At 40.6% G+C, this 72,089-nt stretch overlaps 1 protein-coding gene and 1 long non-coding RNA gene across 5 annotated transcripts; one reads left to right on the top strand and one right to left on the bottom strand.

The window, feature by feature from the left end:
- Window positions 1–36,762: 36,762 nt before the first annotated feature.
- LOC113981976 lies at window positions 36,763–39,993 on the bottom strand. Its single transcript, XR_005564759.1, has 2 exons — window positions 39,754–39,993; window positions 36,763–39,130 (listed from the first exon to the last, which is right to left on the bottom strand). It is a non-coding gene; the product is annotated as an uncharacterized LOC113981976 (long non-coding RNA).
- Window positions 39,994–40,218: 225 nt separating this feature from the next.
- Window positions 40,219–55,252, top strand: VLDLR (very low density lipoprotein receptor). Of its 4 annotated transcripts, XM_027709723.2 has the most exons (19): window positions 40,219–40,532; window positions 44,656–44,775; window positions 45,735–45,857; window positions 46,724–46,846; window positions 48,193–48,564; window positions 48,671–48,793; window positions 48,879–49,001; window positions 49,419–49,562; window positions 49,643–49,768; window positions 50,144–50,315; window positions 50,626–50,850; window positions 51,008–51,126; window positions 51,500–51,639; window positions 51,757–51,898; window positions 52,207–52,353; window positions 53,257–53,346; window positions 53,729–53,803; window positions 53,913–54,082; window positions 54,604–55,252. In XM_027709723.2, exons 1-19 carry the CDS (start codon window positions 40,307–40,309, stop codon window positions 54,637–54,639), a joined length of 2,796 nt encoding a protein of 931 aa, XP_027565524.1. In that variant the 5' UTR covers window positions 40,219–40,306; the 3' UTR covers window positions 54,640–55,252. The 4 variants fall into 4 exon arrangements, with proteins under 4 accessions (XP_027565524.1, XP_039240455.1, XP_039240456.1 ...); XM_039384521.1 differs by lacking the exon at window positions 46,724–46,846; XM_027709725.2 differs by lacking the exon at window positions 53,257–53,346 and having other exon boundaries at window positions 40,220–40,532.
- Window positions 55,253–72,089: the final 16,837 nt, after the last annotated feature.

The following is a 72,089-nucleotide window of genomic DNA, read 5'->3' as shown; positions in this document are numbered from 1 at the left end:
CACCCACAAACACAAATGGCATCATTTCTAGGGGGAATGTACTAGAAAGTATAGAACAAGGTATGGGGAACATTCAGACTGTTTCTGAAACTTTCCTATGAGAACCCATGAGGGATCTCTAGTTAAACCTGTAGAGAAACGCAACAGCAGGTTTCAGTCAATGGATATAGGAGAAACTGTTTGCAATAGTTGTAGGTGTGCTAGACACCATAAAAACAGGAAAGTAATAATCCCACTAAACCTGTAGTATCAAATTTGTTTTGGTTGGTGTTCCATTACTTAAAAAAACAATAAATAACACTCAAGACCAGTGTACTAGTCGAACACCAGCCCATATATACACAAAGTGTAATGAATTGAACACTAAGATTTATTTGAACTTCAAAGGAGTTTGCTGACTCTCAGTCACTGGTTAGAATTTTCTCTTCTGTGTGAAGCATGTACCTCTGTAAGTCTCTCCAGAATGCAGATGTAGACATTTCTGAGTTTCTGATGTCTGATTTATAAAGTCAGCAAATGGTCCATTCAATCCCCTGATGTGGATTCCAATGCCTTATCAGTTTCCACAGGGTGAACCTGCAAGGTCAGGTGTGAAAGTGTCAGTCTACTGAAGCACCTAGTGCCCTTAAAGCCAACTAACTGCTACCCTGCACAGAGCCTTCTAGAACAGACTTGCATTGGCCATAACACATCTCATTTAGATTTTGATTCTTCTTGTGTCAGAAATTACAAAATGTTCTACACAAACACAGATTCGGAAGTGAGTACTGTGCAGTGGATTGCAAATTGAAAAAAGAAATGCAAACCCAAGATAATTACCTATGTAGGTGCATTTGTCCCATGAGAACCTACAGATAAAGATGTAGCAGAGGCACGTGAGACCCAGAACCTGGTCTAACATTTGCCTCATAGGCTGAACAAGAAACATGCACAGCTGGTGCTAGGTCAAAAGTTGGACTTGATGATCTCAGAGGTCTTTTCCAATCTAGTTGAATCTGTGGTTCTGTTATACAAGTATTCATCACAACTATCAATTCAGTGACAGGGAATGAATAGAAAATTATTAAAGAAAAGACAGAAACTAAACCAGAAAACACAGTAAGATCTTGTTTGAAAAAAAATGCATATTGAGAAACACATGTTGAAACGGAAGTAACTCAAAATCTTTCAGAGTAACTCCTTGAGAGTGACCATGGTGGCTTAAGAATGGGTGTGCTGCCAGAGAGAATGGAAAAAAGATATTATGCAATTTGGGGAAGTATTGCCTCTTACCACATTTCCACGGGGCAAAGAGCACAATTCTTCTTGACACCAGTTGACAGCTACATCTTCCAGCTGCCAGGAGAGAGCATCAGCAGGTTTGGTCTAGTATGATTGAGGGTGAAGGTATCCTGAGCATCTCCTGTTTAAACTAACTGTGCCACTCATGTGTTACCAAAAAAAAATTATGACACTTCGAAAAGATTCTAGGACAAATGCATTGGCCCTTCATTTGCTGTGCAAGCTGTTAGGTCATTGAGTGTAGGAAAAATCCTTGCTTTAAATTTAAACAAACAGCAAAAAATACCTGCAGGACCAGGAAAAATGCAGCAAGAAGTTTTTTATTGCAGGGTTGGGTGCAATCCCAAGTCACATGGACCTAGAGGCACACCAACTGTTTGAAAAACACGCCTTTCATGTTCTCCTGGTTACATAAGCTGTTACATATTCAGTGATTGCCAGGTTTTTTACCTTAAAAGGTAATTTCTCGGACTCAGGAGGGGGTGTTACCCTCCCTCGATTGATTTGTGACATACCCCCCCCTCCGTACGTTGTACAGGGGGGTCTCTCTGCACACAATGAGTAACCATGTGGCAGAGGGTATATTTTTATTTTTATACTTTTCCGTATTCCTGGCCACGAAGGTTCCCTGGCGTCAGGCCGGGACAGGACCCTCCACCTTACAGCTTTCACGATATGCCTAAAAAAACCCTTGGACTTAAATGAAAAAAGAAAACCCCATCCCCTTCTGTTTTCCACTAAATTCATTTGCTCATAATAAAACCAGATGATTTATTTCTCATTTCAAGTAAAGCTGGGTCCAACAGAGATGGATAGGATTTTAAATTCCCATGCGTGCTATGTCCTACTTGCTGTCTTTGTGCAGCTCCAAGCTGAGTGAGCACCACTACTCATCAACATCCCTTGCAGTAACAGGGAGCACAGACACCCCACTCCTGGTCCCAGACTGCAGGACCTCAGTGCCAAAGAGTCTGGGACCACAATAGATGAGCTTAGATTTGGTTGCCTCAATGATAGAGGTGTTCAAAGGGGGAATGAAATTTAGAGAGCAGCCAAGTATGTTCAGAGCCTCGCTGACCTCCACTCTGAGGAGGAGATGAAAAACCTCCATATTTTGACTGCTTTAAGCATGAGCCAGGGAAAAAAGAACAATAAAAGACATAAGAGGAAACAATCCTGCATAATGATGGGTAATTTAACTGAAAGTGGTATCCAGTTTTAATTCACTAGGTAGGATGTAATTCCAGACCTTTCATTCCTCCGCAGCAGGAGACACTCCTTTAGAACAAAATGAAAAGGTAGGATGTTTTTTTCTTTCAGAAAAGCCCACTTACATTCCTGTAAGCCTTCCTTGAGTACCTCAAAAGCCCTCAAGATTACTCTGACCGGAGGAACGAAAGGAACATTCAAAGGTTTACAATAATTCTTTTCCTCAAGAGTAGAAGAAAACATCAGATGTGGCTGCAGCTTTCAATGCATTATTAATACCAATCACTTGGCAGCATTTGTTTCTGTGAGATAAATTTGATCTGTGAACACAAAAGAAAGAGAAGGAAGACAGCTGGTCAGACTAGTCACAGGAATACCTGCTGAGTCCAATAAAAAAAAATATTTTTGCACAGGGACCCATGAAATGTGGACATAAAACAAAGCATGAAGAGTAGTAATACTTGAAGAAAATGTATTCAGTTACCAATCTCAAAGAACAATTGTAATGCAAATTAAAGTAGCAGTTAAGCAACAATGTAGATTAATTACAGATATTAAACCATGTAAACAAACCTTTTATCAAATAAAGCAGGTACTAAAGGGGATCCTGAGGCACTTACTGTGCCACTGGGTTTTCTGCAGGGGTTTTGAATCTGTGAATGCCTAAATGCTTCCCAGGAAAGCTGGATACCTTGCACAGCAACACTGATCCTTCTGCCAGCAGACTGTCTTTACTTAGCTACCTTATGTGGATTATGTTGGTTTAATTTCTAGTCCTACAGGTCTGGGACACAGGAAGAAAAAGAAAGCTCCCCCCCAAAAAAAGAAAACGAAAACAAACAAAAAACCCAAACCAAACCAAAACCAACACCAACAAACAAACAAACAAACAAACAAACAAAAAAGCATAAAACCCCAAACCAAACCAGACAAGCACAAAAAACCAAACAAAACCCACAAAAAACCAAAAAGCAACCAACCAACCAAAAAAACAAACACACACCAAAAAAAAAAAAAAAAAAAAAAAAAAAAAACAAACAAAAAAGATGAGAAACCTCTTGTTTGGTGGCTCAAGTCACCAAAATAGGGAATAATTAGTCACACAAAAAGGGTGCACTGCATGCCTGTGATCTGCACACCGCCATAGCTCCATTAGTCTGCTGGGGACTGGACTCAAGTGAAGAGGCAACCTATGACATGATAGGTAACAGCAGCTCGGCAAAACAGTAAAATGACTCAGATGAGAAGGTCACAAAAAGCTCTTGCATTTGAAATGTGTGCTTTCATGTCAAAAAAGTCTCTGTGCCAGCTCAGAACTGACTTACTCCCAGACTCCTGTCAAATGATTTGAAGTGGGAAAAGGGACTAAAGGTGAAAACTGAGATGCAGCTCAGTTTTGAGTGCCCGACAAAGGCATACAAACTGAACAGGTGACACGGGGATTCTTGTTTATCTTTTAAAAATGCCTCACTACCAAAAACAATAATCAAAAAACTCAACCTGACTTCTTGGTGGCATTTAGTGAGGATTTGCCACACCAGGACTGCAGGAATACATCAGTGCAGAGTATAAATTAAAATCATTAACCGTTCACCCTGTATAAGGACTCCCATTCACACCTGCGTTATTGTTCTTCAATCACAGTAAATTATCCTTCTGTAGAGTAGGAGAAAGCTGCTGCAATCTAGTTCTGTCACACCTGGATGGGAGCTTCCATGGTGGTACAACATGGTTTAATTCAACACTTCTTCACAGACTCTGCTGATTTGCCTTAGTTTTCTTGAAAAGAAATTACTTTAGGGAGGAAATTGGTCAGTGCAGTAGTCTGCTTTACCAGATAAAATAGGCGATGCCTGCCTCTGTGGAGGGAAGAAAGATGGTGGCTAGGAAAAGAAGTGGATCACAGAGTGTCGAAGCAGGTGTACAGCTTTCCTCCAGCCTCATGGAGAGGCCTCATGAAAAGATATGAATGCCTCAGTCTCTGCTATCTCATGGCAGAACACACTGTCTGTCCCCAGGCAGGCTGAGGGAGCAGCACTGCTGGTGCAGTGATAGGGGGTTCTGTTTGGCTCATTAGGTCAGGGTGAACTGCATGAGGGAAACAGGAGTATTTGCAAAGACTGAGCAGAACCACGGCATTTTGCAGGCGCTTTTCAAAGACCAGTTCCTTGACTTTACAGGAAAGTAGGGAGGGAGGAAATTACCCTAAAAACTCAGTTAACTAGGACTTCATCTATATTTTCCTTTCCCCTGCAGAGGGAAGTCGACCTTATACTGAGCATCTGTTTAAGTAGCTACAATTAAACTTATATCGTTCAGCTAATATACTTGGTTCAAGTATACAACAGTTTTTCAGGAGAAGTTATTCATTTTATGCAGCTGACATCTTTCTTTGCTTTCCCTCTACCCCCACCCCAGATTTCTGGGAGAAGGTATCACTCTGATATACCATCCTACTCACACAGAACTTCTGTAAAGCAACATTTACATAATCACCAAAATGACCTATTCATCCCTGATAGACCTAAGTCTTTCTTTAATCAAGTCTATAGTCCCTCCATCATGTCATCCTTGTTAAGCAGGCCAGACTTATCTTGAAATGTCAAGAGCCACTGTGACTAATTAATTATTCTACCTTATCAGTCTTTTGAGAAGTACTTCAAAAATCACTGAAGAGTCCACTTCTAAACTATATTGTCAACCAAAAAAGAAAAAAGTTAGTACACAAAAGAATTGAAATAAGAAAAATTCTTATTCCGTGCAGAAAGTTTACTCAGACCAAGAAATGGCATTCAGTACAATACCGTCAGCTTCATAAAGTTTGAAGGGTTTTGTTCCCAAAGAACCTTGCTTTGTTTTTCGGTGGTTTGCCATGTCCTACCTGGCCAAGCATAAATGCACACTTACATAAAATCTCTGAGCAGAGAACAACCTCGTCAAGAACAACTGGTAGAGTTTCTTTCTTTCTAGAAGGAGTCATCCTTTTCTACATTTTACAAATCTTTCTCAGTCCCACATTGGTTTTTTTCCACTTTCCTTTTTCTGGTTTAGAAAACAACCACAATGCCAAAGTACTTTGATCATCACTCCAAAGACGTCTCTACAATCTCAGTGTTATTAAGAACAATCAGACTCTGAGTGGGATAAAAATAACCAATGCACTTGTACACTTCTTTCTTTTTAAGCTAATATAATCCACTAACACATGCAAAAGATGCATTCATTCAACAATACTAGAGAAAGACAACCCATTTCTTGAGCTATAATGGTGAAAATGCCCACTTATGCCTCTGTCTCAAGAACTGAGCAAATACAAAAGACTGTCACAACTTAGGGTTTATGCTTAACTAATATTTATCAAAGATTTCTAACCAGAGAGTATTTTACAAAAGAATCAGTTGAAAAAAACAAACTGTCCTTTAAATGAATTCCACAGGAGTCCAGTCAGACCATTTCGTAGGTTGACACATATGTCCTACTGAACACACTTGGAGCCGTTCAAGATGCTGAAAATATATGCTTTTAATAGACATTAGAGTATCTCCGTTAACTTTTCTATTTCTTAATCATCCTTACAACAGGTTCTTTTGTATCCATTAGCTTCTGTTGACCAGGAGGAGCAATGCTGTTAACTATTATGGAGAGTTAAAACCAACTCGTCTTCTCTACAAAATAAAGTAAGTGGAACTACAGGAAGAATGTAAAAAACATAACAGTTTTTTTGTCATATGTACACATCTGCCATTCCAATTGTTTTCCACAATGATTCTTACGGAACATGCATTAGCTTCCATACAGAGAGATTCCATATAGTTTTAGTGGAACTTAACTGGAAAAATACTACTTAACGTATATATTTGCACCTGACTATAGCATCAAATGGAAAACATTCTGTATGATTTCCTCCTCTTCTCCTCCCATCAGTTTTAAGGTGAAAATTGGCCCTTTTTATTTTTTCCACATCTGCAAAATGCAAAAGCCTGTTTTTAGAACCCCAGGAGATTTTCCTGTTGGAAAATCACACTACACACTTAGGACGTTTCTGCTGCCTGCTGTAGGAAGCATGTACATGCAGAATAAAACAATGCTCCTTTTCCAAGCATACTGGAACTGCACAAATCAATACACTGTGTTAAAATGATCAGATTTGTTTTTTATCTTCAGTTCATTGTTAGTACCAGAGGAAGATGAATGAATCCTGTGCTCTCAAAAAGAACAGACAGCATTTCTTCAAAATACACTGATTGATTTGTTAAATGTATTTATATTTGATTTATTTAATCAAAAGGCATTCCCCTTATTATGTTGGTTTGCAGCATGAGGTTATGAATTCTTTTTTGTGCAAACTTTTAGCAACCCAATTTTGTTACAAAAATAGCTCAACTTCTATGATTAAGCCTGTGTCTACACTCTCTTCTTTGTCCAGCTGCTAAGGCTGGCTAATAAAGATGTTACTGCTTAGAAATGAGGTAAGCCACCTCTGGCTCTGCACTCCCAATTCCTCTATGGGGAAAGGAGAAGCGGTACATGACAGAGCTGGCTGTTTTCATTCCTAGGGCTTTGATTAAGGACAGAAAATGGTTCCTCTCTGAGCAGAGGAAATGGCTGTCCAGCAAACACATGCTGAAAAACAACATGCTGTGATAGAGACTGATAGCAATGAACACAATACACATTGCAACAGTAGCAGTATAACAACAGTTTGGATAGACACTGGACTCCCTCTGGCTCTCCACAAGCTGACCAAGGAGAACAGCTATCAGGGGACTGACAGATGAATGGGGAGTGACTAGCACTTATGGAAGAATATGCTTTACAGGAGTTGTGAGAAAGTCCACTCACCCCTGACAGCATGCAAATTTATCTTACAGCCTGCATTACTGGATTTACTAGTGGTTTGTCACAGTCTGTGTCAGTAGGAAGAGAGACACTCATCCCCTGGAGAAGCCGCAACAGTAGTGAGTCAGGCCTTAATAGCCTTAGTTCCCCTCCTTTCCTCAGGGGAACACCAATTTGCGGCTGGCTGTGACTATCTTCTCAGCTCCTGCAGATGACCAACAGCTTGCCTGGGAACATAACCCAGATTTTGAAAGTGTAACTGTCATGTAGGCAGATACTGTCATTGTGCACAAAGACCAAAAGACCGTTCCCAGGGGGAGCGCAACCAGGATTGCTTCAGGCTTTTCAATAATGGAATTCAACAGGACCTATGGCTACTGCCAGCAAACACTAAAATTCTGCTCATGACCAGTGATGTCCCTCAGGGCATCAGCGTGCCTCCAAGGTAGATCACAAGAGGAGCCAGTATGACTGAGTTAGTGCTGATTAAGGAGTAGAAATCCTTTGAAGAACTAGCTGAACAATAGGCCTTATCCTCCATACAGCATCTAGCAAAGTACATCAAGTTAAGCCCTAAGGATATTTGTAGTAAGCCTGGAAGAAGGTCTTTTATCACCTCCAGCTGAGCAAGAGTCACCCCCTCTCCCTAGATAAGCGATGGTCACAATGACCTGGGCATGATCACTTTTGAGGTGAATTACTCTAATTCACTCTATCAAAGGCTGGATCCAGGCTACACCAAACTTCTGTTTCTCAGACTGTGACTAGTAAGTGAAGGCCCTGCTCCGTTTCATCCACTGAGCCCCAGTAATTTTCAAAAGATAGATTAAAGCTTTGCTCCTTGTATTCCACACAACTAATACGTGGACCAAACAATTTGTAAACAGCCAGTATGCCTAAGAAGCCAGTTTTCAGCCCACCATTTCCCTAGAGACTTTCCTGAGCAATGCAGCTCTATGCAGGCACATGACAGCCATAATTGAGAGATGCTCAAATAAGAGGACCCAGGTGTAGAACAAGGCACTACAAAAAATACAGTTAAATGCAGAGTCTCACAGTTTTTAAGAAATTTTTTAGAAATTCAGAAAAAAACCTTCTCTGCTGTGATGGTGCTGGGAATATTTTACATAAATGGACAGCAACTCATACTCAGAGATTTCTTAGCCTTTTCCAAAGTTTGCATGGATTTGCCCACACAGTGGCAGACACCTCTGAACTTGAAAAGGGAATTATTTTGCACTAGTGACACAAGGGAATTCTAGTGGAGATTTTCACAGGTAGGAAAGTAGCAGCCTGAAGTGGGGCCACAGCTCTTCTCCCACATAACCCAGCACCAGTTGATGGGTGCTGTGATCTGCAAGGCAAGGGCACTCAGCATCTGACAGGACCTGCCCATGACTAGTCCTCACCTGTAGGCTCTATGCAACAGATGTGCTGGGTTTTTTGGAACAAACTCCAGGATCTCTAGTAGCTGCACAGTTTATAATGGAGTCCGAAATTTATGCATAAAAATAATCTTCCTTGGCTACTGTGCCTGGAGGACATCTCCATGTTTGCAAGGAGGAAATGCTGCATTATGAGGGCATGAGGCAGAGTAATACTTGTTGAAATAAAGTATCATAAGAGAGTTAAAAATTTACGAAAGTACAGTATGGGATAAATAAAAGAGGTTATTCCCTCATTCTATGAAAAAAGAGAACCAAACTCTTGATAAAACTAGAGAATAACTTTGATTGAACTTTGTGCTAGTGATAGTCATTAACATAGTAAAATACCATCCACAGACTCACCCCTTACTCACATAAGCCTCTTCCTTGTGGAGCATGTGCCGTAAAATAAGTGTATCAAACAGAGATGAAATGAGAGAGTGCAAAGCCAAGGACTACAGCCTTAGGTTGTTACATATATGGGAAACGTCAATTTTTTGTTGTTAAAAGTGTATAAAAATGAGCACCTGTCATACTGAATGTGTGCTACTTTTGTGGACCTAGCACCCATCTCTGTGCAGAGATGAAACAAACAAATATCCCAACTCTGCGTATGAATTGGCTTCTTGCACACTGGGTGAAAGAACCCATATTTGGGACCAGAAGCTGAAAATGTCATCTTTATAGGTGTTGTGGATGGTTTCCAAGCAGATAACCAATATCTCTCCAAGTCCAGAAAGCAAATTTGGTTTCAAAACACATCTTTTGCTTCAGATAAAATTAAGAAGTTGTAAAACCATCTCTTACAATCTTGTTCTTGCAGAAGGTATCACTTACATAGCAAAAACTTGGAGTAACACTTCGAACAGCATAATGTTTGCTATTCAAATATGTTACCTTACATAATTTTTCTTTTTTTTTTTTAATTTAACTCAGTAGTTTCTCCTGTTGCCTTTAAAATTCCCATTTATGTACATAACCTATGGCCTTTTCCAGTTTTCCTCTTCTTTCTCTCTCCCCATTTCAATTGTTTTAGACATCTATCCTGTGAATGTTCTTCGCACATTTCTGAAGCAAGATAAAGACTCTGTAGCAAGTCAAAAGCAGATATTACTAAATGGTGATTCTTGTTTCACACCATAATGACATGCTGCAAGCAAGCAGCAAAGCCTTTTCCTGTACCTAGGCTTCCACTTGGTCCATGTGGAGGATTTCAGTGGAGGGTCTTGAAGTAAGAGACATTATGCCCTATGATTTTGAGGACTGTAGTTGTGCTGATCTGGGGGAAAGAGATAGATCAGAGTAAATAATTTTAATCCTTCAGTTTAATTAAAGAGGAAGTGTACTTTCAAGTACATCTCCTCCTGCACAGTCACAAATACCCAAGAAACAATAGCTAATTTTGACAAATTGTCTGCCTAACAAATTAATTTAACTAAACAAGAAGCAAAACAGAGCCTGCTAGATGTAGCTGAGTTGCAGTCCCTCCACAAGGACATTCAAATCTCAGATATGTTGTTATCCCATTCCCAAAGGAAATTAAGAACATTTGCAGCTAACTAGTGCTATTACTTTTACACAGTTAGCAAGCAACTTAACGGGCTATAGCTTAAAGAGAATGCGCAACCCAGTTCCCTGAACAGCTTAAGTTCAAGTTGCTGGCACACAGGAGAATGTGTGCCACTGGGTATGCAATGCTTTGTTTTTAATTTAAACTATCTGGCACAGATAAACCAGCACAATACTGTAACAGCACCTTCATTCAGCTGTGAGGAGATACCCTTAACTGATTGGTAAGTACCATCTCTCTTCCTTTCCAGAGGTAAAAAGCAAAGTAATAGCAGAAGCCATTCCTATATTTCTGCTTATTTTTACACTCTCTCTGTCTATATTCATTTTACTGAAATCAGAAAGGATCTTTCCTAAGTAGAATCAAACCCCTTTACACAGGCTACAATTTTTCTTAACAAAACAGTTGTGACTACCATTGTCACTACTCCTACGGAAAGAAGCCTCACAAGTCAGCCTCACTTAAAATCCCAAAGAGGTCTTCAGTGGCTAGAGAAGTCTCAGCAGTAGTATAAACTAGTGGACTGAGAATCCTGGCTGCTTAAAGTGCTGGAAATACCACTTGCCTTTGTAGCATTGCAGGAAGGAAAATTAAATCCAAAGACTGAAATTGACTGAGTAGCATCTCCTATCAATATGGGCATTGAAGCCTGTGTGACTCAAATCTAGAGAAACCGTTGTCTCCAAATGTCCTTAATGCCTAAGGTCTGCAGCTAGAGAATTGAACACAAAGTCCCTAAAAATGCAAGAAGCCAGTAATGTTCATCAGTCATTCTTGACAGCTCTCAGCTGCTTTTTGGGTATCTATTGAAGACACCTATCAGGAAAAGTTGTACAGAGTGGGCACTGAGCCTCACTGTGGTTGATGCCAGTACATGAGGAAAATGCAGACACTATGACTTGATCAGCACTGATTTGAACCATATGTTTTGGGAATACCTATGGGTTCATTTGTTCCGGAGAGGTACTTAATTAATTACCGAATTAATTTTTCCTGTCAGTTAGAATTACATTACAAGCTACCTATGCAATGTAAACCTTTCAAAATGGAAACTGAGTAACTACATTTTGGCTCACACTAGCACTAATCATTGTCTGTGACTGCTTTAACAGACTGTCCATCATGAACACACCTTATATCACAGCAAAAAAAAGCCCTAGATGAAGACTTGAAGATACAAGGTGTCTTTTCAAAGTACTTGAATAAACTTAATTGCTGTTTTATTCTCCTCTCAAGTGCACTAATCTGTTAATCTGTAGCTCAGCTGTTGGTACACTCAGAAAAGACCCAGATGCAGCTGTGGTTTCCTTGGCATACCCAGGAAGACAGTGTTTACTCCTTCTCCATCCAGTATGCTGGTAAAGTTATCCTTAGCTCTTAGCAAAGGTTAGAGAAGCCCTAATGCTTTTTAACTTTTAGTAGCATCATCTGCCAGCTTTTTATCATCTAGATCCATTCTTTTTCAACTGAAAATGCTATTTCTTTCAAAATAGCTAGTTAAATAGAAAAAAAAAAAACAACAAAAAAACCCATAAAAAAACCCAAGAACAAAAACACACACAGAAAAAGAAATAAGGTCTGAGAAAGCCTCTTCAATAAATAGTGACATAAAAGACACCCAAGAAACAAAGTTTTGCACAGCTCTCAAGGCCTTTGGCAAGAGGTCTGTTCAAGCTCTATGTTGGCATTGTCCTTTCCCACCACACATTTTAATAATTTTCCCAGAAGTTAATAATTTCTAGTTCCTAACACTGAAAGCTTGCAGGGTGTCATATTAAAAGATGAAAATTTTATAGCCAAAAGAGGATGATAAAGGTATTTTTATAATCAGTCCTTGGCCCACTCCCTACAATCACGACTAGAACTGAGGAATGTGTGATGGCTTTAGTTAATGTAGTATAGTGCAACAGACAGACTCCATAATCTATATTTCAAAGATTTGGTGAAGGTTATAAAAAAGCCTAAACTATTTGTTTTACACTTGGTTTAGACTGTTGTTATGTTTCTGCTGTTCCTTGAGAGCTGTTTGTATAGAGGGCCCTCACAACTCATCATCAGCTGTTAAATATGAGAGCAATGGTTGCTCTCCTGATTGTGGAGTTTCCTCTCATCTTAGGTCGAGTAAGTTCAGGATTTGCTTTGAGAACCTAGCAGTGTACAGGCTGGAGTTGCTTGAGGACACTATTATTTTATAGCTTACACCATTCAGAAACATACAGGCTATCATCATGGCTGGGCTTCGCGAATGAAGATTTGGGAAGGGCTCTACCCACGTTTGTTATAAGCACGTTGGTGGCTATCTTAAATAAGTAATGTGTATGTCACACTTTACTACACTTCTGAAAGTGATGTGTGTCATTAGCACAGTTGCCCTGCAAGGCTTACATTTAACCACTGCTTTTCAGAGTCTCCAGTGCCTGCTCAGTAACCCCTCCCATAAAACACAGAGGTAGTCTTTGATTTTTGTTCCACTACCATTGGCATCCTTTATGTGGTCCTCAAAGAAAGAACATTTGAAATAGCAACTTGAGATAAACAGTTATGTGCACAGTGCACATAACATTTCTCTCAAAATCCTCATGAACATAGCCATAAATAGCACATCTACATAATGAGTTTTGTTTGCTAGTAACGATGATGATGGTGGTGGCAGCAATAATAATAACAACAATAGTTGATGTGAGATAGGCAAGATTTGAGCCAAGAGAAAGAGACTTGTAAGTTCTGCCTTTGAAAAAGAGGTGGTAAAGTCAATTCATCTCCTTTTCTAGCTGAGGCTGGCAATATTAGACACAATGTTAGACACTTATTGTAATTATGAATGTCTTGAGACTATGGGTTAAATAACATGTTTTAAACTTTGGTTTATGCTTCCCATAGAGACATTAGAGGCTATTAAAGTACATTACCATCACTTGGCAAATTTTATAATCTGTTGCACACAGGTTTCTGGAATTGCATGAAAGAATACCCACAGCAATGGATGAATGAAGAGTGTGTTCACTGGTGTCCTTTTGTTTTGAACAAGACATCTTCCACAAGAAACTTGTGGTAAATGCCTTCAAGAAGAACACATATAGTTATATAATTAGCCTAATCTGTTATGTTCTCTAAGGGTTGTCTATAATGGGTCTTTAATATCTCAGTTCATGGATGTTTGGTGCAGAACATAGCCTTCTTGGCATGCCCTGGTCAGTTCATTCTGTAAAAAAAAAACCCTGCAGGCACTTCACAAATCATTCAAAACAGGTCAATGGGCATGTCCCCGAGCTTATGTAAAAACAAACAATGAAGCTTATTTTGAGAGACATCTTGTTTTCTAGCTCTTAATCCTCTTCCATATAGGAAAGAAAGGATTTTATTATATAAAATAATAAATAATAAAAGTAAAATGATCCCAACAAAAATAAATATACCAACGTACCTAGAATCTCTGAAGCTTACTGCTACAATTAATTAAATGAAAGTGTATCACCATGCAGTCTAGTCAGCCATCTGCAAAACCCATTATGCCAAAGATTTTGAGGTTCGGTGTTACACGGTACCCAAAACCCTTTACCAAGGCATGCTGACTCATGAAAGCAAATGGTGGAGTTCCTTCAGCCTTAAAGGGCTGATTTATGCAGTAGAATCAGCCAGAAATAGAAGCTACAGACAGAGTAGGATTCAAGGAGCTCAATATTAAGAAAAAGAAGAAAGAGCCAGTATACAGAGAATGAACAGGGAGAAGGAGGATACTTGAGAAGTGGAAACACACATGTCACTGGCAACTCAGTCAAGTGAGAAGGTGTAGGAAATGGAGAAGAGACAGAGAGCAACAGCATGCCCTAATAACCTAGGGCAATTTATGTACCTTTCTGACAGATTTACTTTTGGATGGTCCTCTTTTCCCATGCAGAACAGAGGATGTAACAGATTGTAAATATGGGCTTACAGTACTGACAAACACTTCTTTTTTCCTCACATCCCAGCTAGTGGTGGGTTTCACAATCAGTGTAAGCCAAAGCAGTGTGGAATGCTCACTAATCTTGTGTAACATTTATCCAACAAAAAAAAAAGAAAAGCTTCATTTTCACAACACAGCCACGTAGCTGCTAATGCCAGCACAAAAGAGGCAGCAGGAAGGTATGGTCTGGGCATTAAGACAATTGTGAACTTGCACATTGCTTATGGACAGGGCCATTGTACTATCACTCCAGGAATACTGTGTAAACAGAGAAATGCATGACTGGCTTTTGAGAAGCCATGATTTATCATATGCCAAACACTGCTTTGTTCTGATGCAATGTTCCTCCTTGCTCTTCCAAGAATTCATCAAAGCGTCATAAATCATAAGAAATGCAGATGAGGTACATTTCTGCATAAATCACTGTGGGTTACATAAATCTCTTCACCAGTATGACAGGACTTGGAGGAAATTACAGCTTCTGAGCATTTTATGGGGAGGGTGCTCTGCTCAGTTCCTATCACCTGAATGAATAAGAAGGTAAAAGTTTTTGATCAACACATGTCAGAAGTACAAAAGCTACCTATAAAAGTATTTTATTTAACAGATAATCTAGGAAAAGCTGATTTTGAAGCTCCTGCTGTGTCAATGTTAGAGGTTAGTTATTAAATGAATCATATTGTCAGCAGACACGTGCAAAAACCCAACTTTATGACCATTTAAATGCTGTGGCAAAGATCGCTAATTTGGTAGATGCAAAAATGGACAATTTCACATGCTGTTTTCACCTGTTTTCACTAAGAGGTTCCAAAAATATCAGAAAACTTTGACAAACAAGGTTTAGGATGGAGAAGTTATGAGCCTCACTTCATTCAATGTTCTGGTTAACTGCAGATTTTTGACATGGAAATCATAAGCAAAGGCTGTAAAAGAAGTTGGTCTACAACTTAAGTATATAGTTGTGTATATATATATTTATGTGTGCATCAATACATATACACACATATATGCCTACATATAGAGACAGAGAAATTAATTCAGTGCTCTAATCTATGATAAAGTTATTCCCTTGGACAAAGACAAGAAATGAGGCAGGAAGACTAAGAACCTGAGTTAAGTCCTGTTGCTAAAATACCTTCAATGAACATGAAAGGAGTTGATGAAGGTGTCACATGCCATCTGTTCATATCACATAATAAAACTGACAGATAAGATGGCACATTTCCCTAATTTTTGTCATCTCTGTGTGACAAAATTCCTTAGATCATCATAGCTGAAGCAACAGCACAACTGAATAACTTTGGTGATCTGTCTCAGCGTTCCTAATGGAACATAAGCAGACAAAAAACACAGCTTCTTGAGCAGCTCTGCTTTCTGAGAGTCATGTAGGAAGGTGCAACCATTCACAAGCTATACTTATGCACAGACTAACCCTAGACATGTTCACTAATAGTTCCATTTGTGGATAAGCTCTTAAACTGAAGGCCTTTGCTAGTGTGCAGGCTTTAGTGGTCTGGATTAAGGCATGGGCTATGTGCCACACTTAGAACTGTATTTGAAAAACTTGAATCTCAGTATATCAAGGCAGTATGATACACCTGGACTTGGAGATTGTTACAGGCTGTGGCAGAAAGCATCTGTTAGGCCTTGCTTTTAGGCAGAGCTTTCTGTCCTTATGCATTTACAGCCTGAGGGGAAGCAACTGCTAGCAACTGTGTGAACTTCCAGTGTAAACAAAAACTGGGGAAAAGAAAAGAAACTTCTGAAACTGCACCTTAGACTTCAATTTTCTACTTAAAAATATATATATAAACTCAGAAATATTTTAACCAGATCTAGAACCCATCCATTTTTAATGAATATTTATCAGGAAATGTCTCATTGACTAAAAAACTTAAAGTGTACCTCTTGATCTGACTTCATAAAAAGTAGCTTTGGTAGTTCGAATGTGCATGATTATTTTGGCTTTTTGTTCTAAAACAGTGATTTAGAGTTGTTATGTTGTTCGCACCCTAGCTACTGAATCAATGTGAAAGGGAGCTCACAAGAACAAGTCTTTGCTAGACAGAAAGAAACCAGCTGTTTCCTTCTTTTCTTTTCTATTAAGGGGTTTTTAAAAAATTATTTTTGGCAACAGAAATAATGCTATTGCTGAGAGGAAAATTAGTCTTGTAATAAAAACAACTTCTCACTCATTCCACCTTTAACATTTTTCATTCCTACAATAAATTCTTCTCAGGGAGCTAATTAGAAAGTTCTTTAATTGATGAGCATCTGACCATTAGGGCATTTTCAATTTCTCACAGCATCCCAGATGACACCTTTACAAAAAAGCATAACTGAAAAGAGACTAATTGGAACAATTAATTGAAACAACATACAGTTAACGTCAATTATAGAATCCTGACTGTTCCCTCATCCCTTGTTATGTGGCCTGCTGTACTAGGGTGGTGTTCCTGTAGACTCCTCAGCAAAAGCTGTGTGAAGATCCCATCTGCTGCTGATTATTCCTGTATTTACTATTTGTATTATCATAACACACATCAGTTCTACTTCTGCACATGGTTCCCAGTGTAAGGTGTTCTATAAAAGCAGAACAGGAAGATTCGTGACTGTAGACATGAATATGGCTTTGCATGCTTGAATTACCCTTTCAGCCAGGAAAAAAGTTAAGCCACTCACTTGAATACTTTGGTTTTTAAATGTCCTCATCACAAATATCCTCAGGAAATGTCAAAGAACACTTCTAAGCAAGAAGTCTTTTTCTAACTAAATATCCAGCTCTGATACTTAACAAGCTCTGGGAAAATGTTCCCAAATGTGTTTTTACCCGCAAAGGTTTCATACTCCAATTTGGAGGCTCACAAACAGTGAGCTACAAAATCTTACCACCTGCTTATCGTAAAGCAGGAGGTTTCTTGCTGTCATTTTTAAAAGAAGCAGCTGTATATCACTGTCCGTGGCACCCTGCAAAATTTGGCTGGGTCTGTACTCATACCTCGTAGGCTGATCTCAAAGTGATCACACTCCCCTGTTCCACCAGTTTCTGCCAGACATAATGATTAATAAAGTTATGATCCTGTCAAATGCATGGCAACGCTTCCACTAATTCATGGGAGGTTAGGATTTTCTGCTGCATCATTTGGTGGATGCAGTAGTTTTTGTACAGGGTGCACCGATGCCATATTCACCTGCAGAAATTATCTGAGTTGTAGCTTGAAACAGCATTATGACACTTTCATCTATACAGAGCCGTGTTTGACCTCAGGACTGTAGCTGTGCTACAGATTCTTATGGGAAAAACTGTTTGATTTTTCATACTAGCATTCATTTCCTATGCCATGACTCCTAAGTCCGCTACTGGGATCTTATATAAACAGCCTATTCAGCAAGCTGAGCTGATTTCGGGACATGACTAATTATAATTTTATATGGTTGAGTGAATCAGGACTGTACTGTTCAAGAACAGGCTGTCTGGAGAGCTGCATTTATTCATAACATCCACCAATATTTTACCTGACTTTCTCATGCATTGTCCTTCCTGCAACAAATGACAGAAACCATTCTTATTCACCTCAAACTAATTTTTTCTTCTGTATGATTCCCCATACCCTTCTTGTAGACTTTCACAGTTCCCTACAGGAAATACCATCATTTCACAGTTCCCTTAGCAAGAAATACCATCTGAAGCTGCATTTCATACTGACATAACCTCTTCTGCTGGTAGCAGAGTGAGAAACCTCCTGATTATCAACTATGTTAACAGCTCCTGGGCTTTAGAATCACTGTGAAGACATGACCTATGGAAAGCCTGAATAATGATACTGTCTTAAATGTATGTCAAATCCTTCATCTCTTATTTTGCAAACCACAGATCACCTTCTATAGAAAAAGTAGCATTTATTTGTGAATGCAGGCTACACAGATGGCTTTCCCATTGAAATAAACCAAGTCCTGTACTCACTTTCTGTCAAGTGAACAGAAGCAATCCTAATGCCTGAGTACCTACATCAGGAAGATGATCTGAACTTTGTGTAACTATGTGTGCCAAAGATGCTTACTGAGATAGGTCAGGTTGGTCCCATTTTAATACAGTTTTAGGTAAGACGATGGTGCACTGACAACAGTTGGCTGCCAGTCACCCACCCAATTGCTCTCTTACTCCCTTCCCCTCCTCAGCAGGAGAGGACAAAAGTGAGATGAAAAAGCAGTTTAGGAAGAAAATATAAAGGCAGTTTAGTAAGAAAAGCAAAAGCTGCACCTGGAGCAAAGCAAGAAGAGGAATGTACTCACTATTTCCCTTCAGCAAGCAGATGTCCAGCCACTTCCTGGAAAGCAAGGCCTCAGAACTTGTAATGATTGCTTGGGAAGACAAATGCTATAATGGGGAATGTCTCTGCATCCTCCTCTTTCCCCTCAGCTTTTATTGCTAAGCATGATGTCATATGGAATGTCCCTATGGTCAGTATATGTCTGCTGTCCCATTTGGGTTCCCTCACAACCTCTTGCCTATTCCCAGCCTGCTGTCCTCAGGGGTGGAGGGGTAGTTTACAGAGAAAGCTTTGACACTGTGCGAGTGCTGCTCAGCAATAGCCAAAACACTGGAGTGGTATCACTGGAGAGTTATCAACCCTGCTGTACCACAGACGCAAAGCACAGCACTATATGGGCTGCCAGGAGGAAAGCAGACTCTATGGCAGCCAAAGCCACTACAACGGTACAGCAAGATATCCAGCTACTGCAGTGACAATATGCACAGATAATGTTCCCAAATCAACAGAAATTATGTAACTGCCATGAGAACATTTCCTTGATCCTACAGCACACCATAGAAATCCATCATGTGATGACAAATGGGATACTGGGAAGCTTCTTAGTGATTTGATGGAAATCTGAACCAGAAAGGTAAACACTTTTCTCTGAAATACATGGGCTTCCTGGAGATTGCCATTATTTTGGGTCTACTGGAGGAGTCATACCAGCCCCAGACTTGGCAAGAGCCAGTAGAAGGTTCTTCACTGGCACAGTGCACAGCAAGACCACAGCAAACTCTGCTGCAAAGGCTGCTCTGGGCAAAGGGAAAACCTACATTGCAGTGAACTCTGTAAAGTTTTGCCTTTCAGAACTTATCAAAACTAAACATCACAGGGAATTGAAAAATGAGATACAAGAGATTTCAGAGTTGAATTAAGCTAAGCCATGAAATAACAGGCTCCACAGTGCCAAGCAGGTAGCACACTGCATCTTCATACATAAAGGACTTCCATTGCCTTGTTTCCATCACTACTTTTCCACATTTTTCCCCTAGCCTACTACATTCTCGTGGTTAGAGGAATCAACTGGAATGTCTAGTGCAACTGGCCTACAAATGAACTTTTCTAAAATATCCTCAGCTTGTGAGCTACTAAAAGTCGCTAGGAAACTGCAGCAAAGGAAGCACATCGTGAACTGAAAAATCTGAATGAGAGAATACTTCATATTCTCATACCATGAGGCCTTACAAGAGTTGGGGAGAGGGTCAGCATTCTGTTAAACTCGTGGCTCCTCTGTTGAATACAGCCTAATGCTCAGGATCTGGATGTCAGATTTCACGTATTGCTAAAAAATCTGCCAGTGGCATCAGATATGACTGAAAGAGGCCCCACATATTTGTCATGTGTTTATGTCCATACCTAGACATTAAACAACTGCACTCAAGATAGGCTGCTTTACATTTATTTTTCTCCTACCAATGTGTTTTAGTCAGCATGTCTCTGCTATTCAGCAGAGATAAAAGAAAATTGAAAATTTCAAATTGTTCACACAAGAAGCAAGGACAATAAAATCTAATTCATTGGCATAAATGGAATGATCACTCACAGAAGGAATTTGCTCTGTGATGTACTCCTATGGCACAATTGATTAGATGCAGACAATAGGAGCTGTCTTTTAAAACTATAATAAGTACTATAACTGCTAATAATGTGTGGAAACAGCAATCTGATCCGGAACGCCAAGCTATATGATCTTACATTTCCAAGGCAGTATTTCATGCTGCTCTTGTCTTTATGTTTAGAGTATTATATCCTAGGTAATATTTCAGAAATACTGATTTTTCTTTGAGGCCTTTTGACAACCTGAACTTTAGGCATATATTACTTTAATTATATATACTCTTGTTTCTATGAAGCCACCAGAGCAGTCACAGCTGTATGTGATCACCAGAACTATGTACATTTTAAGAATTCTATAGAAACTAGAATATTTCCAGATTTTATAATAGGCTTTCATGACTTCCAACAGTCTTAACCAAAACTGAACATTTTTAGTTAGTGAAGAACACGTCATTGTTTCAGCCCATAATCCATTTTAGTTTATTTGTAGGCTGTATGTACAAGAAACAGAACCTGTGCTTCTGGTTGCAACACAAAATATTTATTGATCCACACATAATGATAAAAAGTCATCTAAGTGAACAGCAAAACTGGACTCACTGCAAAACTGGGCATCAAATTTTGCTTGGTAAAAGATGCCTCTGCCAGAGTGTACTACATGGAAAACGATGGAAGCCTAGTTCACTGTCAGATAGACATTGCCTGGCTTTAATATGTGTTAGCTTAACATCTGGCTCTCCATTTATTCAATATCTTGTACTATGGTCAGCTGCTAATCTCGCTCCTCCTCCACTGATTCAGGTGTAGGCATCTGTCCACCATCTCTCCATGGCATTCCTAACACCGCACCGGCAACATAAAGGACCTTGATAATGTAAAAGTTGTAAATGTAATTTGACAGGACGTAAATGCATCTTTTGCCACCTTCACTATGCCACAGTGATATAAGGTAACCTTCTTGTCAGTGAGGCTGTTTACTGTGCAACTTCTATGCTTGCGTTCTTATCAATAATAAGAGCTGAAAAAAGTTGCCCCCAGAGACAAGTCAATATCCAGAATACAAGGAGAATCATATCTTTTTGTTGAAACACATTACAAATATGGACACAAGTAGATCAAGGGTGACTGTAGGAATCCAAACCTATGTGGAAAAAGAACAGTACAAAACCTGATGGAGAATCTGGGGCATGGTGCAGGCACTTCCATGCATAAAATTTCATTATTTTTTTGAGTTTCTATGCAGACCTATGACCCACTTCTGTTCCCACTGAAATCCATGGCAGATTTAATAGGTGCTCTATTTTTTCATTTTAATAGGCACTCTATTTATAGAAAAATGTGTAACTTAAAACTATGTGAATTCTAGACTTGCTTCACCTCTACTCCTCAAGGGATACTTCTTACTGAAGAACTAAATACTATTCCACAGCGTAACTGTGAAAGTAACCATACAGTCTGCCTAAAATGCCTATCATAGCATGTTTAGCAGATTACCCTCCATTGGAGAATGGAATTTTTTTCCTAGCTACTAAATACCACAATCATAGTTCGTCATTAAGACTTTGCCTACTTTTGACAGACTGTTTTCAAAACAAAATCAAATTATTTTATAGTTCCTCATCTTCAGCCTCTAACAACTGGTATTTGTCAAAGCACAATGCTATCAGAAAAGGCACTGAAGAGGCATGAAAGCTGGAAAATGGGGAGCTGCTTCCGATTAGTCAGTCTTCTACCCTCTTCTGCAACATCATATCTTAGAAGTCAATTCTCTGATACACTCCATTTTTAAATTTTTTTTTAAGATGAGCTGAAAAAACCCAACTTTCCACATGCATTTGGGAAATACCCATACAAAAGATTTTTCTCTCTGGTAACCGCATTACTCAAGGTTCAGTTTCTCTCATGGGTCTAATACAGTTTTCAGGACTTCAGCACAGGAAAAGTAACATCCCGCAAAAAACCACCAACCCATCTGTTTCATAAAATTAAGTATATATACACTTAATACACTTAAAAAAAGTACCGCACAGATATCAGCAAGATAAATTGTGGTGGTACTTAAGCTTAGATTTCAGTTATTCCCATTTGTTGTAAATCAACGCCTGGATCCACTGCTAGCCAGACCGGAAGTCAGAAGTAGTGCCCACAACACCTGAGCTATGAGGTGCCTCAGGAGAGGCTGAGTAATTTGATGTTGAGCCATACAGGCATACTCACAGGGAGGTAGGCAGTATGCAGGGACGGTTGTAGGGGCAGCACAGTGAAAATTGGTGCTGCACTGGAAGGAATGGTTTCACCACCTTCTCCCTGCCCACAGCCACTTTGCCCTCTCATGCCAGTGCCATCACTCACGTGGCCATGCAGACAGGCTGGAACCAGGAAGCTGCTCAGCTGGAATCCAGCAACAGTGAAACGTTTGGGGTTTAGCCAGCTGGTCTGCCAGTTCTCCATGTGGCTGCACTTGCAATGGGAAGCTATGGGGATGAGTGGTCAAGCACAGTGACGGGCACAGTGCCATCTCTTTTGGAGCAGCCTGGACTGCAGCCAATTAAGCAGCTAGAGAGCTGCAAGTGGGTAAAACTGTCCTGCAGGTCAGGTGTGCCTGCAAGCCCTACACTGGACAAGACTGGCATAGCAGTATCTTAAGAATGTGTTAACCTGTCTGGAAGTAAAAGCCTCTTTTCATGGCTTTCAAAAGCATATGAATGACTCAGTCCACAAGTAACAGACAAGCTTGTGTAATCAAAGAAGTTTTGTTCAAAAGTGGTCCAGAGCATTCTATTAATTTTTCTTAACCTCTGTGTAATTGCTTATCTAGTTCTGGGATCCTCATAAACTGTTACGGGATGTGGATAAACGAGCCACAACAAGCACATAGGAGCTCCTTTGCCTGCACACCAGTCTAGTGGGCCTCCAGCCAGCACTGAACCTGAAAACCCTTGTGACCTTGTTAGGGTGACACTGTGCTGGAGCTAATAAGCTGCACGCAGAGGCAGAGCGATTTGGGCTGGGCTTCACAAACACGCTTTTGAACTGGAGCTGGCTGGTGTCCAGGCCACTGAACACTTATGCAGAGGGCATTTGTGCATGAGTGCAACCAACCATGGAGACATATTCGGTGTCATCAGACTGCAGGCTACAACTTCTCTCCAGAAGATCTGAGTATCTGCAAAGCCTCTACTCTGGTTTTCAACATATATGCACTGCATTTCACCTAATCTTCCTGAGACAGTGAAAACTTCCTGCATTATACAAGCTATCCAGTCATCCTCTGGCATTGTTTATACCTAATAAATTGTAGGATCAACTTGGCTGTCCCTTTTTGCAGGAACTGTCTCACAAAGCTAAAGTCTGGCCATGTTTTTCATTCAAGAAACCTATGCATTAGGAAAGCCCTGTTCAGTTAAGCTTGGTTTTTAAGACATCAATAAACCAACACAAATTATGATTGTGTAACACAGTTAACAAGTGTTTTGTTTCACATTACTTCAATCTCAGTTCAACACAAATAAAGGCTTACATATTTTCTAACTTGGCCATTCTAACTTGCTGCAATTATTTACCACACCACCATTGACACAAAGAAAGTATTTTTTATTACTTGAAATATTTTATTAATACAACTGGAACTTAACTCCATTCTTTTACTCCCCCTCCCCCCACATTCTTTTTCTCTCCTCTCTAAGACTATTGACAAAGCTGGGTGCCCTAAAGCTCTATATATCTGAAAACACATAAGGTTATGCAAACAGAATGCAAAATAAGTGTAGAAAAAGAAACTGAAAAGCAATACCATGCTCTGCCTATGCATAATAGACTATATAAAGCATAGAGCAGAAAATGGCAGCTGTAAGTAGATGTCAGAGAGTACTTCCATCAGGAACAAGAAATCTAAAAATCAACACAGGAAAGGGAGGGTGAATTAGGCCTACTATTGTGTAAGTCTAGTAGAAATCAAAACGCAGTATTTCATGTGGGCAAAAGGCATACTATGTATGTCAGGCAGCTATTCTGACAACTTAGGTGTGTCTGGAAAATATCTGCACACTAGATTAATGTTGAAATTTCCACTGAGAAGTAAGCCTATTCTATTAACACATGGAATATCTCAAAAAGAAATTCTAATATTTTTCTGACTAAATTACTAAATAATTTTGCGCCTTTACTGTGTAACATCTACCTAATGTAAAGAGAGGCCAGCTGGGACCTATTTAATTTCATACATACTTGGTCACAAGCAGTCGATTCATTTTTTAAAAAATTGTCTGTATTATTTGCCATTATGTATCTTGCAGCTTTCTTGGTATTCATCATACCTTATTTAAAATGGAATTAGGAGGTGTGAAGCACAAGCTGGACACTGTGAAAGCCAAACTATACTAAAAATGTACCATTATTGATGTGCTATTAAATAGCTGGAAAAACTCTATTGGCAAAAAAATGTATTTAAGCATATCAATTGGCACAATGAAATCAGAAACTTTCAAATTATTTAATTAAGCTACTGAAGTTAATGGCTGACTACAGTTTGCCTGCAGTGAAGGAAACAGCTCAGTTACCCGAAATCCAATAGCAAAAAATAAACAATCAATATTTTCCCCCTCTGGGAATGGAAGCAAGTACCAGCTGCCACACTGTATACATAACTGAGATCTGTCTCAAGGAATAGTATTCAGATTTACATTAGAATGAGCAGGGAGTGTTTTTAAACTGCCTACACTGACCCAGGAACATAAGTGCTTGTAGTGAGAGTTAGAACAAGCAACCCAAACTTGATCCTTTAAATTCCCCTTAGGTACCTTTACCCTAACTCACCTAAATATGCCTGCAGGGGATGTCTTTGACAGGAATAGAGTGAAATCTGAGCACAATGAATAGCCTACTATATAAACAGAGGGATTCCCACCACCTCCAAGGAGGGCAAGAACTGGGCCAACATATGCCAACATATGCCAACGCATAAGCATTCTTGCAAGATTTGCATAATTTTGCTGCATTTGATGGTAAGACATTCATGCTAATGTAAGTTTGTTACATGTTATACCAGTACAGCATACTGCATTAGAAAAAAACAGCTTGTGGCCACGTTCTTAATATGCAGTATGGCTAATCTAGTCCATATGGGAACGTGCACCAGCTCTTCACAGGGCTCTAGCCGTATCACTCATAGGGAAAGGATCTTAACTGCTGCTACCCAAACTCTCTGCTCTGTCACAGAGGTCCTACCATGACGCTGGGAAGGTTGTTTTATGCCTTGTGTCTTGAGCATCCCAACTCCCATCGCTGCCCTTATGGGAAATACATCAGAGACTGCAAGTTGCTCAGCTTCTAGTATAGGCCATGACTAAACACTGCAGTTACAATATTGTCCATAATCTAGGGCACTAGGTGTAAATTAAGGTTCCTCTGTGTCTTCAGTGTTTCAAGACACAATTCCAGTTCCAAAGAAGGACCTATTCCTTAATTAACAAGGTGTTTTCAACATTGTATGTTTTTCAAGCCTTTTAACATTTAAATAACAAAACAAAAACCCAGACAAACCAACCAAACAAAAAGTAAATAAAATAAAGCTTGTGCAAGGTGACAAATATTAATTTAATTGAAACATTGTACTAGTTAGAAAGGGCAATGTAAATAACACTGAAGCACTACCTGAAACACAAATGCTGACCTTCTGTCAGAGATCACTGTTTCTGTGGCATAAAAATGCATTCAGCTATCCTACTGTGCTGGATATGTAGGTCTTTCTTTAAACTCAGATTACAATGTTAGTAGGTCATAATGGAGGTATTGTTCCCATACCGTGTGCCTTCCTGTGCAATTCTGCTGCTGATAACTATTCAAATCAAGGAATTTAGGTGGAAGGAGAATGTTATACCCTTTATGTCAAGCCATCTAACAAATGTGAGTCCAAAGAAACAATGCATTTTAAATCAGCAAGTGCTCAAATAAATATTTACTTCTGACATTAACACTGAAGACAAAACCCCAGGCATCTTTCTGGTGAGGCAAACTGTATAAAAGCTTAACCAATCTGACCTTTCAAATCAGAAGTGTGACGCTCACCACAAGAAGAGAACAGGGAAGACGTTTACGCAGAAGTGAATTTGGCCGTGAATGCAGTTTTGCCGCATTGCCTCTGCACAAACAGTTTGAGATGCTTGCATTTCAGTAACAGAAAAGTTGCCTTTCTGCATGAGCGTGTTGGAGCTACTGAATGGAAAAGTGGGACTGAGAAGGAAGTGAGATGTTTGCACACCGTGCCAGCTTTCTGCCCTGCGGGCCAGTGAAGTGAGGAACTGCAGTACAGGACAGTATCTGCTACCACATGGATCAATCATTTGAAAATAATAGTCTATAGCTTGCAGAGGCTTCTCATACAGGAGTACTGTCACTTGACTTTGTTACTGCTCTGCAATCCACAAGTGCAAAAGTTCCATGTCATGGAAAACCTTACTTTGGAAACAGTAGAGTCCTGGTGCAGGAGCCCAGGAGGAATCTGGCTCATTTCCCTGCAGCAGAGTCAAAGGCTGGAGTGGGACAACCGTGGAGACAAGCCTTGCCGCCAGTGCACACAGGAAAGGGAGCAAGATGCTGGCTGCCACCTTGCCCTCTGCTTTCTGCCCTCTGGCTAGCAGAGGGTAGATTTCATCACCCACCTGCGTCATGACTATTACAAGCAAGGAGCCCAGCTGGCAGTGTGTACACTAAGGGTTTTATTCACAGCATTCAGACCCTTTTGACTTCTGCTGTGAGCTTTTGCCAAGTCACATTAGGATCAATTCATAAGGTGAATTTGTGCATAATCCTAGGAGTGCTTCTGTTTCACACAACAGCTGTAACTGAAGTTTTCGCCTCCGCTAAAGTGTCCTTGAAAATTTCTTCACACATTAGACAGGCACGCTTAAGCATCTGGCTTGTATAACCAAGAATAAAACTATGTAATTTAAATTTGCAAAGACACCCCACAGCCTCTCAGTCTTGTCCAAAACATAAGACAAATGTGGCATCCTTAGCACACTGTTAACTTCCTCCTTATAAGGTTTAACACATCTTAAATATCAGGAAGAAAACTGTAAGTAACAAACTGAAGAGCCAACAATGTCCTGCTGTTGCAGAAAAAGGCCTGGAGTCTCCATTGTTGGAGAGGTTTAAAAAATGTTAGACATGTTTTTTCCAATGTCAAGAGCAACATAGGAATATCTCATTCCCTAGAGGCAGGAGCTGGGTCAGATGATTCTAGAGGGCCCTTCTAACCCAGTTTTTCTGTAGGTCTGCCTTGCACTACTCACCCCCAGCTGCACTTAGCCAGATGCCAAATTACAAAGGCAAATGCTAACATCAGTCTTTGCTCACCCCCAAGTCTGATAAGAGTCTCATTAGAAGCCATAAAAAATTCAGTAAGACTTTATGATTTTATTTACTACTTTCATAAGAATTAATTATTAATGATAATTAATAAGGATGGAAACAGCTATAAAATAATAACAAATAAGAGTTAACTCTGTCATAGTGGTAAGACAATTCTCTGATGATTTACATCACTTTAGGTTTCTACGGAGCAGCTACACTCTACCTTTAAAAATATTTCTTTTTCAAAGCTTTCTTTTTGCTTAGGATGATCTATCTCCAGGTGATATACAGTGTTATACATTTCCTCTATGCAGATATACAGTTGCTTACCAGCCTATGCTTGCAACAGTGACAGACGGTTACAATTCATGGATGTTATAAATGCTTTCTGTTAAACTACTGGACTGAACTATTAGTAAAGTCTTCAAATATAAGAGCGAAACTAATTAGCTAAGTGGTCATATAAGCACTTCCCCAGCAAAGCTAAAAAACAGAATGCCCTTAGCCAAAATTGAAGCCTGAGAAGAAAGTCTGTTGCCTCATTTATAGCTGTACTAAAATCACAACACAGCAGCTAGTTACACCCAGGCAGCTGCCAGGTGTGCCTTTGGCAAGATGCTGCTCCGAGAAATGTTACTGCTCACAATTACATAGGGGTGGAAAGCAGAAAATCAGACACATTGAACGAACCAGAGGCCTGCAGTTTGATACATAAAAACTCCTTAACATTCAGAGTGATTAGCAAGATGCTTCTACTTAAGGTCCAAATACAGAATCTATACCCCAATATGAAGCACATAGGTACTGACTTTATTGAAGAATTTGGATTCAAATTGGACTAATGGGGAAAAACACACTAAAAACTGTACAGAAAATACTCCTATCAACATTTTCTTGAAAAGGTTGAAACTCACATCCAGGCAAAGCTTAGATAGGAGTTAGAAAGTGGCATCTGTCCATCTAGCACAGGAGAAATTCACCACTTCACTACCCAGAGGGGAGAGGGGGTTGGTCCCTGAAACACTGAGATATTCCAGCTTCATAAGCCTAAGGGTGTCTGAGAAGATTTGGGTGCTTACACTTTTTCAGCCCCAAGGCTTTCTCCCTCAGATGAACTGGTCCTGGGGATCACTAGTCCAGAACCACCATCTGAGACAGTAACTGCACTGAGAAGTGAAAACAAATAAAACAGGGCCAGGGACTCCATGGCACAGTGAGGCAGCAAGAAGTAGGTAAACAACCAGGGCAGCTTAACACGGCAATTGCCTTCCTGCTGAACCAGTCCTGTGGCTGTCCCTCAGGCTCATCTGCATGAGTTCTTTCACAGAACTGTCACAAAGCTTGAATTATTGATATCCATGGAGCACAGCACATTGGTAGGTACCAAAGAACACTCTCCCTGCAAAATAAATTTAAAAAAGAGCAGATCCCACATCCATTTGGAGCCTGCTGATAAAGGGCTGAATCTTGCTCTGATCTTAACCCTGCAGATGGGCCTTCCTGCTCCAGCTGAAGAACAGCATGCAGCACCAAGTCACATTCCCATTCTGCAGTTAAACAGTTACGTTCCCAGGCTGTAGCTTTTCACCGGGGCTGCTTATTTGGAGCCTAACAGTATGTCTGAGCTAACTTTCAGGTTAAAAGCAAGAAGTCTCACTGCTCATTACTCGCTCAGAGCAGTGTGACAACTGTGAAGAACAAGGGCGAACTATCAAGCACGAGTGTCTTGGTAACACCGGTGAACAGCTTGGAGACCAACGCATGACATGCAAGACCTTGGGAACTCACACACTTTGAAATGTACATTTCCTGCTTTTTCCCATCACAGGGATGACTACCTACCAAAAGCATCAAAGATAAAACAGTAATGGTTGTTCTTGACTATCTGCAGTAATGAGGACCTAGAATTTCTAATTCCTAACATAAGAGGGCAAAGGATACGGGAATTTTCCTTTTTTTTTTTTTTTTTTTTTTTTTTTTTTTTTTTTTTTTTTTTTTTTTTTTTTTTTTTTTTTGGTTTTGGTTTGTTTGTTTGTTTGTTTGTGTTTTTTGGGGTTTTTGTTTGTTTTTTGTTTGTTTGTTTGTTGTTTGGTTGGTTTTTTGTTTTGTTTTTTTGTTTTTGTTTTTTTTTGTTTTTCCCTGGAATGTGTTAACACCACAAGGGCTTCTGCCATACCCACTCCAAATGCAAGTAGACCTTCACACTCTTTTTTTTCCCTTTCAAATAACTCAAGTAAAACCTAGATAACACATCTTAAATATCAGGAAGAAAACTGTAGGTAACAAACTGAAGAGCCAACAATGTCCTCCTGTTGCAGAAAAAGGCCTGGAGTCTCCATTTTTTGAGACTGTGTTCGCCTAGCTGTATTCACAGCTGTACACCTGCTGGAATTAGAAAGAGACAGTGTCACTAGCATAGCAACACATTGAGTGACACAGGCAGAAAGAAGAAACAGGTTAGGGTCATACTGCACCTTTTTTGCACGCTTTTGCCGATGCTTACACATAAAATAAGAAGTGCAGCGCACTTGAACATGACAATAAAGATGATAATGAGAACCTACTCACTGAGTAAACAACAGTCAGAGAGAGACAGGGTATTCTGTGAAAACCTGAGCCAATTGTACACCTAATTTCAATGGAAAATGAGGTGAGATAGATCCTCATCTCACTAAAGCCACTGGGACTCATGACTGCAAAGATGCATTTCAGTGTGACGGCCCCCTGGCACAACGTGACTGGCAGCTGTAGAAGGATTTATGAAGATGATGTAGAGAAACAGATTGACTTTTGTAAGCTCTTGAAATAACTAGCAGCCAGAGAAGCTCATCTACGCCACCTGATCTGTCCAGTTCCATTCTGCAGGAATGCTGACGGCCTCGGTAGCCCACCTGCAGTGCCACTGCACTGCCCTCTAGTTCACCACACAATTACTCTCGTTGTAAGAAACACTCTCTTACCGATTCGAGATTTTCCTGTTTCAGCTTCAGGCCATTGTACCTTGTCCTTCTTTCTTCTGAGAATGTGGGTAATTCCCTTCTTTCATTTATACTATTATCTCTGCAATTATTTATAGTCTGTAACTGTAAATCTCCTGAGTCCTCCATTTAATACAGTTCTCTCAGTGTCTTTTTCTGCAGTATGTCTTACTTTTCTATCATCATCCATTACTGGCATTGTATCGCCTCTATTTTTAAATAATTTTTATGATATGGGGACTTGATTGCATTGACCATTCTAACTGTAGCAAAATCACAGCTACATGAACCAGGGTCTCATTATTTTAATAGTATCACTTGGGAAAAGGTAGGTGTGTTTTATGTGATGGTGAAAGACTCAAAAGACACAGGCAACCTCATTTTCAAATGGCAAATCACACATCCTAAACTTGGAAGTGTAGAATCAAAGCTCTGAAAATTCTCAGAATGAATATCCAAAATATTGTAGTTTTCTTCAACAATACGCTAAGAAACACAAGAGCAAGCAATCACTGTTAAATGAGTAAACAGCAATGAGAACATCAGTCTGAAAGCAGGATCCCGTAACAGAAACTATTAACAAGACCTTTTCTCTAGGTGACAGTGATTTCCTTTTACATATATTAATCTAAATTTAAAATTTAAATAATGGCACCTGTTTCCTGAAAATAAGCCAAAAGCTCCAATAATAATAACAACTACTTGGAAAAGCACGGACAGAGTTGATTGAACGAAATGGTGGGTACACTCTAAGATTTTCCTGAACTTCCATTTTTTAAAAAAAATATGAAAATATATTAACAGCTGTTCTGAACAGTCAACCATCCAGTCACTTCGGGATGCATTCCAGGCAATAGACTCTATTTCCACAATATTTACCACTAAATTACTTGAGCCCTTGCCAAACATTGGTAAGTATACCCCCTGGAAATGCCTTCTGACACAAGGAAATATTACTACCTCTATTTTACTGGGCACAGAGGCATAGAAAAACTGAACTACACATGAGTATTTGAAAAAATTTCTACAAAGTCAAGCCATAAATTGATCTTAGATCTCCTGAGCTGCTGTTCAGTATCTTCATATCAATATTCTTAGAAAAAAACAGACAAGATAACTGCAGTTGAAAAGCCTAAGGAATCACTTGTTATATGCAAATAAGATTTATCTTCTTGTATCTATGGTATGTTGTGTTGGCACTGAAACTAACCGCAGAGATCATGATAAAATGGATCTCCAAGGAATAAAAGACAAAAAATAGTGATCATGACAAAAACATAACTTTGAAAGGGTACTTGCCTACATTTTAAAGCATTCAGGTAAACTGAAAAAATGGTATGACAGTGCAGTATTTATGCATATTAATGATGTGATAGACTTCAGACAAAAAAGGTATCAAAATCAGTCTGGAAAAGAAGGGCCCTAATGGGATAGAGTTGGAGTCTGATATGGGCTACCAGACAGGATGACAGGCATAGCTCAACAGTGTTATATGGGAGAAAGATGTGTCAGGACAGTGTATCATTACTTGAACCTCCCATACCCATAAAAAAATACTAGTGATCACTGTCAGTTCTGGCTACTTCATCACATGAGTGATGGGTGTATCTTCACCAAGAAGCCAATGAAACAACACTACTGTGGTTGAGTTTGGTTTTCTATTAAGTTTTCAACATCAGATCTGGTAAGATCTGATTTGAATGATCATGACCCAACTCACTTTAATGCAAATGAAATGTTACAGACTTAAGTTCTCTATCGTAAAAGATCAAATTGTTAAAAATTCAGAGAATGAGTGAGTTTAGGAGTTTGCAATTCCTTCAAATGCTCATCAAATGCATAATAAGAAAAAGAAAGACCATTATACATATATTGAATATGATACTAAGACTAAAGATCCTATAAGTATTGGTCTATAACTAAATTAATACTTAATTCACTTTTGAACAGAACAATGACTATACATAGGACGTTAAAGGAAAAAAGGAAACAGAATAAGAGTTTGCAGTCTCTATCCTAAGATGTGCTATAGAAGAACAAAATGAACATTGTTTATATTTAAGGGACACAATGGGAGAAGTTCCTCATAATGATCAGCCAGTCATCTCCAGTCTTGATTTCAATAATATACAAAGTTTTAGTGCAAATAACAGAAGACTTCATAAACTTTGTGTGTGCTTGAAAAATGGGAGAAAGCACAATCCGTATTTACCAGAATTAGACTGTGCCCAGCTAACTTCAGTCTTTGAATAAGCTATCTCAATTTTTCAACTAACTAACTAGATCAAGTCCACATGACATTCAGTAAAGCATCTGACTGAGACCAACATGGGAAACGATTAGTTAAGCAGCAAATGCGAGCAATCTGTACAACAGCTGCCAGGTGGGTAACATACACATTAAAGGGAACATGAGGAGTAATGGTGAAAAGAGAACTGTAGGATAAAGGAGGTTTCGAAGAGGTGATCAGCCATGGCACCTACCAAATAATCTAATCAAATCTTATATATCACCACCAACAATCTAGCCACAAAAATTAGAAAGGGGTTAACAAAATTAAGGACAAGAAGTTGGACAGCACACTTGATAGACAATATTAAACTAAATAATAGAAATTGCCTAAATGTCTGTGAACAGCCATGCCTAAATGCCTGCGAAAGCCATCTCTCCCTTTTCATTACACAGTTAAATTGCATGTCAAGTTAAATACTTAGGGTAGGTGGATACATACACCACCTGATGCAGCCAGAGAGAGGGCACACAGGATGTCAACCAAGGTACTTCCAGCAAGGAAAAGTATCAACGTCAGCTTAATGTCAGCACAGAAGGCTCAAATGAGACCTCCTGTGGAGCTCTTCACACCCTGGAATACCACCTACCTTTCTGTTCAGTCAAGCCCAGGAAAAGTGGATTCAAGCCGGGAGAGGGCCTGATGTTCCCAAGCACAATGGTTAGAGGAATGGTCTATCACCAGTGAAGTGCCCAAAAGAGTTTGGCTGGTTTAGCTTGGAAAAAAGGGGGCTAAGGGAGGACAGGGACTAAACTGGCACAGTCACTAAACACGAAAGTCAGTCAGTCTCAGAAAAAACGGGAACAAAATTAACAGAATAAATAAATTCTGTGTGGAAATTAGAAGGTAACTAGGTATTGCAAAAACAAGACATCAGGATACTCTTGATAATATTTACAGTAGATGTTACTGCGGAAAAAAAACCACCAAGAAACCCTCCTTTTCCTTTTGAAAGCAATTGTAACAAGGAAATATTTACTTCACAAGAATAGAACATATTTCTGTCTATCCTATCCAGGTATGTCCTCAGACAGCCCAAGGCCTAAGGAAGCTGATTTTCAATCTGCAGAACTAAAGTTAGAGTCCATGTATTGCTAGAAACAGATACCTTAAACACATTATATTATAATATTCAAATAAATACAGAAACTGTATTTCATGATGTCATTTGATTTCACAGAAGCAATTTCCTTTTAAGCAACATCTAACAATATTTCAGCATGCAGAACAGTATTACTTTGCATATAAATGCAGAGACATCAGTACTGATCAATTTCAATGTAATTTAAAACTTAAGTGCTGTTATACTGCATTTCCTCAGTTTGTAAATCTGTCTACCACTTCTTACCAAACACCACCTGCACCAGAGAAGAGCTTGACCATTTGCCTGTCGAATACTCCACCTCCTCCCTAACGACAGAATCCAAAAAAAGACCATGAAACTTAAACATATGGGGAAGAGGAAGGGCTAATGAATGAAAATGGCAAGAGTTTACAACACCCTTGGAGCTGAAAAATGATATTTACATTTAAAACATGAGTGGGTAATGCAGTGTGACAAGAGATCATTTTTGCAATAACTATGGGACATGGAAAACACAACTCAGTGTTCAAATAACTGATGAGCCTAGGACAGCTCTTTTACCATGTCTTTAGTTTATCCTTCTTTTGACCATCAAGCGCCATAGCGTCTCTGCACTGAACAGGGAGAACTTCCCTCACAAGGCTCTCTGCAATTTACTCTTCTACAGATGCACGCTGGTTTTCTGTGACATTTGTTACCTTTCATGTGAATCAGGAACATATTCAGTTCCTATATTCAGGCTAATATACTGTATTCTGTTTCCACATTATCCTCCAAATCTGGACGTTCCCAAAATATTCCAGATCATCTGCTCACATGTCCATGCGAAGGGAAACTAGTATTTCTTGTCATACCTCTCTAGTGACACCCTCACCAGCGCCTGGTTAAAAACTTCTCTGCTACCATTCAAGAGCATCATAACCCACTCCAAGCTTGCCAGTAACATGTCTTTTTTGCTTCCCATTAGTTCCTATGCTGTACAGGCACAACATCAAAATCTGAAATTTTAACCCATTTATATAATTACTTTTTAAAATTAACTATTTTTAACACACACCCCACCATTTTTCATGCTTTGTAAAGAAGAACACAAATATTAATATCCTTCTCTATTTCTATACAGAGTTTTCTGGAACACAAATGTCATATTTCCCATGTGTATGCATGTGTACTTCCACACAGGTGAACATATACAATGTACACTGTTAATCAGTGTACATTAAAGAAAAGCAAACAAACTTTGAATTCCTCTTTTTCCACTGTAAAACTTTACAAACATGCACTTCTGATGGAATTTTAATAGATGTTCATATTAACAGATTTTCTCACAAGAAAATCTGATCAGAATATACTCCAGCTTCTATATACTTATAATAAATCTTGCAGTATCAACAATTTTGTTTTATTACTAAGCATATAGATTTTATGTTACAGGTTAAAGAGTATCTCATTTCTAAAGATAAACATAAAAAGGCAAAGTAACCACACAGCTGCAAAATTCGTAAGGCTGTATTTTCAGGCCACATTCTGTGCCACATCTGACAGAAATGGAGGCTCTTTTTTCACAACTGAAGTTTTATCATATATTACTGGGGAAAAAAAAAAAGGGTGGTGGAAGTTTTGGTTCCAAAGCATGACATACAACTCTCATTTGCAAGTTTACGCACTGCACAGTACCACCAGTGAAACACAAACTTGGGTTTTGAAAACAAATCAAATACTTCCAGGTTCTGTTCCTAACACAATGTAGCTATTGTGATGTCTTCCAATATCATAACACTAAATAAAGTGCACTTATCACACATACTCACAAACAGGGGAATCCCATTAGTAAGTGACCATACAAAGAAAACAAACTAATTGGTAGCACAGAAGAGGAAATCCTGTCCTCACAGAAACCAGCAGCAAATTCCAATTGATGGTGGCAGATCAAGAATTGTATCCATTGTTTTAGCCATCATGAAGAATACACCCAAAAGAAATAAGTATTTTCTAGCCTTCTTTAGAGATGAACTATACAGGTTTCTTGTACCACTAATGATTAAAAAAATTGTAAAAAAGTGAATTAAAATCACCAGTGAGACTTAAATTCCGCCTCATTTTTATAGCTCAGACGACGGCAGGAAGGGGAAGTAAGACTTTTCTATAAGAGTCTTAATTCACTGTTTGTTAGATATCCTGAGAACACTACAGGAAAGGTGGTTTTTTACTGCAAAGTTGTGTATGTGTTTGTTCCCTTTTTTTTGCCCACAGCTGCAGACAAAACAAAGAACATGGACATGAACAGCACTCTGAACAACAGTATAAACCCTCACATAGTTTGCAGAGAGGCTTTGCAAAAAAAAAAAAAAAAAAAAAAAAAAAAAAAAAAAAGGAAAAAAAAAGAAAAAATAGGCCAAATTATCCCTTAGATACAGCCACACAATCACATGCATCAGGATTCATGCACATACCTATTTTAAATTATTCCCAAAGGATGCATTCTCTCTCTCATCCTCTGTACAACTCCTCTGGAGCCAGTAATATAGATCCTAGCTCTGCATTTCCAAAATATAGCTATGAACACACCTCCCTTGGTTTACTGTCAGTTCAGGCATTCAATGATCTTACAAGCAGTTAATGTCTTTGATGGCAACACACAGTGAAGAAAATATTTTTGTAAGGCAAGGTGCTATCCCATGATATGTAGTTGCTGCTTTTTCTACTCATGAGGTTTTCCTTTATTAGACTATCTGGAATACTGTAGACGCATCCTCACTTCATGTCCTTCACCAGAGGTGCCGGAGGCAAAAGTTCCATTGATTTAAGACCTGAGGCTGAATCAAGAATCCCAGTGCTTTAGGAATTTATTTAGAAATGGAGGCTATATGGTCTTTAAGGCAAAAAGAGAAAGGAACACAAAACACACTGAATTTGTATTACGTGTGCTCCAGAAGGTCCTTTTTGTTCTTTATTTTCTCTTTTAAGTTGCCTTTACACTCTACAACCAACAGAGCAAATTAATTTTCCCAAAGGATGGAACCATTTATCCATTTTTGGTAAGTCCAAATGCATTAACAGGTGAATTGATGTTGGAAAGTCTCGGGAGCCCAATATCCATGAAAATTCCCAAAAGGAAAGGTAACACGATGCCATTTTTTGTTATTGGTGTCATATTTTAAGGCAAAGGCAATGCCTGACTGGTTCACTTAGCTTCTTGGCAATTCTTTCCAGATTTTTTCAAGGGAACATCACATATTCAAGAATATTCACCAGTTGCAGGTCCAAAAACAAGATGGAACCTGAAGACTTCTCTAAAAACAATTAGCAGTAATCAAACAATTATCCATAACACCTAATACCATATACCACTTGACACTTTAGTTTTTGCGCAGACTCTTCCACAGAATATCCACACATGAAGATGGCAAGTCTTATTATCACAAATGAGAAATCTGCAACAAGCCTTCACATCCAGTGAAATGTCACTGAATCCAAATACATACAGACACTTTATAGTACTGCACACTATGCACATGTGTTGCTCAGTACAATAGAAGAAGCCAACCTGGTTAGTCCCGCACGATTGCCTATGTAGTTTTGGAAACATTAGCCCTGTACTCTGCATACCATATGTATTTATAGCACATACTGAATATATATATACTATTGCAAATAATAACAGAAGATGGATCTAGTTCTGAGACAGACCGGTTCTGAGAGCAGTACAGGAGTGGAGCACCCTTGGAAACCATTCTTGACTATTGGAACTTGCCTAACGAAGATGACAGTGTCAGCTTTTCCTCACATTCCCTCTCTGCACTCCTTGAGGTCATCCACTTTCTTAACTACTTACTGCCTGCAGCTTCCTGACTTCCCCAAAGCTGAAAAAGTTCAACTCAAACATACTGAAAAACCAAAGACTGCAGGTCACACACCGAAACAAAGGAAATGTTAATGCATTTGATGACAAAAGGAGTTATGGTTACAAGAGTCAGCTCACATTCCCTACAAAATTCAACACCCTTCCTAAGCCTTAGACCACCCTGGGTGCTTTGCTCCTACATTACCATTAGCACAGTAGGGTTGCTATTCTCCCAAGTGTGCATATCTCCAACAGAGACCCACAATTTTATTCTATTCTCCTGTACAGATATATTCTGGTTTGTATCCTTGTGTGTATGAAAAAAAGTTACTCTAAAATTCATTATACAAACTACAGATCCTCCCAGACACCTTCCCATTCCCACATGAAGCAAGCCTTTGCAAGACTATGGCTGCTGCAAAGGCACAAAACCTCAGTGCAGATGGTTCCCAAGGATCTTGCAGATGGTCTTGTAGTATCCAACAGGCTACCTGCCCTTTTCTTCCTGTAGGGATGGTGCTAAGGAAGGACTTCTGAGATTCTTTTGTGGAGTTTCCATCAAAACCTGTGGATTATCAGTCTCATGCACTTACTTACTCATGCATTTCAACTTAATTGAAACACCAAAAATTACTTTACAGCAAGTTCTGCTTTGGAGTCTAAATCGTTAGGCATACAAAGAGCTAAGTACATCCAAGACAGAAAGCTGGATTCCCATTAAAAACCTAGTTGCAGGTGTTCATGGAGCAGTGATAATGCAGTGGACAAAGCCTTCTTTTCCTCCTTCCAGTAAATCTGTATCTTCCACAGACAAACAAGGAATGCCATCAACTACCAGCATACACTAAGTTATGTCCAGCTCTGTATTTCTGCATGACTGGAGTCTTCTTGTGTATTGATGCACTCAAGTGTGTGGCTTACAAAATATTCCTGTAATGATAGCAGGACATTTGTGAAAATGCTGTTCAGCTCAAAGCACAGTAGACCACGCAACAGTGAGCACCTGACTGAAGGCAGTATGTCATGCTGAAGATCTGCAAGGAGAACAAAGCTTTCAGCGTGCCACTTACACTAAGCCATCTCCCTGAGGACCCCAGTCAACCCCCTTGTACACAATAGATTTTTCTTGCTTGAAGCAGCATACGAGACCACGAGGTAGGGGGGCTTTAGGGAGGCAAACACTAGGAACTGCTCTCTTCGCATTTAAACGTATATCAGAAATATAATTCCCAGACGTATTTCAGTTACATGAAATCCAATCTTGACTTTTTAAGCAAGTCTAATACATCGACTATTTGCCCACTTGGATGATGTGGACGCTCATTCATTACATGAACTCCAAGGGATAATACACTCCAAAGTTATTCATGAGGTAATACGATTTGTCTTTACTGCAGTCATGATACAACTGGATGCGAATCAAAAAGGGCTTCACTCTGCAAATAATACATAAAGAAATGTGTTATAACATTCAGGAAGCAGAACCTCAAATATACTTGCTATACTGGAGGAATCATTCACGTTACTGGAAAAGACTTAAAATATTAGGCTAATAAATTATGATTTCATTTCCAAGGAAAGAAACAGCAACCATTTTTTTCATAATTTTTGGGTAGAGCTGCTTGCTGACGTTTACGTCTCCACTACAACACCAAAAGCACAGCAAACAGTATTACCATAAAATAGCAAGTCCATGAAAATAAACGAAAAAACCCCATAGGATTTTAGAATGCACAATTTCGAATTCAAAGAGCGCTGTGTACAAACCCAACTTTGCATTTTACCAGCCCTCCTTTTCTTTTTACATTTCGCCACGACATAACCGGATATACAAAACGCTACAAACGTGGAATAAAACTACAAATTCTCTTCCTTAAAATAAAAGGTTACGCTTGTAATTACAGGACTTTGACATATCATTTTGTGCAATTACTAATTAACTAGGACCCCGCGATAGAATAACGCAGAAGTAGTGATTTTCTTCCTCGAGAGCTGCTCTTGCTTCGTTTTAAATGAAGTTCCGCTACAGTGGGAGGGAAAACCCCACCGACATACGAACATATGCTCATGGGGCGGCGGGCACCGCGGGGAACAACCGCTTGTCGTGGGTCAGCGCCAGCGCAGCGCGGGTCTCGGCACGCTCGGCCCGGCCCGGGGCAGCCGCATCGCCCACTCCCCACGCCGGGCGCGGCCGGCGGCGGCGGCGCTGGGGGCAAGCAGGACAAACAAAGCCGCGGCACCCCGCGCCCCCCTCCCGCCAGGGCTGCCCCGCTCCGCCGCTCCGATGCGGGGCTGGCGGCGGGGCAGGGTCGCACCGCCCCCAGACCGCGGAAGAAGGACCGGGCGGGGCCAGCGCGGGGGGCTCTGCCCGCGGCACCGCACCGCGCCGCCGCAGCGCCACTCACCGCGCCGGCCGTGCCTCGCCGAGCCGCGTCGAGCGGGCTGTGCGGGCGCGCCGCGGCCGCCGCAGGTGCCGCGGAGGAGGAAGCGGGGGCGGGCGGCGCTGCCGAGCCAACCGGCGCCCGGCGCGGCGCCGTGAGTCACCAGCGGCCGCGCAGGGCGGCCGGGCGGCGGTATAAGAGCGCCGCGGGGACACCCCACCCCCTCTGTGCATGTCTCCGGCTGCCGCCTCTCTTCGTCGCCTCTCCGACCGCGGTGCCTGCCTGCCCGCTCGCCCTCTCCCCGTCCTCGGCGCGGCGATGCGGCTGGACTGGCAGCGCGGAGACCCGAGCGCCGCGGCCGACGGCGCCGGGCGCGGCACGGAGCGGCGGGCGGTCCCGCGCTGCTGGGCGCTGCTCCTGCTGCTCGCCGTCGGCTGCCTGTCCGCCGCCGCCGACGGTGAGTGCGGGGCCGAGGCAGCGGGATGGGGCGCGCACCGCCGGGGCAGCTACAGCCGCCCCCCCCCCGGGATGATTTCTTCTCCCGCCACCCTTTCTTTTTCTTTCTCTCCATTATTTTTCCCCCTGGTTTCTCGGGCTGCGTGCCCGCTGCACCGCGGGGAGTGGGGCTCTGTGGAGGGGCGCGGGGCGGGCCCGGGCCCGCGGGTGTGCAGGGGAGCCGCGGCTGCCCCCTCGCCCCTCGTGTCAGGGGAGACGCCGCCTTCCGCGCCGGGCCCCGGGCGGCGCCGAGCCCCCGCGCCCCGGGCTGCTCATCTCCCGGGAGCGACCCGGGGGCCATGGGGGGGCCTAATTTCCTGCTCCGTGCTGAAGGGAGGGTGTGCGTGGTTGGGGGCTACGGCGGAGGTCTGGGCAGGATGGGAGCTCTGCTGTGGAGAGAGGAAGAGGAGCGCTTGGGAAGCCTGCGGCGTTAAAGGTGCTGTCAAACTACGGTGCAACTTCGGCTTTGTGTTATCCAGCGGTGTTGGCATGGCTCTAGATCAGGGCCCGGGGTAAAACCACCATGAGGGATCTCCACCTGGTGGCAAGGCTGAGCCCTGCCAGCGCCGGGTCCCTTCTCCCGATGCTGGGCGCTCGCCAGCAGCGCTTCTCGTGGCCAGCTCCAGGGCTGCCTCCCGGCGTAGTAGCTGTTTCTCCTGTGGTAGTGGTCATGCACGGGGCTACTGATGGTCATTTGAAAATATTTTCCCCTTAAGTGGAAGTAATAATCATTTGGCTGACTCCTTTCTTCCTTTGGGCACTGAGGTCCAGGCTACTCTCAGGTGGGAGGTGGGCAGTTGATGTCTTCATTGTAATATGGCTCATAAGTCTCCTCACTATAGCCCTAAAGTAGGCCTAAGTGACAAATCTTGGCTCTGTTGGCGAAGTATGCTTAGAGGTAGCCGGACCTCATAGTCTTAACTTGCGCAGTAGGTCACACACCAGGTCTGTTGGGCAGAGCCCAGCCAGGGCATTGTTGTATCCAGTCCTCATATAAAGAGGAAGAGAAGAAATGTCTGCCCTAGTCGACCCTCAATTCCCAGTTATGGGCTCCCGTGCCCAGTCTACAACAGACATGATTAAACAGCTGCAGTATGAAGGGCCAAGCTGTCTGGCACTGAAATCGCTAGTGCAGTGCGCTTGGAAATGATCATAAGAGATGATCATAAGAGATACCTTCCACTGTCCAACTCTGCTAAGTTAGTCAGACTTTTCTTTCAATTTGAGTCAGTGACCCCATCAGCTCTCTTCTACTAGTAGTTACAGTTGCCAGGGTCTGGGAAAAGTCTCAGCTAGTTCATGCTCTCACAAGGTTTCCCAATCACTGTTCAAAGCTTTTCTGGGACTTGGTGTCATATGACAGTACACAAGTGTCACATGTTTGAGGCTGCCCAGACAAGTAAGCTGACAACTTGCTTAAGGGGCTGAGACTAACAGTGATAGCAGAGATATGGAGAAAGGTAGTTTAACTTGGGTAGTCAGTGTTACTGTGCTCCTTCACCCTGCACTCATTTCTGCTTATGAGCCAACTTCTAGTAAGTAGTTACCTGGGGAACAGTAAAATAATACATGTTAGCAATCACAGGCTCTCTCACAGTGATGTTACTGGTTCTCTACAACACTTCTTTTTACTAAGCTATATTCTAAGGAGGAGAAAATGTGTGAAGATGCTTCTGGTGTATGAGTAGCACATAAAGAGAAGCTTTGAATTAATGGCTAATTGATGCTGATCTAAAAAACATTTTATCTAGTGACTGAAGCTGCAACTGAGGTATGATTCTGTTGCTTCAAATAGCAGTGGATTAGACTGACAGTGTCATGACTAAATGGTTACCTGACATTGCAGAACTATGCTTGATGAAAGACAGGGACCTGTTACTGTCTGGAACCAACTTCATCTTAACTGGAGCTCATTCCAAGTGGCCTTTAGAGTTTGACAGACATCCTCAGGAGCAGCAGCAGATGCTGACCTTTACCTTTGTGCACCTGTGTGGGTGTTAGGTGTTGTCAATTTTTTTACATGTTTGTGGGCTAACAAAAGTAGTTGCTCTGACATTCTGCTTGGTATCAGCTGCAATGATATCTTATTGGATCAGAAGCAATGATATCTTATTGGAATGGCTTGTTGTAAGAGTTTAAGTGTAAACTTATAGCTGTTACTCCAAGCTCAGCTGTGGTTTCATTTAGCCTCGGTTGTAGCTTCCCTATAGCATTTGGTCAAAGTGATGTGATGTTTGTAAGTCACAATGTACTAGGCAGTCTTAGCAAGCCTTTTCTGGTGATTCTAGCTTGAAATAGAGTAACTAAGGACTGTGGAGTTATTTTGGGATCCCCTTAGTGGCAGGCTTAGTCTAATATCACTGTATGCTATTTTGGGAAAGGTTGACTATTCTCACTCTGAAAGCCTGGATGAGAAAGTCTCAAAAGTAGCAGCAGTCATTTGTTGCATATTTTACATAGTAATACAGTAAAAACTGAAATAATGTGATCAGAGCCTGCAAGCAGAAGGCTACTTTTATTAGAGGTTACTGGACAACAAGGTGATGTCAGGCTTAGAGTGAGCTGCTGGCTGCGGCTTCTACACCTGCTCTAAGCTGGCTGGAGTGTGCCTCCTAGCACAAGACAAGCTACTTGTTTGACAGCTCATGACCAAATAGTAATAGCTTTACAAAACCACGCTATTAGCGCATTCTGGAGTATTCCCAAACGGAAAAAGAAATGAGAGATGGAAATAGAGAACGTAAGAGCTGATGTTCTGATTTTTTTACACTCTTTGAATACAGTTCCCATGCAAAAAGTTGTTATGGCTTTACTCTGTCTAACAAGTGGGTTACTGCTTTATTGCACCAGTAAGGCTACTAGAACAAACATTAACAGAACTCAATAAACTGCTGTTTCAAATTTTTGCTTTGACCATGAATTTACGTGGGATATTCAGCAGGTAGAATTGCTCATGTTGTTCTTGCTTGTACTCTGTTCAGGATTTGTGATTGCCTAGTGCCTGATGGGTAGCCAATATAATGTGAAATGTCTCAATAGCTTCCTTCTATTTGTGCTATTTGCACATTATACAGAAAAGATGTATAATAGCAGATAATAATCTTCTGAAGTTTAATGCCCTTTGGAATACCAAGACAAAGTACCTTCACTAAATAATGCAGTAAACCAAGAAGGAGCACAGGTCTTGCATTGTGCTGTAGGCATGTGGAGCCAATACTAATGCATGATCTTACACACTTGCCTGCATGCGTTATGTGAAACAGCTCTGGCTTAGCTGCTGAAGAAGCAGGCTACTGCTTTTAGTGACAGTTATGACATGGCTTCAAGGCAAAGTAGGTTCCCTTAAGGGATGGGGTCATACAGTTGTAGAGCTGAAGATACTCTGGAAAATGCACTCTAAGGACCATGCAGAGAGCAGTACCTTTCTCAACTTGCTTATCAGTTGTGAAACAGACTTGATTGCAGAAGGAACTGATAAATTATCCTGCTCTCTTAACATCACACTTTTTTTAGTGTGTACTAAGGAATGTCTCTGGGAGCCATTGTTTGAGGAGTAACATGAATCGTGAAAACTTATTCAGCTGCAGAGCAGTTATCTAAGCTATCTTTAGAGACATCTAAGGCATTCTGCTATAATGTGTTAGCAGCAGCATATTGAAATGGAAATTCAGCTTGACATTAATCAAATTTAAACCCAGTTTGCTTAAAGTTTGAAGAATTTTGAGAATGCAGTGCTAGGTGCTAGACAGCAGAAGTCGTGTGCACATATCCGTCTGTCTTGCAGACTTGACCCTACCTTGAGAAAAAACAAACTTAAGAACAACACCGAGACTGGTTTGTTGCAGTTTGGCAGGTGGACTGTCATAGTGCTTCAGCTCTGCATTTCCTTCTGTGAAGGAAAGCTTTTGGCTCTGCTTTCATTATTGAATAAGGGGACTACAAAGATTTGGAGCTCACATCTGGTTTCATGCTGATGTTATGCTGGTTAGTAAGGTGGGTGGGGTAGCTTTTTTATCAGCAGTAGGGGAAAGCAAGAAAGTATTGCTAAAAAGTATCCATGCTTAGGTTCCTTTTTTTCATTGAAGGTACGAGAGTAAAATGTGAGGAATCCCAGTTTGCATGTAGTAATGGACGGTGTATTCCTCAACTATGGAAATGTGATGGTGATGAAGACTGTTCAGATGGCAGTGATGAGAGTGCTTGTGGTAAGTAATCAAAATAATACTTCTATAGTAGTATGTGGTAGTTGAAAGTGGGGTGTTACCAGTGAATGGTTGGAGAGATGCTTATCCTGTCGAGCACTTCAGATAGTTGGAATACAAAGAAAACACATTTGTTAGAACAACTGCATGACTATTTTGATGCCTTGTATCCATCCAAGCAGTTGAATTTTCCCTGAGTGCTGTCAAACTTACCTGACATGGGTGACTGAGACAAAGCTTGACCAAAATGCTTTCCTTGTGAGGGTGAGAACAGACAAAAAGCCTGACAAGAACAGAAAAAAAGCCTGTTCTCATTTGTTTCTTGAATACCTAATATAAAATGTTTGCTGTTAGCACTCTGCTGTTGGCTATTCCATGGTTAAATGCCCTGTTTTATGTGTGAAAGTGATTCTTTGGAGTCTCCTATAAACACTAAGTCAAGCTTTGGCTGCCAACCCTTGCTTTTAGCAGACACAGAAGCCAAGATGGATGACTAAATGTATTTGGAGATGAGGCAAAACATACTCAATATCCAGCTAGTGTAGTTGAACTACCAGTCTGCTCAAGCAGACCTAAACTATTACCTTTGAGTTACATAGTACCATCCTTCTGTAATGACAAATCAAATGCCTCAATTATAAACTTGGAGTTCAAAACCTGAATATTAAGATCAATAGGCCTTACTTTACTTAAGACTGTTCAAAGCAGCAGCTAATATACCAGGTTATCCTCCCTTAGCAATAGTGGTCCTTCAGTGCCTGCTTAGTTGAATATAAATGTTTCTCTATACACAGAATAACTCTCTCTAAGAAGTGTTAAACAGCACTGTTATTAGGCTGTCACTAGACATCCAAGAACTAAGGATATTGAATAACTTTCCTAGGCAAAGAAGCTTATCTCTGTCAGCAACAAACAAGCTGAGCTCTGGTCTCTAAACAAGTGGCTGTCTTTCTCCCTTGCAGTGAAGAAGACATGTGCTGAATCTGACTTTGTGTGCCTCAGTGGCCAGTGTGTGCCTAATAGGTGGCAGTGTGATGGGGATCCAGACTGTGAGGATGGGTCTGACGAAAGTCCTGAATTGTGCCGTAAGTTAACCTGGCTTGGTGGTGTAGGCAAGCCTGTGGGGAGTAACATTTTGATGTCTTGCCTGCTTGCTGCCTGGTGCTCCCAAAGGAAGGATATACTTGTCTTGGAGAGCACCTTGCTAAGCGCTAGTTTGGCTTTGGCCACATCAATGTCTTGTTGAGACTTTTTACTGCTTAAAAAGCTGCACTCTGTACCTGTCCTGGTAAGAGAGAGCAAGTACAAGGTTTTACTGACAGTCAGAAGCAGCAAGCAGAACATGGCAGGCCTGACCACTACTGTGACTTGTCCACCAAGTGTTCTCCAAGGCAGCTACTTTGCAAGTGCAGTCCCTATGCTGCCAGAGCTAGTGTAGGGACTGAGTGTCTGACACTATGTTGGGAGTGGGAGTAGAAGTGCAGAGGCTTGACTCTGAGACCTTGTGATTAGCAACCCCAGTCTTAACTGTGGTAACTCATCCAGGAATATAGGTCCAGGAAGCGTCATCTCTGTATCAATAGGATCCACACTGAGGAATACTTCAGCCCCAAGTCCTACTGCACTGTGGCGTTACTCCTGGCTACTACTACTTGTTATAGTTCGGGCTTCTACAGTGTTAACTGGTGTGCAATCACAAGATTGCACAAGATACCACTACAAAGATACTCTTATAATACTAATCTATTAGGAGTTGAAAGCATCTTCTTTTACTGAACACTACAAAACAGTGTAACCTTTTCCATGATGAAGCCATCAACTTTGATGGATGTTGACATCTAAGTAACTGCAACTTTGTCCAGAGGTGAAGTCTTTCAGTCTCAACTTTCAGGACAACTGCTAAAACCCAAGATCAGTAGCTCTTAAATTGAACTTGAACTTTTTTCGATAGATATGAGAACATGCCGGGTAAATGAAATCAGCTGTGGTCCTCAGTCAACCCAATGTATCCCAGTGTCCTGGAAATGTGATGGTGAAAAAGACTGTGACAGTGGAGAAGATGAAGAGAATTGTGGTAAGGGAAGAAATGGTGGCTGCGTAACTCTATTTGAAATTGACTTGTCTGCAGAGGAGCTAGCTGGGCAGTATACCTGGGAAGATAAATTTTTCAGAGTATCAATATCTCTCCTACATTCATCTTCTATTGCAGCCACTTAAAAAGGAAACTTTTTCTAACACTCCTCTATCCTGCTAAGTTAAAAGCTATACTAATACAAGCTATTCAGCATCTGTCTTTCTTCTCTGGCTAATTTTAGCCCTAGCCATAGGCTTAGTCACATGACAGGCCAAACATCAGAACTTGTTCTCTGGAGAGTTTCTGAACAAGTAACTCTAGTTGCTGCTTACATTAACAACTGTCTCCTAAAAGTGTAGTAGTGACTTTTAGCCAAGGGCACAACTGTGCTTTATAGCCCTATCCTGAAGTATTCTGTGAAGCTGGATTTCAGGTGTCCGTGGGGAGGGGGGAACCAACTTCAGGCTGGTACACAAGTAGACCTGCCACTGGCAGCATTGAGTACAGCATTCCTGGCTTATTCCAATGAATCTGCATACATAGGAGTTGTCTGAGGTGTCCTTAGACAGGACCAAACCAAAGTGACAGGACTGGCTTCCAGCAGAACCCATCTTACTTACCTGGATGGCTTAATAAGACGCAGATCTCCAGACTTTTTTGCTATGTGTGGAGTTGCTGCCTTACTCATCAAACAAGTGCCTTAATCTGACAAGTAAATCTACAGACAGTATTTGTAATTAATTTGATAAAACTATCAGCCTAGGCATAACGAGTTGCTAGCTACACCGCTATTAGAACAGCCTAATTTGAACTGGCATAAGTTATGGGGGTGTGCTTAACAACAGAATCAACTGGTACAAGATCTTGATCTGTTATCTCTGCTGGTCCAGGCAAATGAGCCACTGCTGTTCCAGGGACCAGCACAAAACACTTCAATTTCAAACTGCAGTACATGCTGACCATCTGACTACCTTAATCTTAGTCTTTATTACTCTGGATTTATCAATTCTCTCACCTGTCTCTGTTTCACAGGGTTAGAGCCTGTTTTCTGAAAGGCTGAAAATCTGAAGCGCAGGACAGCCTAGCTACTTCAGAAGGTTATTTTCACTCAGTAGTTCAAATCTGATGCCTGTCACTCATAATGTCTAGTAGCAAGGTGGATGGTCTGTGGGACCCAAACGTCCTCTAAATGGTCAGTTAGTCTTTCCTAGAGCCTTATACAGGATGCTGATCTTCTGTCAGCTAACAGCTGCAGCTGATGAAAAACCTGCCAAGCAAAACACCTTCATGAAAAAGTCAGCCTTCTTGTGGTAATCTGCTAATCTCTCTTACTCCTGTTACCCCAGGCAATGTGACTTGTAGTCCGGCAGAGTTCACATGCAGCAGTGGGCAATGTATTTCCAAGAGCTTTGTCTGCAATGGTCAAGATGACTGCAGTGATGGCAGTGATGAACTGGAGTGTGCACCTCCTACCTGTGGAGTTCACGAGTTCCAGTGCAAGAGTTCCACTTGCATCCCCAGCAGCTGGGTGTGTGATGATGATGCTGACTGCCCTGACCACTCAGATGAATCTCTACAGCAATGTGGCCGCCAGCCTGCACCTCCTGTGAAGTGCTCTGCCAGTGAGGTGCAATGTGGCTCAGGTGAATGTATCCACAAAAAGTGGCGCTGTGATGGAGATCCTGACTGCAAGGATGGAAGTGATGAAGTCAACTGCCGTAAGTTAACTTGGTCTTTCTCCAGGAGGTACTGCTTGGCTCCTGTTTTATTTTCTTTCCTTCAGTAAAGCTAAGAAGTAAAGGTCTGTAATGGCTGTGTCCTCAGCTTCTCGGACCTGCAGACCAGACCAGTTTAGATGTGAAGATGGGAACTGCATCCATGGGAGTAGGCAGTGCAATGGTGTGAGAGACTGTCTGGATGGCACTGATGAAGCAAATTGTAACAATGGTAAGTGTGGAACTAAGCAAGAATAAAATCTTTGCAGAATATCTGTTGAAGCTGGTAGTCGCCCTCACAATCTTCATTATCTCAGTTATTCAGTGCTCTGGACCTGGCAAATTCAAGTGCAGAAGTGGAGAATGCATAGATATCAATAAAGTGTGTAACCAGCAGAGAGACTGCAAGGACTGGAGTGATGAGCCCCTAAAGGAGTGTAGTAAGTGAATAAGCTCATTATGCAATGTTGACTACTGAATATACTTTGAGCTGTCAGATGTGAGTCTGGAATGCCCATCTGCACTTCTTGTTGGCAAACATTGTGACCAAGACCAATGTATTTAATATGCTAGTTTTATCCCAGCTAAACTGGGATGATTTCTCTGTGACCAGAAGGCACTTGAACGCATTAGAATGCTCCTAGAAACTTCTAGGAGCCTCAATCTTTGCTGCTGCCTGCTTGTAACACAGATAAAGGTGCTGACAGCAAACATGAATTTGAAGAGAGTGTCTTGCATGTGACTTCAGGTGCCAGAATGGTTAATCAGATGTGGCGGGCATCATTAGAAGAGGGATGGGTACCTGGTAAAGCTCTCCATGACTAAGACTATAAGACTAAATATGCATGCTTTCTCAGAAGGGGCCGATTCCTCTCTTCCAAACATAAATGAATGTCTGGTGAACAATGGAGGATGCTCTCATATCTGCAGAGATCTCGTTATTGGCTATGAATGTGACTGTCCAGCTGGGTTTGAGCTTCTAGACAGAAGAACCTGTGGAGGCAAGTATTTAGTAGTTTAATGTGGACCCTACTAGTGGTATTGGAGGTGAGAATAAATTAAATTGTTGTTGTTTTTACAGATATTGATGAATGCCAGAACCCTGGTATCTGTAGTCAAATCTGTATCAACCTGAAAGGGGGCTACAAATGTGAATGTAGCCGCGGCTATCAGATGGATCTTGCTACTGGGGTGTGCAAGGCAGTGGGTGAGTATTGGCATAAGACTTCTATATCCCCACTTTAAAACGAGCTAGCAAGTGATCCACTGTTTATGCTACTGTGCTTTTGAGACTAGTCATGCTGTTGCCGATGTAACTTGTACTGATCTAAACACTACTCACACTTCGAATGATGCCATGATACAGTGCTTAAAGCTGCCTGACATAAATGGGTTGTGTCTGCTCCCTGGGCAGGAGGACCCTTGTGGAGAGAGGTATCGTACAGGCAAGATCTCTGTCGGCATCTGCTAGAAAGTGTAGAATGGCAAATATTAAATATGATGAGTCTTAAAACTTCTCGTAAAAGAACAGTATGTGACTGCATATCTAAAAGTATAGGTAACACTTACACTCTTTTTACAGGGAAAGAACCATGTCTAATTTTCACCAACCGCCGGGATATCAGGAAGATTGGCCTTGAGAGGAAAGAGTACATTCAGCTGGTAGAGCAGCTAAGAAACTCTGTAGCTCTAGATGCTGATATTGCTGAGCAAAAGCTTTACTGGGCTGACTTCAGCCAAAAAGCAATCTTCAGGTAAATGGACTCAGCTTCTGAACTTAGCGTGCTTCCCTAAACCATCCTTTTACCCAGGATATTTCTCTAGTGTCTGGTAATGAGAACAAGATTCCTGATTTCCTAATGACAAAGTACAGCTGATGCAAGTTCTCACAACTAGCATTGTGCATTCCTGTCGCACTTACTAGTAACAGCTCCTACAATTGTACAGAAGGCCTGCTGTGGGAAGTCCCACATGTATTTCTGCATTGACTGCTTGAGATTTGTGTGCAGGATTTGCTGAGGTGTGCCAAGGAGTGTTGAAAGCAAGTAACTTCTTGTCTTCCAGTGCCTCTATTGATACCCGTGTTAAGGTTGGAACGCGCATCAGAATACTGGACAACATACACAGCCCTGCAGGAATTGCTGTTGACTGGGTTTATAAGAACATCTACTGGTCTGACTCAACTGCAAAGACCATTTCAGTAGCTAGCCTAGATGGCACAAAAAGAAAGGTTTTGTTTCTCTCTGAGCTGAGAGAGCCAGCTTCTATTGCTGTAGATCCTATCTCTGGGTGAGTATTTGTCCTGGTTCTTTTAAAAGAGTGGACCTACCAGCTACTTCATGTCCTGATAACTGACTTAGGTAGCCTTTGTTAGTTATTGGTCATAATAAAGAGTGATACTACACAGTACTATAGTGCATCATACAACATAAATTCTGCTTCACAGCTTTATGTACTGGTCAGACTGGGGTGAGCCAGCAAAAATTGAAAAAGCAGGAATGAATGGATTTGACAGACAGCAGCTTGTGACAACAGAAATCCAATGGCCTAATGGAATTGCTCTAGGTATGTTGAACTTGTCTCTGTGCCAGAGGTATTCTGGAGCTTTAGGAATTTTTTTGCTACGAAAGCCAAGGTCATCCTTCAGAGTACTATTTTCAGCTTCTGAGAAAGGGAAGTTTCTGCTTGCCTGGAGACGCTGCAACAGGCACAGACAGCACTTCTCAGATACTGAAACTTTCCTTACACTGCTCTATATTATAGTTGAGGCACAGGCCGCTTAGGCATCACTGCAGCAGCCCTCTGCATTCTGGAATGGTAAGAAATTAGGACAACACTGCAACTATTCTTAAACTTTTGGGTGTTCCAATTCTCGCAGGAGGCCTTGGAGGTTTTCTCCATGTAGACAGTAAATATGTTTGGTGTTTTCCCCTCCTAGATCTTGTAAAAAGCCGCCTGTACTGGCTTGATTCTAAACTACATATGCTGTCAAGTGTGGACTTGAATGGCCAGGACCGTAGAATTGTGCTGAAGTCACATATGTTCCTTCCTCATCCTCTTGCTCTAACAATATTTGAGGTAAGAATGACTTCCTATGCTCATTGTCAAAGATGGTTTTCTTGCTAGTATGTGGCAGGCAATGATGGGACTGACAGCACCATGGAGGTAATGGGATGCAATGACATTGTCTTCTAGGACCGTGTGTACTGGATTGATGGAGAAAATGAGGCAGTCTATGGTGCCAACAAATTTACTGGATCTGACTTGGTTACCCTAGTGAATAACCTCAATGATGCACAGGACATCATTGTGTATCATGAACTTGTTCAGCCCTCAGGTAACTTCAATACAGTTTGTAGTTATGTCAGTGTATACTTGTAAGAAGCTTCCCCTGTTTGGGTGGTGGCAAATGGTATCCCTTTGTTGTATAGCTGTCCACTTCTACTTGTGCTTGGAACTTCTAACATGGACACCCCCACTGGGACTGAGAAAAGGTCTAGTTGCAATTGCTCTTTCTTAGGCAGAGCAGATATAAATCTATAACCTGCAGAGACAAGTAACTCTATTAGAACAATTACTGAGCAAATAATTATGCTATACACATGGAGCATGAAGGCTCACTCCTGTTAATTGCTGTACCAACAGGCAGGAACTGGTGTGAAGAGAACGTGGTGAATGGAGGCTGTAGCTACCTGTGCCTGCCTGCTCCTCAGATAAATGAACGTTCTCCAAAGTACACCTGTGCATGTCCTGTTGGATACTTCTTGCAAGAGGATGGTCGGAGATGTACAGGTATTGTAACACAGCTGAAATCTTTACCAGGATGGATGGGGAAGGAATAGGGGAGTACTGGACCTGTAACTGGAAAATATGGGAGTGAATCTCATCTAAGTAATCTTGGAGAGAAAGGGTTTCTAACATGATTAATACTGCCCTCAGAAGTCTGCAGGTGCTATTCAAAGTCCATGCTTGGCTTCTGCATCGTCATCATCATTTGCAACAAGACCTTGGACCTCCATGGCTTTCTGCAGACAGCAAGCACCTGCACAAACATACTCAGCCCCTTAACCATGGGGTATAAACTAACATGGATCTGCATATAGATAACACAGCGTTGAAAAGTTGATCAGCAACTGTTGCTATCCAAGGAAGTTTGTACCTCCTTTTGTGGTGCAAATCAACATGCTGCTGCTCTTATGGTCAGCACTGACTATACAGCAGGATGTTTGTTCAGTGGAGTGGAACTAGAAACTCCAAGGTGCCACCCTACTGTATTGCATGTTGATTCTGACTACCACGGTCAGAGTGCTGAATGGGAGGATATTGGCCTCAGCTGGCTGATCTAAAAGCTTGCTGTGGGTATCAAAGGCTGTACCTAATCAATGCACTTGTGGAACTAAAACCTCACTCAGAAAACCTTATGTGAGGGATGGGAGGGCCTTACTATTGTTGTGGCTCTAAATACTCATAATTCACGCCTGATTAACTGTCTGGCCTTGTTCTTGGAACTATTTTTCACCAAAAACCCTCTGCTGAGGGTGTGAAAAGTGAAATAAACTAATGTCAGTGTTCCCAATAAAGCTAACAAAAGCTGCATGATCATTTCTGCCATCTGCTAAACATTCACTACCATGGCTCTCATAGCAAAGCCATTGCAGAACTTCAGGATTAACTGGGTTCTTGATCTATAATTAGTTTCAGGTACTGGAACAACTGTGGCTTACACTGAGGCTAAAGATACCAGCACAACAGAAAAATCTCCAACTGTTGGACTAGTTCCTGGAGGTACTGGTCCCAATAACTCACACTGCTAAACATTAGAGAAATTAAAGCAAACTGAACCATTAGCCTACTTGGAAGTTTTCTCCTTTGCATGCAAGTAGAGAACACAGGCCAGATCATGTGTGTAGTACAACAGCTGGAGCATGTGTTAAACAGAATTAGTTCACCTATGACAGTGTGGAACCTATAGGTTCCATAAATCCCAGGAGTGCTCAGAGAAGGCAAGCAATAAAAAAAACTTCCTGCTAATACAGGATGAAGCCTGTTAGGCTCTTCTAGTGGTGTATTACTGAGAAGCTAATATCAGCTTCTGGGCTTGGGAAGAGCATATGACAGTCTGCCAGCCTGTGAGTAAGCACGTTCACTACTTCAAATTCTCATGCAGGGTTCAACACTAGCAGTACATCTGAAGTAACTGCACCTGGAAGAACATCAGCAGCTTGGATCATTCTTCCTGTTGGTGAGTACAGCATTCACTAGCCTTTTGGACCCCATGTGGTGGGACAAGCCAGTCTTAGTCAAGAGCTTGACCTGACCCTACTCCATGTTTGCAATCTGTCTCCCCAAAGTATTGCTGGTGATGGCTGCAGCAGCTGGCTACTTCATGTGGCGCAACTGGCAGCACAAGAACATGAAAAGCATGAATTTTGATAATCCAGTGTACCTGAAAACTACAGAAGAGGACCTCACAATTGATATTGGAAGACACAGTGGTTCAGTAGGACACACCTACCCTGCAGTAAGTAAACCTATTAATGTGTCTGAGACTCCACATTAATACTTGGAGTAGACAGGTTGCCAAATGATATTTGACTTGAGTTTAGGAGAGGTGTCTGTGTCTCAAAGCTGCTGGCTGCAGTCAGACCACTGGGCTGAGTCAGCTGAGAACTTGTCCCTTTAATCAAGGTTAAAGTTGTAGTAGTTAACTGGTGTCTTACACCTGGGATGGAGTAATCTGTGCTGAATGTGGTGGGAAATGGTATGCCTTTGCTGTATAGCTGCCCACTTCTACTTGTGCTTGGAGCTTCTAACATAGGTACCCCCACTAGGAGAGAGAAAAGGTCTAGTTGCAATTGCTCTTTCTTAGGCAGAGCAGATATAAATCTATAACCTGCAGAGACAAGTATTAGAACAATTACTGGGCATGAAGGCTCACTCCTGTTAATTGCTGTACCATAGCCCGCAGAATTAGTATGATATGTGGAGTTTTCTGTCTTTCGTTAGTACAGTTCTAGCTAACTTGTACTTACTTTGTTGCAGATATCGGTTGTAAGCACAGATGATGATATGGCCTGAGTGCTGATTAGCAATCACTTCCAGTTTACTTGTGTCTTACACTCCTTGGGGATAGTAACCAGGTTTGTGGCTGAAGGACTTCCTCCATTCTTGGAAGAAAGAAGATACTTTCTGTATTTATGGAACACTTATGTAAATAGCTATTTTATACAGCTTAACAACAACCTCTGTAAATACATGTCCACAACAATTCAGCTGTTACTGGTTACATTTTTATCAGTAACCCTTGGTTGGTTAGTCAGTAACACCACTGACCAAATATAAAGCACTTTCCATAGAAAGCCATATTCCAGCCACAACTTGTAACACCTGTACATATGTGTATAGGCCACTTGTAAATAATTATTGGAAAATCACTATCAAGCACTTTGAAATACTTCAGCTGTAAATTATTGTACACTGTCTTTTTCAATGATTGGGGCAATGGCAATAGGAAAAAACGGGTTACTATGATTGCCAAAAATTTGTAAACATAAGTAATTTTGTATGTATGATTGTTTCAGTCTTGTCTGTTACCTCTTAGAGGATTACAAGAATGAATGATCTCTAAGAAACCACTGTAAAACCTAAGTGCAGAGGAGGGGATAAAAATAAAAAACATTAAGCAGTTAAAGTGTTGTTCTCTGTTACTATGTTAGCAGTGAAAATAGAGTATCTCCTAAGTTGAAACCTTTAGTAGGCTACAGTACTACTGCTAGCCAGATAATGAAGTATTTCTTCAGTTACTCCAGGCAGGTAATACGCTACCGACTTCCCAGAGGTTTGTTCTTGAGCCTAATACTCTGCAGAGTACTGGACAGAGGGGGTCTCCTATCACAGAAGTCCAGCTGGACTCCTAAGTTAGGATTGACACTGGCTAAAAATACTGAACTACTACTGCAAGCTCTTAGGAGGCAACACTGATAGGCATGATGGGTGGAGACAGATCAAAACATTGTCTGCCATGCAAGTGTAAGGTAAGTATAAGGTCCTTCCTTGCAAAGCATATTATGCATAACCTCACAGTGGTGTCAAGCTGTTAGCAGTTACTCCTTATGGCCAGTGGAAGTTGGGGCGTGGTAGTTGCTGCACTTGTGCACAGGAATGTGAGTTGTGACTTGGCAGCTGTTGTGGCAGCCTGCTCCTGGAGGTTCAGTGCTGAAGAGCCCCCATTGCTGCATGTGTAATGACTGAAGTCCCCTGTAATGCACAATAATGAGCCAGTTGTCCCCTTCTCTGTGGGAACTCAGTTCATTGCAATGGCCATAAGATAGCAATCACTTGAAGTGCTGGAGCCTCTTGGGTGACTGTAGGAGTGAAAAATAAATTGTACAACTGTTTTGGGTGTGGGAAGGTAACACTCATCTCTGATAACTATTTAGTACCATACTAGTTGAGTGCTAATTCTAGTAGCACCAGGTATGCTCCTTCTCCATGATACATGTATAGCTCATTCCTGCAATAGAGGAGTATTAAGACTGAATTAACTTGCAGGTTCTGTGGTTTTCAGGCATTTTGCTCTGTGATCAAGTTTGGAATAAAAAAAGATTAAGCTTTTGATCTTTATGGCAAAACTACTTGGTAACCTCTAACTGAGTAAAAGGTAGATTCCCTAGTTGTTAGTTGTTTTCCTTAATGATAAACTACTTTCCTGGGAAAAAAATCATGGTTTTATCCCTAACACTCAGGATCTTGGCCAGGAATTGCCACCCCATAACTGTTGTAGTATGAGGTGCTACTTGACTGTTGCTAATCCCTCCCCCTTCAAGGTAACAAAAAAGTACTTAAGATGGGATGCAGGTTCAAGGCTAACACATAGTTTGGAAGAAGCAAAAATCTCTTTTTTTATTCTTTTGTTAAATGACTCTCAAGCAATCCTGTCTCTACAATGGTAGCAGTGAAAATCATCAACTCAGAACCCCGGATCAGTTCCGGGGCTTGGTTCTAATGCCTTTTCTCATTGCAGCTACAGCTGGGGTCTGTTCTCTTAATGGTCTTCTGTTACTGTGGACTCGTTTATTGACAGATGAGGCCAGCTGCCTACTTGTGCAGATTTAAAGTAAGTTGTTTCTAGCAAGCTCACAACTCCTTGGGGAATTGAAGCTTCTGCCAACTATCCCTAGCAGCTCTTGACTGCAGACATTTTCAGTATCTGGACTGCATGTGGACTGAAATATCTTGCAAAGATTAGAATGTAAGGGGGCCTCTAAAGTTTCTGGACAGCAATACTGTATCTATTTTGCCAAGTACTTTTTGGAATAAAGTGCCTTTCACATCAGCCTTATATGTGAGGATCATTAGTTACGGGGTCGAATTCAACTGTTTCAGTAAGATATCTAACTCAGGATACTAAGAAGTATTTGTGTTCAAATGTGACAAACCAGAAAACATAATTCTTAGTCAGATGGTTGATTATAAGTTCACATGGCAACTAATTACAGGCAAATTCCTCTGCCTTTCTGGTCCTTGTACAGAAGAACAGCTCTACTTTTTTGCTGAACTTCATTGGTGTTACCAGTATCGTACCAAATGGCATAAGGAGTAGACTGGTAAGACGGATGAAGATACTTCTTCCTGAGGTTAACATTCAGTTGAAGTAGCAAGTTAAATCTGTTTTATGAACCTGAGGTGGTTCTTACAGAAACTGTGGGCTCTAGGAATTTGTTGTCTAACTTTAATGAGCTGAATAAAGTTGTCAGAATCATGCCTTGACATACAAAAGTAGTTCCTGTAGTCTAGAGGAAACTTACCGCTTTACCAGATAAAACTTCTATGCCTTCAAATAGCAGGAGGGAGGAGTGGGGAATATCAGACAGTAGCAGATGATATAAGATGGCCTGTACTTACTTGCAGATATAGTTGAGTTCTTCGTCTCGCTAGGGTTTGGTCTTCCCTGCCCGTCTTCATTTTTGTGTTATGAAATAATTGTTTACATCCACAGTAGGCTTGGAGAGTAGTCAGGGATTCCTTCTGTAAAAACAGATCCAACTTACATTGACAAATGCCTTACTCTCTTTGAACAGTTTTTCTCCCCGGCCATCTGCAAGGGCACTTGTTTTATTGCTTGTCATATGACTCTTCTGGCATCTAATGCAGGTGGTGTATCTGTACTGAGCACTCCTGCAGCAGCAGCCTGTGGCTGTGCTGGTGTCCACTGAATGAATTCACAAAGATCATCCCTGTGTCAGCTCCTTGCTGCAATCCTGTGGGCTCACAGAGCAGTGGGACATTAATAACCTGTTTGGTTGAGTTTCACTGTTAAGTTGACTTTATATTCCTCCCGAAGCACTTTCTGCTAATAAATACAAAAATATGGCTTTTTTGGTTATTGAGGTAGTATTCAAAGTAATGGTATAATTTCTGCTTCCCAGATGAATGCATAAGCCCTCTGGTTCTAAATACTGCCTTTTTCTGTTCAGTGTCTGCTAGCCAGTGTGGATTTGAAACTGACTCTTTCTTTCCCTTACAAATATGCAAATTTCTCTTAATACACTCCCTCTGCTCCCACATTCTTTTCTGCCTTCTATTTGATCTGCCTTGGAGCAATAATGTAAAATATTTACAGTGCTGTAAAAACAGAGGGAAATTAACATAAAGGGAATTGATGTTGCTCATGTGATTCACTTCTTCCCCTTCTGCACCTCATTCCCCTACAGATAGCTGCTATGTGCCTTTTCCCCACCCAGCTTGTATTTGCCTACATTTTTAATGAACATAACTTTTTCCAATCAGATCCTTGCTGAAACAGTGAAGATCCATTTATCTATTTTTGTGTAAGTGCTGAATCATGATAGATTATGGAAAAAGTTCAGAACAAAGACTCAGGCTCAAAGAAATAGTGTGGGACTCTTCAGATAAAGAAAAAAGCATACAGCTACAGAAGCATTCTTCACTTCATAGCCTTGGATGTAAGTGGAGGCCTGCCAATACTTTCTGTAGCTATGCCACAGCATGTCTGTTAAGAAACATATTCCTATTCTGTCTCTGAGCTGCCTCACAGCAATGGTTGGTATTGTCACCTACCAGAAGAAGGTGTTTGAAGAGGTCTGTCTGCTCTGTTGAAGTGCAAAAGCCAACTTAATACATTCCCGACTTTCTGGTTTTCACTTTTTGTTTCCTGAAAAAGCTTCAAACTCTTCCCATATCAAATCAAAAAGTCTTCAGAGCAGGGGAGGGACAGAGAGGCTGTGCAATTAAATTAGGCTGCTGAGTATCCAGGCTGTTGAACATCTAAAATAGAGACTGCTTGTGGAAAGAATGACAAATGGCCTTAATTCTTCTGTGCACAGCCCTGGTCAGGACTCTTGCACACCTCTGTCAAGCAGTGGCAAATGCTTCATATCGTGCCTGAAAAAAAATCACAACAACCTGAATAGGCTACTGAAGGCTAACTTAACCACCACACTCTTTGGTCTATAATGAATTGCTTGAACATAGGAAACACACTAAGCACTAAATCAAGACAAATGGCTCAGAAAACCACATTAAGTAGTTGAAATATTTTTTTGCTGTGGAGATGTCCTCTGTACAAAAACTAGACAGATTTTAGGTAATTTTTTTCTTCCTCCCCAAGATGTGCTCTCTTAGAGTCAAACTTCAAAATATATGGAGATGTTTTATTGTACTGTCAGTGCGTAGATTGAAAGTTGGATAGCAACTTGAAAAGATTAACTTAACATTCCTTTAAGTGGAAAGTATTGTTGAAAGGTCTCTTGGAAAGGTTGATCACTGAATACAGTCAACACCATAACAAGCTAGAAGCAGTGCTGCCTACTCTGACATCCCTTTTGAGGATGTGTGCAACTGAGAAGTGGTGGGTTTGTTTGGACAGCTTATTCTTTTTTTTGCCCCTTAAATATATGAGCTCATCTGTGCATTTCAATTAGATTTCCAAGAAAGTTAGATTGTGATTTGTTAATTCCATAGGGTATTGTGACTCCTACTGTCTAGGTGACAAATACTGTGAGTTTCTAATTTTTCAGCTTGTGTCTCTAGTGGTGAAAGAAGTTCACTCCATGAACTTTGTACAAATAATGACACTTAATAAAGCCTTAGTACTAAATTCAAGTTACATGTGAAATATTGATGCAGGAGCAACTTGGTCATTCTGGTTTTACAAGAATAAACACTGGTTATTCTTTAATTAGACAACATTCAACCCACTGCCCCCTCTCCCCCAACTTTTTTTGGTCGATAAATAGGTCAAAGTAATTGAGGGAGGGGGAGGCAAGTAGGATGGTGTCCATAGAATTTAACTTTAAGTTATTGGTTGTGATCCATACACATTATCAAGTTCCTGGTATCAGGTAAAACTTGGCATTTTTGTAATTGTAATACACCTATATCTTTTCTCAGAAACAGAGTTTGAGCAATTGCTTGGATGAAAGTGGGTATCTGACAGATTGTAGCATATAGAAAGTACTAGCTCTTCTTAACCCTTTGTCTTTTTGGCAGCCTCCACATCTGGTTTAATATATGTAAGTGAATGCAGAGAAAGGAAAATTGTAAAACTGCTTATTTACAGAGAACATAATTCAAATTGTGTCATGAGAACTGCATTTTAGTATTTGATAACAGTGCATCCACTTGTGAGAAAAAACATTCAAAAAAAGCCATTTTTCACCATCTTAGGTTTCACATGCATTTAAATGTCACATGCAAGCAACAGACATTCCCAGTTACATGATACCACCTGAAGATCCCTTGGTGATCATCAAGAATCTCCAGTAGAAGACTTTAGTGCTCTCTGTATAAACATGACAGACATGACTTTGACTACGAGCTACTCCAACACTTTCATTTAGTGGTCAGCACTTAAAAAGATCCACTTCAGAGTATGGACTCTGCAAGTGGCTGTGAAGTATATAAGCTTTAATAGTTCAACCTGGCATTTATTTTGTTTTTTTCTAATCTGTCACTTCAGTAGAAGTTAGTTAATTTAACAAACACTAAATGGCACTTTTTTACATGGTACTGTAGGGACAACTGAGAAAATGAATCTGCCTTTAAATTATTTCAGAATGGAAGGAAGTCAAGCAGCCAGTCTTGTCATTAAGAGCTTAACAATCATGTTAAGGAATCAGTGAAGAATTGAAATAATTGTGTAAGTCAGTTAATTCTTTTCAGAGCCTGTTTTGTTGTCTCTGTAGGGAAGAAGTGAAGCTTCACACTCCAGCTGAAGAGAAGGGGTTGAGACAGGGGTCTGCCGTGGGGAACCCCATCATCAATAGAGAATAATCCAGTGCCTCTGGTGCACCCAGACATGTGGCAACTTCCCCTTTGCCTGCACCTCCCCTTTTTTTTTTTTCTTTTTTTTTTTTTTGTAGAAGACTCTAGATACTGTGAAATAAGAACTGTAGGACAGAGGAGTGCAAAGCAGGTAACCAAAGATGGACGAGCAACCCTGAGTTTCCCAATGCTGAAGAGCCTGTTGTGGGCAGTGACCATAGAGTGGTAAATGCACGGTGAGGTGGTGGGCTGACCTATGTCCCTGTTTTGTTTTTGTCATTCCATACCCTTAGGTAAACTTTCAATCTCTTTTGTGTTACCTATAAACCACAGGAAGGAACCTGACCCAAATTCATAGTGATCAGAAGCAATTGCATAGGTAAATCTAAGAACACAAGCAAGACATGCAAACCCCCCACTGTTCATGTTGCAAAATGTAGGGCAACCAGAAAAGCACAGAAAATCTGGGAGGCCTCCATACGGCCTGCAGCAACATCCTGAGGTGCTCTATGAAGGATAAGTTCCTGCCAGAGAGTCTGGGGCTTATGGAAAGGATCCAGCCCTCTTCTGAGGGCAGCAGAAAATGCCTCATCCATCTGTTGAAACAAAGGAACAAGAAGAAGTAAGCAGGCAGAAAGACATTCTGTGTTATTTAAGATTTTCAGAAATAAATATTAAGAAGTAGAGCAATACATTGCAGACTAGAGCATGAAATCAGTTTAAGTCAAAGGTGAAGCTGCCTTATTAACTCCTCTTGCAAGGGATCCTTCTCAGCATAACCTGTTACTTTATGAGCTGCATTAAATACCATTCTCTAGTTTGATTCTAGATGAAAATCCAAAAGACCAGCTAGACACAAGTCAGCTATTAAAATGATGAGGATTAAAAGGGCCACAAAGAGCAGTAGGAGGGAATGTACATTACCAGTGATTTAATTTTGTTTTTTTCTATTTGTTACAAATAGGAAGGAAATCAAATCAATGTGTTTTCAGCTTGACAAATTTATAGTTTGACTTGCTAGGAACTTCTGGTTTGCTTTTAAAAGAAGTACACAGATCAGTGTACCAACAAAGAGCCCAATTTACTTTGTACCCTGTTCTTGAGAGAGGAAACAAATGTGCAGAAGTCACAGAAATCCTCAGCCTGACACAGAAGAAAATCCCTCACTCAGCAATTTATCTTCAGCACGCAGGCTGACACAGTTAGCTACAAAGAGGAATTGCCACAGGATCCCCTGGCACTCCAGCGTTTCTGTGCTCTAGTCCATCATGTTTGATTGTTTAAAGTTCATGGACCTTAAAACTGTGACTAGACAATATGGTCCCATGCTTTGTAAGGAGTCACAGCTGCCTTCAGATTAGGTATGTATGAAAGGCTATTAAGTAGCTCATGTGGTAAGTAAGTGGAAAGTGTATTCCACTCATTCTGCTTTTTGTTTCCTGTTTCATTTAGGGCAAATCTCTTCTGTGCCTCAGTTCTTCCACTTGTAACAAGTCACAGGGCCGTTGTGAACATTAACTAAGGCTTGTAAAGCTCTAAGGGAATCTGTGTGCATGCACATATATATACTTACACACGCAAGCACACATGAATAAGCAGATTTCACTTAAAGATGCCCAATGCCATAATTTAACCAAATTTTAGCAAAGACCTAAAGTGAATTCTGCTAGTGTTCTGCTGTTGCTGTTTATCCAGTAGGCAGTGTAAGTGGTGTGCACCCAGGGACATTTACTTTGCTGTCAGTTGCAAGATTTTGCATTAAATATATTGTGCTTAAGGAGAGAGAACACAAAAATTACATATATACAAAGTTTAATCCAACCACATGAATTTCATATATGTTCATTCCACAAGATGTACTGCACTCAGAAAGCAGCATGTTTGGAAGTAACAGGGAGAGTAAACAAAAAATATTGTGTCGTTAACTGGATTTCAAGTATACAGCCAGAGAAAAATTCTTGAACATCATCTAGTACAGTCTCCTCTCAAAGTGGGGCTCCTTTCAAAGCTAAATCAGGTTGCTCAGGGCCTTGTCTGGGCAAGTTTTGTGCTTGCAACTTAGATCAGACTTTATTACTCAGTTTTGATCAATGTATTATTATGATGCTTGTTTCTTTTAGCAATGAGTCAGTAAAGCTTTCTGGTACAAAGCCATAAAACAAGGCACTGTTCTTTGAAAAGAGTAATGGACCCAAATGCAGATGTCAATCATCAAAGTGAGAAGAAAGTGTTACTCTTTGGCACAACTAGCATAATGCTTTTAATGTAAGTAAATGTACTTCAGGACCTGGCTCAAGTCAGTGAGGCTTCTATGTTGACATGCTTACCTCACAGCCTCAGTCAGTAGTTCAAAGACTCATCTTGTTCATATGTTCAGGTGACACAGGAAGTTCAACAATAATCTGGATTTACTTTATGTTGTTTGGAAGTCTCGTATACATGCCTACTGTATTTGTCATGCATTAACAGACTCAGCATAAATACATTTTCTAATCATCAAGCTAATAGGATGAGCAAAGACTTTAAGGATGTTAGTGTTGCTGACCTTCAGGTGTTTCTATTCAGTTTTTATAAGACTATGCCACCAAGAACATTTTTAAAAATCAAGGTTGCTCTTAACAAAATCATGATACATTGTTTTGATTTTGACCTTTACATTATTATAGTGCTAAACCATCTATGTCCCAAAGGAGTGGAGATTTTATCAGAACCTTGAGTTGACGGAGAAAAAAAAGAAAGCGTCATGGGCTGATTAGCTTATTCATCCCAAAGACAAAAAGTAAAAATCAACATAACCCAATTTGCACCACGATACCTTTTTGTCTTAAAAACACCGACATAGAAGCTGGATGTATTGTACCAGTCTGTCCATCTCTTGCTGCATTAAAAGTCAACAGTTGAATAAAATCTGCTATTAGAAAACTGTCTGGTGGCATTGAAAAGAAAAAAAAACCTCAGTAATTTTTTAGCTCTTTGCTAAACCTGTACTACTGAATATGTGAATGGTTCCCTGACTTGGAAGATAGTAATTTTCACTCTGCCTGTTTTAGTTTCAATCCTGCACTGCCTGGTCCCAGTGAGAGTAGGCATATTTCCACTACAACTTGTCATTTTTAAAACAGTCACAATGAAATATTTAGTTTCTGTGTTAATATTGCCCTCACAATGCTTTCATTTTTAGTTTCTGCAGTGATACTCTGCCTTCTGAACAGATTCCTTAAGTCATTAGCAAACATTAGCAGTCAGGGATAATCAGTAACATAGGAAGGAAGATATCAGAATCTGCAATGTAGGAAGAGACAGCCTTCTGCTGGAGGCTGTGTCACCCCTGTATTGTTGACAGTATCAATACAGTCAAAGACTTTTTTTTTTTGCTTTGCGAACAGTGCTGAGCATTCAAGTCAGTGTGCTGAAGAAATAAAATTCACCAGTAAGCTGGTAGACCACTCCTTACCTGACTTCTATCCCTTCACCCTTCTGCGCTAATGCAAAAATAGTTCTCTGCCTTCAGGAGAACTGAACAAATTTGGAGCATGATGTGGTGAGATCACACTTAATCAGAGCACTGCTGCAGCCTGGCAAGCCCTTTGCTGATTGGTACCTCTGTGGGAGTGATCCTGTTCATGCTGGGGGATTAGACCAGCCCTGAGGAAGCAGAGGAGCACAAAGGTTGTACAGTTGCTCATTTCTTCACCTCACAGCTGGGACCTGTGCCAAGCACAGTCGAGCCCTGAGGATGCGTGCTGTCTCCCTCCCTCCTCCCCACAGCAGCTGTGCACTCCAGAACCCAAATAAATCTTAATCACTCCATGGTGGCTCTTTTGTTCAACTGTTTTTAAACTTGGAGACCCATTTATGCAGTCAAGTTAACACAAGTCTCGGGGCTTGAGTCTGCATTGTTGTCTGCTTTGTGCAGTAATTTAATGGGCATGCCAAGTGGTAGTCAAACAGCACTAAATCCTGACCAACTTTTTCTATCTTTTGTGTACAGACAAGTGATTATACAACAGGCATAATGGCTTCCTTGATGTAAAACAAGCTGAAGATTTTGCCATATTGTCATTTCCATCCTTACTACAATTAATTAAAATTCACTTCATGCAACTGAAAAAGGAGAGGCACATACTGAGATATATGCATGATTGTACCAAGGCATAACAATAAGTACATTTTGTGTAGTATTTTGCACACTTTAGGCGAAGCAATTTTTTTTCTGAATGTTTATGAAAGTTTGCCCTGTTTTCAACAAAATCAAACCAAAATTCTTTTCTTTAGATAAAGAGGAAAAGGAATGGCACAGATTACAAAAAGAAATACTATGTAATAGGAATTTTTTTTTAATTGATCCTACTTCAGAGTTAGATGTCATTTCCATTATATGATGTAACAGCAAAAGAATATAATCTTCTATGGCTGAGACTCTACATGTGAGATATGATTGCCTGCAGCCTGGAGCACAGTCATTCTTCAAACATCCACAAAAACTGGAACCCTGGGACTGGAACCTAGTTTCCTCAAAATAGCAGCTTCACAGCCAAAGTCACAGCCTGAAAGTTCAGCAGGACACATTTCACAGAAGAAAAGCCTCCAGGATCAGAATAACCTAAATGGTAATGGTAATGAAGATATTACTGAGAGGAATCAGTTACATTTTATAGCAAACGTTTTCCATCTCACTTAATTGCCAGGTATCTTGTTGACTGCTCTGTGCAGGATACAACAATCTTTGCATAAGGGGGAAATATCTATGATGCTGTAAAGGTCTGGAGCGTATATTTATTGCATAACAATTTAATCTTCTTGAATCAATGGGGTTTGCCACAAATATATCAGCTTAAGGAACCAATGAAGCTTTAAGGCCACACCCTCAGCTTCAAGGGAAATTTTACTCTGCCTTTAAGGAACGGAAGGAAGTTTTCCTCTGGTTTTTTGGGCTGAGAAATCTATTTTTATCCCATAGTGTCAAATGCCAGAAGGGATCATCTTACTTGAAGTTATGTAAAGAGAACACATATGACATGTTTCAGTAGTGGCATTCTCAAATTCAGACTGCCTTGAGTGAAAGAGGACATCTTCATAGTTTTAAATATTTGGGTAGAATTATCTGTGTTTCTTAAAAAAAAAAAAAAAGTCATCGGAAGCAACATTTTACCTTCTAATGTATTCAGATGCACTTGTTGTCGATCCAGCACAATTGTAAGACATGAACTAATCTGGGGCATATGCGAGCTAAACAAGCAGAAACAACCACGTTAGTTCAGGGCTTCCAAAAAAAAAACCCTATACTTGAATATCAAGACCTATAAAGAACAAGTGATTGGTTTAAGGAAAAAATATTATTTAATTTTTGGTACATAACAGAGTATAAACATTTAATAGAAAAAATTAATAAATAAGCTACCACAAAAACAAGGAAAATTGCACAGAGGAATAGCTGTTTTATAGTTTTTATTTTTTGTGCTGTACATCCGCCAGAGGCTAAAACCATGACATCATGGATACTTTGCTTATGACATGTTGTGTCCACAACAGAGGGCAACATGATAAATTTTCATCAGGCAGTCTGTCACCCAGCTGGCAGACAGTGAAATATAATACTGTGAGAGGGCAAGCCAATAAAGAAGAAAAGACAGACACAGTATTTTTCTGGCCAATGACCACCATTTTACTTCTGTTAATCCAACAACTTAAATGCAAGAAAATCTACTTGAAAGGCTCCAGCTGCCAAAAAATTTAAGAAATTGCAGTTAGATGGTGCTTCCAGAATGTGCCCTCTCCATGTGTGCATGCACACACACATGCAGACACACATAGCGTGGTTATGTCATGCTCAGAAGTAATACTGAGTTTTCCATTTAAGTGGAGCCAAATATAAAAGTGAGTGAATTAGTGTTGTTAGACCAGCTGAAAATAGATTTTTCCCGCTCTGGCCCTTTTTAATTTGTTCTTTTATATGACATTAAGGTCCTACGTCCCTTCTTAAGAAAGAGGGGAAAGAAAATCAGGAGATAATAAGTTCCTAGTTTAGCATTTCCATTGTCTTTCATGTTAATGGCTTTTTCAATACTCAGGGCTGTACCTTATGCTGTGGGGCAGCCTATAATAATTCCTCTGAATAACTATCTCTTACACTTGGGTATTAAGCTATAGGCTTAATTCTGCATCAGAGGATAGGTCCTTATTAGACCATTTTCAACTCCTTTTCTACCACAGACCACGTGTTCAAATATTCTACATATATTGTATATGGATATATTTATATATATACTGTCCATATATCCATATTTTATCCATATAGAAATTAACATGTAGGGTTTCTTTCCTGAAATTAAAATATTTTTTTTTCTACGGTATAGAATTCACTAACAGTTAACTGTAATAAGCAGACAATCATATTTCACTTTCTACTATTTGAAATATAGAATGTTTTAAAGGCATTAAATTATTATTTTATGAAATTAAAATATGACCATTTTTCCTGCTCTTATAGGTTCTTTTCCAAAAGCTTATTCTGTACTAGCATAAGTCTCTTGTGATTATATGTCTTTCTTAGACAAGCTGAAAGGGGATCATGTCACTAAATTGAGATTTTACTTTTTTAACGTAAGGGTTTTGGGTCCTATAACTGCTCATGACTGAGGCCAAGCACCATAACACAAAGCTGAATAAAAAACAGGCTCTCCAGGCAGTTTCCTACTCAAATAATTCAAAGATGGAAAACTGAGGATCTTGAAGCAGAAAGTCTATGGGCTATTTTGCTACTGCAAAGCTGAATCACTCAAGCAGGCGGTGGGTGAACTTTCCCCATCACAGAGTCGGGGGGATGTCCCCTGACAGGTGGAGAAGTGTGTGATGGGTTTCCCCATATAAAACCATGCTGGTTCAGGTAGACTGGTGCAAAACTATTTGTGTTCCCTGGTGTTGCCATTTACTTTGGTTGTGTTTAAGCCTGTCCCAAACTGGGACAGTAGCTTCAGCCAAAACAAGCCTGATTTAAACCTGAAATACATGTTTCCAGACCCATTTATCTACCTAATTACAGACAGAAAGAACCAAATAAACCATCATGAGAGGAAGGTTAGAGAGAACGTATAGATCTTCAGCTCATCACAGTATGACTACACACAGCCTCAGTTTTGGGGTTTCAGTGGCCCTCAGCCCTTCAGCAGCAGCCTGCAAAATGTCTCAACAGGGATTAAAACTGTTATTGACCTCATGAGGCATAAATCTTCCAGCATTATTATTTCTTAATTACAAAGATACCTGGTGAAAAATTCCTGTTCCTGAACAACCAGCCATTAAATACACAAACATGATGGCAGCATTGGTTCTGTTAGCATCGCACTCTGCAACTTGGCACCCAAGAAGGTGTGAAATACAGATTCTCACAGCTGACTCCACACAGCAAGTGTAATTTCAAGTGACTTCATTAGATTCTCCTAAACCAGTGATAGAATATTGAGAAAGTGCAGTGAAGGGTTTGGAGCTTGGCATACCACAAGGCAGAGCCAGGAGTTGCTCCATCTGGGTGACTAAGCTGCCGGAGTACCTGTGGAGCTTAGGGCTCTCCATGCTGTTCCCACCTGCAAGCACAGGATGTGGGAAAGGTGCTTCTGTTTTCCACTTCTGCTTGGGGAACACCAGCAGTCTCCAGAGGTTACCTGCGAAAGCACAGTACAGGTGACAAGATTTAAAACCTCTGTCATGGTTCTTTCAATTAGAGACGAGGAATGTTACACTTAGCAGGAGGACACACCTGCCTTTGTTGTCAGTTTGGTTTTCTGTCTTTCTGTCTGGCAGGTAGCTGACTGGGGAAAATTACTCACTTGTACACCCAGGACAGCTTTTAAGGCTTTGTGTCTTAATTAATTAAACTTCCTCGAGTTACTAAGAATAATGAGCCTCTGATTTTTTTGGCCTATTGTTAAACCATGACACATTCAAGTCCAGGCCTTTCAGAAACCTTCATTACCACTAATTATATCTACTCTCCCCCAGTCTTTCAGCCGTACTTTCCATATTCTCTCATTTCCAGTCTGACTGACACAACAGTTGCTATCAGGGAATGTAGTCTTTAATTAATCAACTTACTAGCAGATGTTTTCTGCAGGCTATAATTTCTTGTCTAAAAAGACATTTTTCTATGAAGAAAATTTAAGGCTGGTAAAAAGAAAAATCAAATTGTAGCTGTAAAAACTAGTCATTTCCTCTGTCGTAAACTTCATCTCATTGCTCCAGTGATGTGATTTGGCAGCCAAATCTTTGGGGTCTCTGCTGTCAGTGCCCATTAGTGTGCTTTCTGTTGAATGCTGTAGCGTTAAAGCACAATCACAAATAGAAGAAATAAGACTGATAACTTATTTTTCACAGTGGTGGCTGAATCATTATAGTAGCAATAATAACAACATTTTTTACTTCACTATTGACCATAGTGAAAACTGGAGCAGAAAAAATGAACAGAGATTCCAAAGCTTATAACAAGTCCTCTAAACTGTTCATCTCCCTGTGCAGATCATAGTTTTACAGCTATTTGCATATAGAATTGAAATGTATTGATATATCCCTAAATCCTAAAGGTTTATAAATGTTAAGAAAAAAAAGTAAGCCCCTTATTCCTTAGCTTAGTTTTGTCTAGCTCCTATCATGGTATAAAAGCTGATTATTAACAACTCTTTTAGTCTTAAAACATAATTTTACGGATGCATCACCTGCAAGAACATCTAAGGCCTCGAAGAATGTTATGGTTGACTCTTAGTCCAAGATCACAGCTTGTGGCTGCCAAAGAAAGCAAAGAAATACTATACAGGATTTGTATAAACATATTTTATTCAGAGGTTTTCTTACCTCATGTTTATATAGCTACTGAAGTCCATATCTATCTCTCTTACCAAAATCTATCAACCTAACTTATCTATGTAGCTATCAGGCTTTCTACAGCTATATAGCTTCTATAGCTACTTAGCCTTTCACTGCTGTGCAAATATAACAATAAATAATACTTGGGAACCTGTGCCACAACTCCAGCACCTGTAGCCCCAGATAGGCAAGGCCCAGTGCCTTCCCACGCTGGTGGCTACCTGCAAGGGCACTAGAGCTGGGGACCAGGAAAGGGGATTGAACTGCTGTGATTCAAACTGCTGGAAACAGCAGCGAGAATCTGAGCACTAGTGGCTGCACGAAATCTTAAGTGCTAATATCATGAGTCAGGATTGTTCTGCTTTAATGATACAACCTAAAACAAAACTTGTGGGCTGAAAAATCTGTCTGTTTGGGGTACTGGCTAGTCACTGAAAAGCTGGTGGCCATTTTCATTCCCACTAGCAGCTAATGGAGAACTGGAAAACACAGGATGTACTTTTTCCTGTCATTCATTTCCCTGTCTTCCCAATCCTTTTATGCTTTAAGTAGACTCAATAACATGTCCAAACAGCCCCTGAATGGCAGTTCTCACAAGAGAAATTCATATTTGAGAAAGGTACGCAGAAGGCAAGCCAGCAGGAAACTCCTGTCCCAGCAACCAGGGTCAGAATTCAACTTTTACTCGCACAGCAATTAGAAGAAATTTCAATCTGAGCAGGGAAAGCACACTGGAATTCCTTTTAATAGAAAAATGAAGTTATATCCCTGAGAACTTTGTAGCAGGACACAGTTGCTTTTCCTATCCAATGCAGCATTAATTATTACAATCCACCTCAATAAAAATGATTGGTATTTAATTGGCTGTGGTCACATCCTATCACTTTAATTTCGCTGCATGCCATGTGGCCTCTGTATGTTTTTGGGGGGAGCACATCTGAAGTCTGTAAACTTGAAGAGGCTCACTCCAAGACAGAAAACAACAATTAGGTGGTTAGGACACCTTCACAACCTATTGCACATTAGCAGAGAGAGTGAATACAAGAGTATCATCTTTATTTTGATGTTATTGATGTTTTGGCATAGCTCAAAGCTGCCATAAAAGTAAGGGTTGCATTGTACTAAGTAATAGACAGAAACAGGAAAAATTATTCTACCCTAAAGAATTTCCAGTCCATTGGGAACAGTGTAATACAATAAATAACATTCAGGCAAAATAATATTCTTGTAGAAAATTCTTTTTTCATCATCATAATAGTCATGTTTTCCATACTCAGGGCTAGATGTATTAACTGGAGTGCATATCACAATCTGTACAGCCACAAAGCGAAGCCTTCAGACATCATTCCAAACACCAGACCTCTGAGCAATACTAAAAGACTTCCTCCCAAAACAGGGGGAGAGGGGGACAGCTGGTTATCTGTGTTAGGATTTGCCCAAGCTGCTTTCCCCCAACAAAAACGTAACGTTGAATGTAGTGCTCTTGAAGTTTTTGCAGACTTCTGGTAATTTTTCAAGAGTCCATAGGCCTAAAATGAGCATACATTTGGTCAAAATTTAACAGGGAAAATGGGAACCAAAGCAACCATGGTGTTGCAGGAAGCATCAGAAACAAAAGTTGGAAAAGCACTTTTCAGCTCCAGGCCAAATAAGTCCAGAGGACAATCATATAATGGATTTTCCATATTTGTATTGATGCAGCTGTATTTTAATGAGCAGAACTGGTAATAAGGTAACAGCTGGGTACTTGTTTAAGAATGTGTCTCACAATCGTCTGCTTGTTCAAGGGAGAAGCTACCTGCAGGTGCAGCAAGATCCTCTCTTCTCTCTTCCCTTTTGTGATGGAACCTCTGGAGCTTAGAATAGATTTGCCCCTTGAGGACAGTGTACCTACTGGAGTTACTTAGACTTAAGAACATAAGATTTGTTGTTAAGCTTCCTGGGATAAGGTCACAGATGCTGTATGCCACCTAGTATTTTCTTAATGGATTATTTTTATTGCATTATTCCTTGTAAGTTTTCTGTCTCCCCGGCTACTATTGTCTGTAGAGTTCAAAACTCTTGAAATATTATACTTTTTTCTTTTTTTTTCTTTTTTAACTGAGGGAAAGAAACACTTCTTTCCCTCTCACAGCCTGAAACTCTTCTTATTCTCCGTATTCTAACTAACTTCCCAATAGTTGGGTCATATGTATTCTATGAAACCAATACCAAGAACATGGCTGAGGAGGCTCAGTTTGTTCATTTTTTGCCCACTTAGGGTGCCTATAGTCCAGGTAATATCTTCCTGTTACCACAGATAAGCAAAGCAGCAGATAGCAGCTGTCCCGGAAGGGTGAGACTGGGTACAGAAGTATTGACAGCTCTATTAGGAACTGATTTGAACT

This window comes from Pipra filicauda, unplaced genomic scaffold (genome assembly GCF_003945595.2).
Source record: "Pipra filicauda isolate LSUMZ 115617 unplaced genomic scaffold, ASM394559v2 scaffold35_size7292922_pilon, whole genome shotgun sequence".
Lineage (NCBI taxonomy): Eukaryota > Metazoa > Chordata > Aves > Passeriformes > Pipridae > Pipra > Pipra filicauda.
The sequence above is the reverse complement of the archived record's forward strand: the minus strand, read 5'-3'. Positions and strand labels throughout refer to the sequence as shown.

What these genes read in the sequence shown, in the direction of transcription:
- VLDLR (XM_027709723.2), top strand. Translation starts at nt 40,307, where the DNA reads ATGTCTCCGGCTGCCGCCTCTCTTCGTCGCCTCTCCGACCGCGGTGCC. An exon ending in AGACAGAAGAACCTGTGGAG is followed by an intron (nt 49,563 to 49,642) that starts GCAAGTATTTAG and finishes TTGTTTTTACAG; the next exon opens with ATATTGATGAATGCCAGAAC. An exon ending in TGAACTTGTTCAGCCCTCAG is followed by an intron (nt 51,899 to 52,206) that starts GTAACTTCAATA and finishes CTGTACCAACAG; the next exon opens with GCAGGAACTGGTGTGAAGAG.